Below are 72,089 nucleotides of genomic sequence, written 5' to 3'. Positions count from 1 at the left end.
CCATACTCCGTTTTTTAAGGTGATTAGACAAACAGAAGTCATTGCTTGCTCCACTATCAATGGTAAAGAGCCACAGCTTACAGGCTGCTTCTCAATTGAATTAGGAGAAGCTCTACAATTTAAACAGTTCGCTGTAGTTGCCATTGTATCACAAACTCTCTCTGCATTTATAGGCACTAACTTAAACAAGCCATTGCAAGCACCTTCTATTGCTTTCAAAGGAACGATTACCTGTAATCAAATGGTGGTTTTATTTCTTACGATCTCAGGGTATAAATGTCAACGGGAAAAGTTATAATTACCTGAATTTCAGCACCCCCAGCTTGCCTTAAAGGTCTGTTTAGAATACCAACAAGAGAGCCATCTTGACCAAAAACTGGGCCTCCTTCCATACCTAGTACATTAAGATGAGCAGAGTTGAAAGTTGAAAGTTGAAACTTATGAAATCTGAGAGGTAATCACAACAGGAGACAGTACCCACCAGGAAGACAACGAATATCAGCCATCAATAGTGACCTTTCCTGTGATGTGGATGGATAGCAGTTTGCAACTGACCCCACTGATACGCTGATTAATGCAGGAAATATATTACAGTCAGAAAACAATATATTGGGAAAAAAGAGCAAGCAACACATGATAAGGTTTCCCCACAATTGATCCTATTACAAAATGAAAGAACTAAATCCAAAGATCCTTCTATTATATGGAGAGAAGAAAGTCGAAGGTGGACACATGGAGCTTTTTTATATAAATTATACAATAATTTTTTGTTGCTATGAAACAAGAATCTAGGAACCAGAGTTCTACACCCCATTGTTCCCTATAAAATGTAAAGCTTCTCACTGGCCACTGTTGAAGAGCTTCGGATGAAATCCAAAGAGCCAGAGATAGAAGCTCCATCAAGAAATGAACAATAATGATCAAGCCAAAGCACACATAATCTCACATTTGAGGCATTATTCTGGTCAAACTAGACTCAGACGGGGTTATTATGAACATTGGGTATGGCATATCCATGAGACACACATCAGCTTCCAACATTTCACAGTGACACTGATAACTGTCCTAGTATCGGACAGGGTGCAGGATACGGATACAGACTTCATGAAACTGATTCCTAAATATTCAGGACCTTCTACTAGTTTTTCACATTACGAATATATAGTACATTTCAGATAAACTTTTATGCTAATCCTAATTTATTATGATGTGAACTCATTTTGTGAGCATATTAGTGCATAGATTTTTTTTGAAAACCTTTCTTTTTACAGTTAATCGTTATGAATATGTGGTTCAATAGCATTGAATTTATTAAGTGAAACTTTATAAATCAGGAAAATTTTGAAGTACCAAATGTATGATATGGGCACATATGATGAATGAAAAGTCAAAACAGTGGCTATCGTCTTCTTTCATGAAAGAAAATTTCAAAATCAACAACATAGCCTCTTTGCAAGCTCGGCAAAGAGATAGCAAGTGAGCAAGCAACAAAAGATTTTTGCGGTATAGACAAAACAACCTTCTTTTAGATGTCGATAAGAAGAAAATATAAGGCGCTACATTTCCTTGTAGGTTCCAGAGCAAGTAGAGGCAAAAGAAAAACTTAAAGTCAGAATCTACCTATTGAAGAAATGCAGTGGGGAGAGTACTCCAAAGGGGGAACCCATTGAAACAAGAAAGTCTCCTCTCTTATTTGAATGTGACATTATAATCTCTGGAAGATTCTAGTAAAAAAAGGCAATCCATTCTGTCATTCCATGAAGATATGATTTAAACATATAGAAGCATCAAACAAATGCCAATAAGGGACCTGTATAACATAACAAGTCAATACTTCACCTCATCAGGTAGTGACGGTACTAAAAGAAAAGCAATTCTAGTAGCAACTTTGGCCATGAGATTCACATCCCTCAATCTCTCAGCTGACGGAGCAATGCCACTCTTTTCCTGAAAAAATCTGGTTCAGTATCAGTCTTGAAAGAGTAAGAAAAGGTCACAAAAAAATAGCTTATCACACCAACATAATTCAAACTTTAGGGGTACTTCCAACATAGTAAAAAATAACTTATCACTCATAATGTCAGACCTACGATTTAAGATCAATTCTTGCACTACCGAAGAATAAGTTTATATATGCTATATGTAATTATGTATCCACTTTCATGATGATATTGATAGCTGAGCCAAGATTTTAAAGTATTAAGAAAATATTTCATGAATTCAAGCAAGCAGAAAGTAAAAGTTGTCCTCTAAACAAAGAGAAGAAATATTTCAAATCAACTCAGTTACTTTTTCCCCACTAAATCAGCTTTAAAAAGCCCAACCTTAATCCACGAAGATACTAAGTGATTCAATCCCATAGCAAAACACTTACTACTACAGTTCCTGAGAAAATGAATGTAGTTAGCGACCAGAGACACAAAAGAATATCTTTCCCACAAGACCTTCCCCTTGGTACTACCGACACCCAAAACAAAAGGCACTCTCCGAGTATCATATGACATGTCACAGTGAACGAAAATACGCGAATAACTCGTTATTGGTACAGAACAACATGCACATATGACATAGCAATCAAAATAGTCTGCCTGGTTTCATCTTAGAAGCATATTCATAGTATTTAGTACTCCCTCAGTCCAATTTGTAACTAAGTTGTGACGTAGGGAGTATACCTAATCCCAATATCCACACAAAAGCTCATCTCAAATGAAACCCTTACGCCTTCAAGATAATTTTGTTAAAAGGTGGTAGCTTTAAAAAGGTCAAGCAACAAAAGATACACGTACAAATAAAACAGGGCAGAAGAATCACCTACACTCCTAGACCTTAATAATATAACTAAGACATCCTCAAAAATCAAAATCTAAGTGAATCAATTTCCCAGTTATGGGTATTGTTCCTTTATAAATTAAGATCTCAAACATTATATTATATTATATTATATATAAAGGTGACTTAGACAATGAACAAAAGGGCACAATGACATATAATGACATAAAAAATAGCTTTTTCCTGCAAGATGTTTCCTTTTGGTGACCATTTCTTAAAACTCAAAAGCAAAACGAAGACAGAATATACTGTGAAATAAAGTTCCACAGGCAGCACGGTTCACTGTAGCATAAAAAAGGAAAGTGAACCAGACAGTCGGGATAACAGGCCATAACCACTTTCCCAGAATAACAAGGCTACAATTTGACAGGTTTACGAGATTGTGAGGACCTTGTTAAAAATTCTCGAGAATCACAATGAGAAAGAAAAATGATTGTGTGTTCACTTCAAATTTCTTTTATTGTACCTCATATGATTGTAAACTCTCCTGACCTACATGTCAAAGTGCCCTGCAAAACTGCAATACATCCTATGTTACAATCCCCATAAAAAGAAATGCACACCCTAAGAACACCATTCACCATCTCCAAAAAGAAGCATGAGAATACACCCTATAATCCAATGTCTCAATCTATCTTCAAATCCCTTCCTCTCTGACAAAAATAAGGAATCCCTCGCTCAAGTCATCATAATCCTTTTCAAAACCTACTTTAAAAGCTAAATCTCGTACACAATTTTGACAAGTCTCACTTACATCCTTATTGCTCAAGTGAGACATTAAGAATTTAGTCCACTCTCCACAATATTACTCTTAGTAGTTGGCATGTGAAATGGTAAAACATATTCTAAAATATTATACTAGTACCTTTGAAAAAATTTTGTAAGCACTCATAAGCAAGAAATAGGATGGAAGTAGGTAACTTAGGCATAGTAATAGCCCAATTAATGAGCGGTATTTCAAAGGTTTAAGAGTAATAAAACTCAAGTTCAAGTGCATCCTAATCAGACCAGTCATTCAAACCTCCTCTAAACAAAGCAGCAAGTCTGGTTTATTCACAACCCAACACTCTCGATAGAGCACCTCATCCTTATCCAGCCCCAACTATTCCTCAAATGATCTCTCAAACCATTCATTCAAACCAAAGAATAAATTGAGTGCCAATCCAAACCCTTAACCCTCTGCCAGATAAGATAGGTTTATTGTCTAGATTAGTAATTGGCACCATCATTTTCTAGACTTAGTGGCTCCCTAGACATTACATTACATTACCATACACTTCTAATTGTTGCCCATCTATTACTAATATATACGAGCATGTTGAACATATTTAAACTATTATTAAAAATTAGAAACTAAAACTTAAATTGAAATGAATGGAGCTAAAATAGAATTGAGCTAAACTAAATTAAATGAAAGAGTTGAAATGATGGTGAAATGTTGAGAGTTAAATTTTGAGATGAACTAAAGTGAACTAAATAGATTTTAATTTAACTTAATTGAAAATTGAATAGAGATGAACATATATGAACAGATCTGGAATCTGGACTAATAATAAGTTGTAGAGAACAAGCCTCAAGTCTATCGATATGCTTCCAAAACGTACGTTTCGTTTCCTAAATTTCGCCAGTGAGGGAAAAAATTCCACTAACCCACAAGCAACACTTTTATACTGACACACTACATCTTTCTCTGGTAGAAAAAATGTATTTGACTAATATCTATAAAATACAGCATCAATAAGTAGTGAGTGATCTTGATATGAAAGACATGGGCAAATGGATATACATGCAAATAAAGATTACAACCAACTTGATAATATAAGCAAATTAAAAGAACAAAACCTAACTTCACATGTTATATATTGATTTCATGTCCGTTTTCTCATATGAAGTATTAAATCATGATACTTTTATCAGTTCCGCACTACAGAATACCTTTCATAAACATATACCCTTGAACCTTAAATCTTAGAAAGTCAATGTGCTCCACGTCACAATCATCTCACACAAAGACAAAGGCAACAATATAGAAGTAGTTTTAAAGCCAACCTGTACTAGCATAGACCCTTTAAACTTTTCAGAACGGTCAGTGTGAGCTGCTAATGACCAGCCGATCTCCCAGCCATGCTCAAATGCACCAGAAGAAGCTTCAATGAGTGATTTGATTGCAGATGAAGTAGCAGGGACATCCACCTTCAGAGGTTCATGGCAGATTGTACTAAGAAATTACCATGAAAAAAGCATTGATATCTATTCAACAAAGAAAGTAGACAATAAAATTTGTTCAAATATTTGAAAAAAAAATAGGCAATATGAAAAATATAGTCCTTACCCTGTCACCCTAATATAAAAACGATTTGCGAAAAGAACTATGAAAGCAACGGAGACAAGGAGCACAATATATTTTGAAGCCTAGCTTCAATCAACAGCATGAAATGAAAATTTTTAGTAAAGCAGGCATCTAAAAACAGCAATTACTTTGCCTAATATATTCTATTCCATTGATCAATTAGTACTGATATATTTTCTTTAAAGCAATAACAATCACAAACATGATAAAAATTTTAATATTATCTCTTTATAAGAATGCAAAATTTTGCTACACAAACTCTCATCAGGGATGAAAAACTAAGGGGAGGGGAGCTAGGGTATCCAGGGTCCTCTAATTGTCTAAAAATTTTATCAGTATCATTTTTTGAACTTTACATCACAATAAGCCGTAGCATGGTTGGCTAATCTAATATCCGATGCAATCTCCACAAGATGAAGTTGTGAAACCAAAACCCATAAGTTATTAGATTTCTATCAAGTCTCTCCTTTCTTCTTTTAGTGCACTTGTTCGAATAGAAATCTTGACTATAACAAGTTTGCAGTACCGTTGTAGTTTTCGGTGTTCTTTTTCATGGTAATATAAGAATTCTACTTTGCTCTCTAGTTTTCTTTTCTTCTTTTTTTTTTTTTTTTTTTTTTGATGATTCTGATATTACAAAGAGTGTAAGCAGTAAGCATTATTTGCTTCTGCCTTTTGCACTAGTTTTCCCTCTTATTTATATAATTTATACGTCAAGGCTGGTACCCACAATAACGTTACCAATTTCCATTTTCATTCATCCTATATTAGAAATAACATCCCCTATTCACAATCCAACGTGGTTTGAAAACTACTTATATTCCTCTCCAATACATATATCCTGTTTTCACCGCTCAATAACATATAGCACACAAAAAAGTATGAGCATAGCTTCAATCATGGGTGTGAAGCCAGAAACTTTAGAATACAAGGCATCTAAATCCAATTAAACTGTGTAATAACTAGAAACTCTACTCTATTAATCATGTACGTACCAATAGCATATACTTCAAAACTTATCATGATCACAAACAGGATTAAATTTCAATACATCAACCCCTAATACGATGGAGGATTTTTGGATGTAACAATTATCAGCATAAAAGTAATAAACAAGAACACACTACTTCAAAAACCTACCAGTCTAAGAACTTCAGCATCAAACCACTTTGGAGGTTCATGACCTAAGATCTCCCCACCTTTTCCCTTTCCTGCTTTCACCTATGGATCAATACAAAACATTAACACAACGACAAATTAAAAAAAGCCAAGTCACATCAATGAGAAAACCTACCTCAACCATTACATCAATCCGAGCATCGGTAATCAACTCAGGAGCACCCTAAAGATATAATAACAAGCAGCAACGAGTATAAAAAAACGGAAGTTACAAGTTAAAGACATGTTGATTTGCAAATTCATAATAAAATACCATAATAGTGAAAAAGCTAAAGTGCTTTAGTTGTTTAACTTTACACCTTGTTTGGATGGAGGGAACAAGAGGTAAAAGAAGGGGAGGGATTCGAAAAGAAGGGATTTGAAGGGATTAAGTCTCTTAATCTTATTTATTATCAAATTTCTCCATGTGGAGAGAATCGAAGGAAAATTAAATTTCTCTTTGTGTTTGCTCCTTCCCCTCCTAAAACAAGGTAAACTTCGCTTATAATTCCCTCCCTTCCACTTCTCTTCTTTTCCTTTCCCACAAAATTCTCATCCCATCAAAGTGTTAGCGTAGTGTTTGGAAACAGGTATTTCATTTCAAATTATAGACTTCAATTATGAAACCATAAACGAAGAATTGGAAAATGACAAGGTTTGGGTAGTCATTCTCAAATTCTCAACTTTAACTACTTTAAAAACAATGGTCGAATTTGATTCAAATTCAAATTTGAACATATTTGATTTGCCAAACTATAAATATGAGCCAATTCTAAATTTTCAAATGAAATCATCGTTCCCAAACATGGCATAGAGGTATTCATGAGTCTTGTTATCCATTGTAAAGCAATATCTATTATTATCTCAAATTTTCTAAGAAAGCTAAGCTACAAGCAAAATAACAACATGGGAAATGGAAAACTGAACCTGGGTATTGATCATTTTGAACTTATGTGATAAAAAAGGCTCAATTACTGAAGCAACAGTAAGAACTACAACACCCTTAGCATGAACATCACAATCAACAAGTTTCAGAAGATTCTGAGGTAATAACAACCCTGAAGCTGAAATTGTAGTCCTACCAGAACTGTAAATAGCAATAACAAAGTTTTGATCTTTAATAAATAGAACCCAACTTTTAAAAACAATTCATAAGAAAGAATCAAGCTTTGAACTTACTGGTATTGATGAAAAGCATGGTTTCTCATCTTTAAACCTTTTGGATCCTATGAATTTTTCAAAAAGGGGTCATTTCAACAGAAAAATTTCAGGAAAAAGTCATAGAATAAAGAGAGAAAATTGATTGATAACTTACAGGGCCTCTGATTCTAACCATGACAGAAAATCTTCGAGCAAATTCAACAATTTCTGGGAGCTCCATCGTCAATGATTGTTTGGTGAAGAATTTTTTTGGGGGCGACTGTTTCCTTTTGATTGTATATGGGGGCTAAGGGACTTCCTTTTCAGGAAAGTGTACACAACACATCACAAATTTCCCAATCTTTCCTATCTTGTGCCAATTACTAAATTGTAAGGCCCTTCTTCTACCTTGTGAAAGATTTTTGATTGTCCTAGGTTATCACATGTAAAGCTCAAAATTAAGTTAAATCTTGATTTTGGTCAACTTGAAATTTAATCTGGATTTATTTTATTTTCAAATGCATTGTTATTTAATAGATAATTATTTACATTAATATTAAATTACTATCAACTAATCCATAAGGGCACTATTATTGGTGACCTAATATTAGGTCACATGACCCAATAATAAGAAAAATATTAGCAATGGTGATCTTTTTTTAGGTTGGTTATGGAAAAAATTGGGTAAAAAGATTATGGGATGACCCGTTCTGGTGAACGGTCACCCCCATTTTTTTTCAAAAATTTGCGCCACGTGTCGAACTTTGATTGGGCAGCGAAATTGAACTCCATCCCCCTCTGACACGCACAGCAGTTGCAGGCCACTTGGCCGCTTTTGATTGGCTTTGAAAAATTAGCTGTTTTTTCCCTTTAACGGTTATTTTCGTATTAAAATAACTTTAAAAAAAAAATTTATACCAATGGTCATATTTTTTTGAGATCTATAAAATGAGATCCATATTGATATTTTTTGACATAATTTTTTTTGACATATTTTGTTCATATTTTTTTACTTTTTTTGGTTAAAAGATTTACCAAAGTAAATCATTTCAAAAATCCCAAAAAAAATATGGATTCAAATAACCATATTTTTTTAATTATAAAATAGTAGATCTATTTTAATCAAATAAAAATTTATATTAACTTTGTACATGAAAATATTATTATAAAAAAATAAAGATAAATGTTAGATAAATTAAGGGAGAGAAATTATGGTGGGGTAAAAAAAAAGTAAGAAAGAGAGAATGATGACCTTTTAAAAGAGGTCATTGTTAATAAAATTAGGTTGAAAGATGAAATTTTAGGAGAGAGAAAAATTGTAAAAAAGTGTGATGATCTTTTTTTTAAGGTCACCCTCTAATAGCGTTTATAGTTATTAAAAACTACTACTAGTAGATAACCACGTAATAACGATCACAAGATTGTAAAACCGCTATGAAGTAAACAATCCACGGTAATGTAAAACCACTATCTTGTGCCAATGTACTGTTGTATGTGGGGAATGTTTGCTTATAAAGTATAGGGTGTAAGAGTAAGAGGGAGAGTTCATTCAAGTACTGTTAACAAAAATATTTGTAGGACTTAACATTAAAGTACTACAAATCATTCTACCATATTATTCACAGTATCGTAAAAACCATTGTCATATAACAATTCATGGTAGTATAAACCTGTTAGAAATATAATACTATGAAAAATATACTGCAATTAGAATTTTATATTGTAGAGGCCTTTGTGTATGACAACAAAAATATTTCTCTTTTTGGATGAAAGTCTATTGATGAACACTGTGAAGATTAGTTGCGACACTTCAGTCATTCGGAAAATTTGATAATAAATTTATAGGCGATCATAAATTTTCCTTTTGTGAAATTTTTCCCCTCAAAGGTACTTGGATTTGACAATAAAAATTTAGAATAAGATACAATAAATCACATTAATCACTTCGTACAAAGTGATTACGCTTAATGATTTTGAGAATAGAAGAGTTTATATGAAGATTATTGAAAATTCTCTAACTATGTCATGAAATAGACATAGAAGAGGTGGAATGGCTAATTTTGGCTTGAGTATGAGGTTTCCCTCCATCTTATTAGAATCAAATAATAACCCTTTTTTTCAAGGCAATAATTTATGCATTCGACGCATTTCATGGAGAGAGGCAAAATATGCACTAAAATTATAATTCTCAAGGGATCACCTTAGGAACATAAAACTATAATCCTTTAATTTAGGGAAGGAAAGTAGCAAAGAAGGAGATGGGTTGAGGTGGGGGCGGAGATGGGTTGAGGTGGGGGCGGGGGTGTGACTTTCTTCTTTTCCTTATTTTGTCAATTGAATTAATATAACATGTTATCAGTCATCCGATTACATTTAATAAAACTATTAAGTAATAACCTCTACCCAATACATGAATTTATTAAAAAATAATTAATAATTTAATTTAGTTTGAGTGGATCATAAAACTCAAGTTTTCAAGCATCCAATTAGATAAGTAATTAATGGATTCTCAATATCCAATCAAAAACATCATCACATGTACCTACATATAGTCTTAGAGTGTATAATATATTTGGGGCCTTAATTATAAGCTTAAATTGATAATTAACACCCTAGAATATCTTATATAAACCTTAATTTTACATATAAAAATCGCATTATTACAATCGTTGCTACTTTATTGATAGAGATTTTCAAGAAACATATTTTCATGTATATTTATTTCTTTTATGATTGCTTCTTACCCTCTCTATTTTGTTTATCTATCTCATCTCATTTTTTTTTGATGTTTCTATGCAAGTACTTTTACTGTTGGATAGCTAAGTCAGATGTCACTCATTTTCTCTTATGCGGAGCTCTTTCTTTTGGGTAAAATTGATCATATTTCTTTAGTCCTTTCTGTGAAGGGAGTTCGGGTATAAATTATTTGTCACATTTTCTCATCCAGCTTCTACCTTCAAACGTGATATTAGATATAATGATGATGACGAGGATGGTTTCCTAGTTTCAATTATAACTGTGTATCAATAATTAGAAGAGTACTAATACTAACTAAAATAGAAGAATTTCACTACCATTTTCATTTCAATATTATAGCATTATCGCAAAAACTTTTGAGTTGAAAATTATTATGACAATTTTAGGGCCTTTGGATACCTCCTTTTAGAAACATATTCTCTTATTTATTTGATAAAAAGGGATAAAATTAAGTAAAAAAAGTTTTCATAAACAAAAAGCAAATGATTTTAAAAACAAACCATTGCATAAGAAGGTGCAATAAGAATCAGTAGATATAGAAAGGTTACCAACTTCAATTTTTTATTATAGGAATAATATTTAATAGTAGAAGTTTGACAATAGTTATATCATAGGCATCTAAGGGATAAGATAATGGGAAATTATATCTTGTATTATACATGATAAAATAAATATATAATAATAATTATTATTATGAAACCGAAGTACTTTTAATTACTGTTACTATATATCATATTCTAATGGTTAATTAACTTTTAAAACATTTTTGAGATGTAACATGTCTTATGATATAATGGGAAGCAATGTTTAATTTACAAAGTAGCATGATTAAGACTTAATTATATGATTTTAAATAAGTACGTACTTTTGTCTATATACAATTTATGGAATGAAGGTGCCAATTTGTTTTTCTTTTCACGTACAAATCTAACAGGAATTTTATGATAGTGGAGACCAATCTTTAGCATAACTAATATTTTAGATGGTTATTAACACATATAGTAGTAGTAGTAGTAGGACTAATCTAGGAGAACAACATTAGGGTACGCTTTTGAAATCACAATAAAATTAAAGTCTAAAGTTTTTGACTTTTTCTTTTGTTTATTTAATGTTAAAAAGTTTGATTGATTTATGAATTGGAATCTCTTATAATAAAGACTTAACTTTTAATTATATAGTTGTAAATGAATTAAATATACAAGAGATAAAATTAATGAGTTGATGAGATTTTGGGTAAATTACCGACATTGTGGGACGTTAAAAATGTTAAGAAGAATATAAAAAGTAAAAAAAGCTATATTATCATTATTAGAAAATTAATAGACGCATTGTTAAAAAACTAACTCAACCAAAATCTTAAATTAATGGTTGAGACTTCATGATATGTAATACATACTCTAACACGCTCTCTTACACGAGAACCCATTGGGTTAGAAGTGTGGATGCACACATGCATTAAATATTCCACTTTTAAATGAAGGGTGGTTGAAATTTGAACCCGTGACCTCTTGTCAAACTGACTCTGATACCATGTCAAAAGACCAACTCAACCATCAGCTTAAGCTTATGGTTAAGACCCCAAGAAATATTATATACTCTAACATGCGCACACATATATAATGGCTTGACAATATATTTACCGACTCTTAGAGAAAAAAATAACATTTAACGAAAATTAATTTTTTTTTTTAACAACTCAATTATGTGAGTCAAATTATGAAGTTGAAATTAACATAATTGAATTGTATGGAGAATTAAATGAGATATAAGAGTAAAAGTAATGAGATGAACTGAGTAGAGCTAAACTAATAAATAGAGTTAACTTAAATAAACTAATTGTTTAACTACATTGGGCCGATATATATTTAAATACAAGCTCATGTATATATCGATTAAATTAGAAAAAGTAAAATTAATTCTTCAATTGATCTTAGTTCTTTGAACACAATATTTTCATTTCGATTATATATTCAATTTAGTGAAATTGAATTTAATTCAATTAGTAGTTTAATTTATCATCTCGAGCTCATATTTTTACGATTCAGTTTAGGTAAGACAATGATATTTTATGATCTTAATATAAAATAAATATTCATTAAAAAAGTGAAGAGAGGAATAAAGTGCCATCGGGTACATTGTGCAATCACATTTTTAGAATGAAGAAGGTTCTTGTTCTTGTTGTGTGGATGTAATTACAACCTTTAAAAATGATTAACTTTGAGAATGTTATTTTTTTATTTTTTTATTTTTTTTAATTATACCCTAGTTCCAAAGATGTATAAATAAATTACTTTATCTTTAATCATGAGTGAATAGTTAATTAGTATATGGAGCATAAATATAGTGATAATTATATATTAGGTGCCAATAATAATAATAATAATAATAATAATAGATAATAGATAATAGATAATAGATAAAAGTAAAAAATAATTTAGGCTTAGAATAAGAAGGTTAGTTGAAGAGGAGGGGCCATAAGCTAATTAAAACCTAGCTATGGGGGTGGCTAAAAGTTTGGCATAATATGAGTGAATTTGTAGTGTAAGTAAGGCAATGGCCATGAGCAATTTGCGCAGCTTACACTCCCACTAAAACTAAAATGTATTGGCCATTTTCATTTTGGTGGGACGTGGGACTCTTTTTATTTTAAGATGCCAACTTTTAATTTTGTGTTACATCAATGCAATATGGTGGACCACTCCAACATTCTAATTTCACTGCTCTTCGATTTTTATGTTCCGGCCCCGTCTACGGCTTCATGATACCCATCATCAATTTCTCATTATTCATTTATTTATAATCGTACTTTTTCTATTTCCAAGTATGAACTTTTTGTCAAACAATTGTTGCTTCCATTTCAATATTATCTAAAACTCTTTATTTTTGTCGGATTAGATTCATGCCAATTATTGAATAAGTATAAATAAGATGTAAAAGGACTTTTAAAATTAATTTTATTTTATTTTTTGAAAAAATTATGGTCCTAATACAAATAAAACAATAGCCAAATGCAAGTACAGATGGGTAAATAACTCATGTATATTTAGTTATTTACAAATAGATAATGAGATACTCTATTGATATTTTGATGATTACAATATAAATTAATTAAAAACATACCTATTGAGGAATTTCAGTTATACATAGCAACTTTAAGGGAGTATTTTCTCACAAGAAAAAAATTGTGGAAATATTACACTATTAATGAGCTTTTGAAGAAAAAAAAACTGTAATAGTACATTGGTATTATTAATATATCAGATTAGCATAGAAAGATTAGCATAGAAAACTAGTATTGACATATATAAAAATATAATTTTTAAACAATGATACACATATATATTAGGGATATTATCAATGGTACTCCTGTACTATAGCAAAATAACAATGGTACCCCACTTAATTTCAATGGTACCCCCAAGTATATGCTAATTACAACCGTGACACTATTAATGATTTTTCCGTTAAATGTCTATTAAATTTTGAATTTAATCTAACCATGGTTAGTTTCTAATTGTTTAAATATCTAGCATCACTTCAAACACACGATCTTCTTCTTCCCTTTTCCCTCTCCTCTTCCTTCTCTCCTTCCATGACTGCTTTCTCAAGGAACTCATCATTCTGCGGTAAGGTGTATTCGGGTAATACCAAAAGACGACATGGAAGCCCTAACGTTAATTCCATTGAAGTTGGTGATAGTTGGGTAAGGTTGAAGAAATGTTACTGTGACCCAACAAAGTTCTATGATATTAGGGTTTCGGGTTCAATTAACAATCTGGGAAGAATCTACTACAAATGTATGTCGTGCCAAGCATTTGAATGGGGTTATGATGCTAATTTGAAGGAAAACATATTGTTCGTTGCCTTTGATTATTGCTCATTACCTCCTTCTTTACTTTTATCTTTGTTTTTAGTTATTTGTACGCATTCTATTTATTCTATTTATAAGTTGCAGGTTTCTTTATCTTTGAAGACCTTTCTCGAGCCGAGGGACGCTTTGACTGCACTCTCCTCTATGGGTATGAGCTGTCGTCTTTTTTCCCTCCCCAGACCCTGACCATAGTTTTCTATGAGCGGGATACACTGGGTATGATGATGATGATGATGTATGATTTAATATTCTTTTAATGTATTGTATATAACAGTTTAAATTTAACTTTTATAAAAGTATAATTGGCGCTAAATATTCCACTTAAATGAGGGATGGATAACCTTTTGGTAGAGTTGGTTTTTTGACACAGTATCAAAAGCAATCTAACAACATGTCACAGGTTCGAATCTCAATCACCCCTTATTTATAGTGAAATATTTAGCATCAGGTATGAAGAGGGTCGTCTGTGTTGCATCCACGTGTGAGAGGGCGTGTTAGAATTGATAACATATCCTGAAACCTTAACCATCATCTTAAGCTTATAATTGAGTTGTTTCTTTGACATAATGAGACGAAACTGAAAATCGAAGAAGATAGGCATTGCTTGTTCCAACTCCAAAAGCATGAATATAATCTTGGTTCCATAATAAGAAGTTATATAAATATTATAATATATTTATGAGATATAATATTCCATTAAGTCCAAGCTTATTCTCCATATCTCATGACAAATAAGTAAGTGATTGCACGTTTCAAAGAGGATATCAAAAGCCATTGACTTTTTTCCATTTTAGAAATTTCAATTGTTATTATTTATTCCCCAGCCATAATTATAATTAAGGAGAATAAAAGAATAAGGAGAAAATTGAGCATCTAATAGAAGAGACAAAATAATTTACTGTTATTATGATGGAATAAATATTGTAAATTTTTTCATCATTTTATATATATATATATATATATATTTATTGATCATACATTTGTCTACTTTTGTAATAGAGAAATGAACCACTAAGAAAATGCATTATAAACATCCATTAGACCAAAACTATCAACAATTAGGCTAGGTTTGCACTACTTATTACTTAAAATCATTAGTTAAAATCTCATTATCTAAGGGCACTACATATAATGACTTGTAAAAAGTTATAATAGAATAATATCTATTTATCTGGATTGTATTAGACAAATAGCTTTTGAATTGAATTTTAACTTTTTAGTTAGTTAGATGAATAAGAATGTTTAATAATAAGCTAGCTCTTTTGTCAAAATCAAAAACTCCGTCACATATAAGTTACATAAACTGACTTAATTAGCGGAATATTTATTCATGAAATATAAATCCTTAATATTAGCACTAAAAAATAATATTGAACAAATGGAAAGAAGAAGAAGAACATTGATGTGACAAACTAATATTGGCGATAAGCAAAAAATGTGGAATCCAAAATTTGTAGTATCTTTGGTCAATTATTCATATGTAAATAGTTGTATTTATCAATATTGCTAAAACAACTTTATGATAATAAGAAAGTGACTATTGTGGAAAATTTGGTGGCCCTCAATTGAGACAAAAAAATATTATCAGACAAAAGATTCCACGTGAATTTTAAAGATACCACGTGATTAAATCCACTTTCTAGTTTCTATGACCCTTTGTATAGCATGAGTCTTCTCTTGGAGTATTTACTCTCAAGATTCTGATAAATCACCATCAATCAAGTATAATTTAAAGCCAAAATGTGCTGTAAATTACTACTATTATTATTCACCATTTTCGAATCCAACAAACAATCATTCAAAGTCATAACTATTTAGTGATCTACATTAAATCCATTAATTTCATTTTTATCTTAATAATGAAATGAAGTCAACTATAAAAAAATTATGTACTTTTTATGTCTTATTAAATTTTGCTTCATATATAATTAATAAACAAATTAAAAAAAATGTATAAGTGGCATTTATAAAGAAGTATGAAATACGTGGATGGTATATAAAGTTTTGTTAAATATGTGGATAAGAACTAAAAATTAACGTGTACAAGTCATAATAAAAAATAAAAATTGAATAAATTTAGTGGGATGATCTAAAAAAATAATGTAAATTTCGTAATACAGATTGAGAAGGATAATATTAAAGTAAATTCTATAAGATGACTAATATAAAGTCACCTAAATGAGTAGTGAGTTTTATTTAATTTAATCTCAATTCTAATAACAAGTTTTAAGCAGTTATATCTATGAACTAAAATATTCACACATGCATAAAGTGGTTTCATGCATGTTACTCAATACCAAATTTAAATCATTTTAAAAATTGACTTTGAATATGTAATATTGTGATATAAATTAAATTATTTACAATTTAGGGTGAATCTTTGAATTCTTTAGTTGATTTTAATTTAGATAATTTTTATAATAAAATGAATTAGTGATTTGATTTTAACGTTCTAATTAATTTGTATTCAATTTTCTAATTAATTTGAATCTAAAAGTCCACATGATTTCTTCACTTTCATGCAATGTAGAAAAAAAACTCCCATGCAAGCCCATCATGATCACCTCATCATTAAAATCCTTAATTTTCCATCAAATTCTACAAAAACTACTTACTAAAAATATCTCATGATTTAAGGGAACTACCAACTATTTTTCATTATTATTCAATTACTTATCTCATCACTAATTTTGATAAATGACTGTTGGTTAAAGTTGTTGATTGGTTTAATCAGCTAAAAATATTAGTTTGTTTGGTAGCTCATAAACAAGTTATCATGAAAAAGTTTAAGAAAAATGAACTATTAGTTTTTTAGTTTTAGTTCAGATCAAAATCTTTTACCAAATATATTTTAAATGTTTCTAACAACCAAAAAGCCAAAAGATAAAAAAAAATTCATTAACTATCCCTCTTATTTATTTCCACACTAACATTAGAAACATAGGGGTAAGGCAGTTGCTTGTGTTGTAGATTGGCAAGTATAACTCAAACATCTCTCATATTTCTAACATACGTCTCAAGAACTTTTCCAAAGGTAATTACTCTGGCAAATAAACTAATTCTCACCTTATAAATTTAATTAAGTTTTTACCCAAGATAATTTATCTATCTTTCTTTTGTTTGGGCCATATAAATTAATCCCAAAGCAACCTTCAAAACAAAATTTGCCGTCTCCACCATAAAGCCATGTATTACGTCTTTTGCCTTCTTGGAGTTGATCTAAGGATGAAGTATTATTTTGACTTAGTGATGAGGCACATATTTTGTATTTATGTTAGTTGTCAAGAATATGTTCAAGAAGCTAAGGGCAGTACCACTCAAAAGCAATGTTGTCTCCCCAAGATTGGTATTATTCCCATTTATATATGCTAAGCAATTCACACTTAAAGATAGAGACATGGAAATCACAACATATATATGGAAATTGATACTTTTTTTTTCTTTTTTTTTTTTTGTAATTTCCATTGAAACTTCTCAATTAATTAAGTTCAACAATAAAAGAAGAGAATGACGCGGATATAAAAAAAAAACATAGATTCTGAGACATAGTTGATACTTAAAATCAACAATGCAAGCTCTAATAAATCAAATTAATACCTTGGAGGATCGGAACAAACTATAATGAGCTTGTCAATACTCCTATGAGAGAAGCTATAAGATTTTCATATAATTGTTTTAATAAATAACAAAAAATTGGAATATTTTACACTTAGGTTAAGAGATAATATAAATGAATAATAATGTGCACACTCAATATTATAATAAAAATTTGACACTTAAACTAAGAGATAATATTAGTGAATAATGATGTACACACGTCAACATGCATAAGTATGTGAAATTTTGTTCATGATTAATAAATATAAATTATAAATTTTCATTCATGAGAAGGTCCTAAGTCCTAATTAGGGACCTACATCCATTTAATCCACCCATTTTATTCCCTTTATAGATATTATTTTGAAAACTAAGTAGGAGTATTTATATTTAATAATTGTTCTCTCTATTTTTTAAAATTTGCCCTATTTAATTCTAAATATTCTTATAAAAATGATTTAAGTGTAAACTTAAAGAATAATACTATATTTACACTATTTTTCTAATAATAAATACTACTATGTGACTTTTCAATCAGTTTGTACATTCATGATAGCAGACACATTAAATCAAGTTACACATATCCTAATATATGCTCGTGTTGGTGATAGGAGAGTGTGATAAGAGGAATCTTTGCACAACCATTTAAACTATGATAATCAAATTGGGAAAATAACGTTTTTACTAAAAGGGGTCAAGGTCCTTGTTGTGTAACAGCGGAAGCAAGTTCGTTGAACAATAATGAAATAATAAGACAATTTAATGCAAAACAAAAAATTAATGGCTCTCTTGTGATTTCTCTCAATTTTTGTGAATCATCATGTATTAATCCTAAAATGGGAGTTTATATACTAATGCCCAATAAAAGGAAGTTATTACATAATAAACACAAAGTAACCGTCCCAAAACACATCTCCCGTGAAAAGAAACCGTCATTTTGCAAGCCGTGTACAACTACGCGAGCCGCGAAAAGGAGACAGAATGCACAACGCGACCCGCGGACTGAGGCAGCAGCTTCTCTGCGCCCCGCGGACCTCCTCTTTGACCCATACTCATCTTCTTCAATGGTGCTTGCTAGTTTGAGTCATCATTAACAACAATCTCTACCTTGACGAAAACTCGTATTCAGCAAACGATCTCATCAACACAAAGTGAACATATCTCAAGCCAAAACCCGATGTAAAGCTCATGCATAAGCTGTACATCCCGATAAGTCTTCAACCAAGACTCATCCCGACAAGTCTCCAACCAAGACCTATCACATACTTGTCACCAAGTATAATAACTCATAATGCTCCACCTGCATCACAAGCCCCGGACAAGCTCCACCTTAAGGCCAACATGCCTACAACAGAGCTTCCCAACACCGCCCCTAAGGGCCTACTACATCAAATATTAATCAATATTTACCAAGTCTAAGCAATGTTTAAACTTACTAAATGGAACAGACTTAGTAAAGAAATCAGCTGGGTTGTTAGCGGTCCCAATCTTCTTTACCTTTACCCTCTTGTCAGTACGCAAGAAATGATACCTGACATCAACGTGCTTGGTTCGATCATGGTGTACTTGGTCTTTAGCTAAGCAAATGGCACTTAGACTATCACAATACACCGTAGCAAAATCCTGTGCGATACCCAGTTCACCTACAAGGCCTTTGAGCCATATGGACTCCTTAGCTGCAGAAGTTAAAGCCATGTACTCAGCTTCACTAGTAGACAATGTAACCGAAGACTGCAATGTAGACTTCCAACTAACCACAGAACCACCCAAAGTAAACACATACCCAGTCACCGACCTCCTGGTATCCACATCAGCTGTATTATCAGAATCACTATATCCAGTTACCAAACACTCCTTACCTTTCCCATACACAAGACCAATATCAGTTGTCCCTCTTAAATAACGAAAAATCCTTTTCACCCCCTGCTAGTGCTCTCTCCCAGGTCGAGCCATGAACCTACTCACAACACTAATAGCGTGCGCAATATCCGGCCTAGTACAGACCATAGCATACATCAAACAACCAACAGTGTTGGCATAAGGGACTCTAGACATATACGCCACCTCTTCCTCAGTTTGAGGTGACATAGACAAAGACAATTTGCAGCTCACAGATGTTGGTGTACTTATAGGCTTCGACTTCTCCATCCCAAAACGAGATAAAATATTTTCGATGTAACTAATCTGAGTCAAAAAAAGCTTACCTCTAGCCCGATCCCTATAGATCTCCATACCCAAAATCTTCTTAGCTGGACCCAAATCTTTCATGTCAAATTCCAAGCTAAGCACTTCTTTAAGTCTAGCAACATCCGATTTATTCTTTGTGGCAACAAGCATGTCATCAACATATAATAACAAATAAATCATGGAACCGTCATCCAACTTACTATGATACACACAACAATGATGTATGTACTTTGTACTATATTTTTATGCTCATTTCCCTTGCATTTTATGGCATTTTGATGTGTGATTTCACATTTTCCATGTGGTTTTACGCTTGGTTGGAGTTTTTGTGTGTCTCTGATTATTTCAGGCTATTTTTACTCCACTCTTGTATTGGAAGCGGATCACTTCTAAGCATTAGAATACGTGCTTCGAGATATGGCAGAGTTCGAGACCGCACTACGGCACTTTTGTGAGCTCACGGGTCCATTTGGATATGCTTTTAGTCCCGTTGGGTCTCGTTTGTACTTTTGCCGCGTTCTAATGAAGAAAAGTAAACACAAGATGATGGGCCCGGGCGGGTATTTTTATACCTGGGCGATTTCAAGTAAGAAATAGGAATGTAAGCCTCCAAGCCCAGGACCCGGTTGGGTATACTCTAAACCCGGTCGGGTCTGTCGATAATCATTTGCATAAGTATTCAGCATATGGACCCGGTCCGGTCTTGCTTAAACCCGGTCGGGTCCTGCAATTTCTGCTCTCTGGAAACTCTCAACATACGGACCCGGCACTGGAACCGTATAAGATTATACTGCTCCACCTCCTCCCCAGAGTTAGGAGAGGATGAAACAACCTCAGGTTCAGGAGTACTCGGCACTGGAGCCTCAACATCATTATCAATAAATTGCACTCGAGGTAAATTAGCAATGGATGACTGATATACCTCAAGTAATCCATCTGTCTGCAGCAAGTTCTCCCCTTCCTTTTCCAGATCAGAAGACTCCGAGCTCTTCTTGGAATACATGGTGCTCTCATCAAAAGTGACATCCCTACTAAGAATGACCCGACCCTCCGAAGGTGAATAGATCCTAAACCCCTTCACACCATCACCGTACCCAACAAAGCACCCTTTCTTTGCTCGTGGATCCAGCTTACCCTCACTAACATGATAATAAGCAACACAACCAAAGATCTTCAAGTTAGAGACACTAGGCAACTTACCACTCCAAATCTCAAATGGAATTCTGAAATCAATTCTCGAATGCGAACCCCTATTGATGATATAACAAGCTGTCATCACAGCTTCACTCCAATACCTCCTCCCAAGCCCTGCATTAAAGAGCATGCATCAAACTCTCGCAAGCAGTTTCTGATTAACCCGCTCTGCAACACCATTCTGCTGTGGTGTCATCTTGACGGTATGATGCCGACCAATACCCTCATCTGCACAGAACTAATTAAACTCCTATTTGCAAAACTCTAGCCCATTGTCGGTTCGTAGCTTCTTGATCTTCCTATCCTGTCGATTCTCCACCAAAGTTTTCCATTGCTTAAAAGCTTTGAAGGCCTCATCCTTTGACTTAAGCAACCCAAGCCATGTGTATCGGGATTTGTCATCTACAAATGACACAAAATAGCGAAAACCTCCCATACCTTCAACCCTAGATGGACCCCAGCAATCTAAATGGATATAATCGAACACTTCATCAGTAATGTGAGCACCCTTGCTGAACTTTGACCTGTGTTTCTTCCCAAACACACAATGCTCACAAAATTCAAGGTTGGCAACCTTGATTCCGGATAGTAGACCCCTCTTAGACAATAGCTGCATCCTCTTCTCCCCTATATGACCAAGCCTCATGTGCCAAATCTTTGTCATCTCCTGGTGAGACGCCGATGCACAAACCGCAGAACTAGACAGTGTAACACCCTCAAAGACATAGAGGGTGTTCCTCTTGATACCCTCAAGTACCAACTCCGAACCTCAGTAAATGGACAACTCCCCATCCGAAAACACTCCGTTGTACCCCAAATCATCCAAGGTACCTATAACTTTCTGACTAAGTTCCCTAGTATGAAGTGCTGCCTTCACTTCTTCTAAGGTCAGTGAGTCTTTACCAACAATAAAAGACTCAACAAAATTCTCATAGCTAGACGATAGAGACACAAGTAAAATCAACGCAGCATCCTCATCATCAATTTTAACATTTAAGTTACGCAAATCTAGTAAAATAGAGTTAAGTTTTTCAAGATGTTCCCGTAAGGGAGTACCTAACTGCATTTAGAGACTGAACAACCGCTGCTTCAGCAATAATTTGTTGGTCAGCGACTTAGTCATATACAATGACTCCAATTTCATCCATATTTCCGCCGCTGTAGCCTGATCAGCGACCTCCGTGATGATATGATCATCCAAACTTAGCAAAATGGTAGAATGACCCTTTTCCTCCATCACTGCTAATTGCCCGTCAGTTAACCCGTCTTCCGACCCCGCAATAGTACTCTTTGAAGCCAACGGACGCCAGATTTGCTGTTGTTTCAACAGAGTCTTCATTTTTATTTGCCATAGCCCGAAGCTATTTTTCCCGGTAAATTTCTCGATTCTTATTGTAGAATCTCCAGCCATTGTTCCACTCAAAAACTCTCCAAAGACTTAAACCTGAGCTCTTGATGCCAATTGTTGTGCGACAGCGAAAGCAAGTTCGTTGAACAATAATGAAACAATAAGAAAATTCAATGCAAAATAAGAAATTGACACGAGAGATTTAACGTGGTTCACTATCAATGTGATAGCTACATCCACCGGCACCAAGATCAAATAATTTCACTATGATCGCAAAGAGTTACAAGATGAATCTCAATCACACTCACAAATTAATGACTCTCTTGTGATCTCTCTCAATTTTTGTGAATCATCATGTATTAATCCTAAAATGGGAGTTTATATACTAATGCCCAATAAAAGGAGGTTACTATATTATAAACACAAAGTAACCGTCCCAAAAGACACCTCCTATGAAAAGAAACCGCCATCTCGCGAGCCGTGTACAACTACGCGAGCCGTGAAATGGAGACAGAACGCACTCCGCGCCCCGCGGACTAATGCAGCAGCTTCTCCGCACCCCGCGAACCTCCTCTTTGATTCATACTCATCTTCTTCAATGGTGCTAATGGTGCTTGCTAGTTTGAGTCACCATTTCTATATTATTTAAATGTTTTTTTTGGTTTTTTTTTTTCAATTTACATCATCGATCATATGTCACAATTGTTCAGTAATTATAGCAAGAGCGTATTTTACTTTTACCAATCTTAATTAACAAACGTAATGAATTAATGGTTTAATACGTGTGATACATGAATTATAACACATTGAATATTTAATGCTTTTTAGGATCGTTTTTCTAATGGCTAAGAGTCTTAGACAACTTAGTGCATAGGGATAGGAAGTCATAAATGTTAAACCATGGAGGATCATGACGCTAGAAAGAAGTATTAAATAATTTCATCTCTATTTTAAAGTTCTTGTTAATCAATCTTTGTAACCAATAAATGATGTTCATTTGTAAATTGTAATCTTGGTAGTTACTCCCTATCATCATCATGATCATACTTAAATATCTAATACATAAAAATTATGATCAGGGTTTATAACAACTTCCAATAGACCATACTCTTATCAAAAAAAAAATAAGAAGTTGCGACTAATAAGTCCTTTTAAATCAGGTACTAAAATATTTCCATGTGCTTTCGATTTGTTTGGCTACATAGATTACATACCTCGTATCCACATTTACATTCTATCTTTACCTTATTCACATATTTTGTCTATTTACTCTTTTTTTTTATACTTTCGGATTATAAATTGATAAAAGAAGTGCTAAAGGATCTTACCTGGACTAGAAGTTAGAGTAATGGATACATGGAAGAATTGGCAAGAACTTTCCATCCAAAAGGAGTCAACTCTAAAGTGAATTCAATAATTTATATAGAATAGAGTCTCGAAAATCAAATTTGTCTTAATTAGTTGAAGTATTTATTATTAATTTTTCTATATAAGATTATAGATTTGATCACTCCATTCTTTTTGTTAAGCTAGATTGTATAAAAAAAAAATTAATTATATAGAATATGGAGCTTTAAGTATTGCATTTGCAGTGTATTTATCTGAAAGTGTTGAAAAAATTGTTTTTGTTATCTTTGGTATCGATAATGTGCATTAATTTTGAGATGTCAAGTCACTATTACCGACTATTGCATTTTTATACCAACAACTTGCACTCCAATTAAAGGGATTTCCAGCTAATCAAATAACACTAAGCAACTAATAATGAAAGGTGCAAAATTAATGGAGAGATGGTGGTCCTCGATCGGACATTATTGTCATATAGTCTTGGGACTAAACACATGATTTCATTTTTTATTCTAATTGCTATAAAACTTTTTACACAACAATGATGTAAATAAATCTATTAAACCAATATCTTATTTACGTCAACTTTAATTAATTTTTGGCTTTTTGATCGATAAAACATCAAAAATATTTGTTTAACTCAAAACTAAAAAGCTAAAAACTTGTATACATAAATAGCTTTTTATTGACTTTATTATTAAAATAGTTTAGGCAACAACTAACAACTAATTTTTCAGACATATGAAATAAGTGACTTATCAATCAATATTTTTAAGTGTTCAAACCAACAAATTAATAAATAGAAACCTTAGATGATAAAGAATCTATTCTATAAAGAATTTGAGTTAATTAATTTCAATAAGATAGCTAAAATGTTACCTACAAAGAAGCCTTAAAACAAAGCTATATTACTTTTTATGTAGGTTAATTAGTTTATCTTATTCTAAATAATTTAGTAGTCACTATCGTACTATATTTAACGACTATTTATAAGCCAGTCCTACAAGAAGCTGTTTCCATCCTTGTTTAGAAATATTGTCAATAAAAATGGAAGGATATGAGAATGAATATGAGCAAATCATAAGGGGAGGGTCATCATCATTAGCAGCTTCTATTGTTTATTGTCAAGCCGATGATTGCACGGCTGACTTGACGGAGGCCAAGCGATATCACCGCCGTCACAAAGTGTGTGAGTTCCATGCCAAAGCTCCGGTGGTCATTGTTAACACTATTCATCAAAGATTCTGCCAGCAGTGTAGCAAGTGCGTAATCATATCATCATCCTTTCTTCAACATTATAAATAATATGTACTCACTTCTTAAGTTGCTCTATATATACTTGTATTTTTGTGCGCATCATTGCATCTAAGCCTCATAGACTCTTTTAACATGTTTTGAGCGCACTCAATCATCTTCAACAAAAAGTTAAGCTGATAATTAAAATTTATGCTTTATTAAGACGCCTTCGCTTCAAGGTATATCTTTTAAGTTTTCTTGTTTCTTTTTTAAATGACCTTTAAAGTTAATTAAATATACTTCATTAATTGTTTTTGTGTGGTTTTAGATTGGAGGTAGTTGATTTCAAGAAAAATGTTTGCTCGGAAGGAAGTAAAATATCGTTGTGGGTGGACTAAAATTTCAAACTGAGGATAAGAGTTTTTCATCCCTCTGTAATCATTTTTCTTTCGAAAATAAATAGAAATCATCTTTCTCATTTTCAACATTTGTATTTTTCCGTTGTAAATTCACAATGTTTTCATTGAACCAAATAAAGAAAACTAATTCCTATATTTTTTTTTTGTCAAAAAAGTCTTTCAAACTTGAATTTTCTAACGAATATAATGTTTTCTTTAAGCAAAACACCCTAATTAGTTGCATTAAACATAATGCTAATTAATCATCTTCAATAGTATCCACTTCTCCTTGCAATATATCTTTTGGCATCAATTTCCAATGATATTTAGCAATTGGTGAAATCAATTTAGTAAGAGGTTCAAGGAGTTGCATTGTTGTAAGAAGATGAAAAAGAAAGTGGGTTTATGAATTAAGTATAAAATTGTATATATATCAATTTCAATTTTTGACACTTTTATTCCATTACATGAAAGAGAAGTTTGATTTAAAAACAAGAGTTTAATTAATTAATTCCTATGTTTGGAATTTCTGATGTTTCCCAACATGAAATAAATTTGGATCCTAAATCATCAATTATCAATTATTTTAGCTGAAAAACCTGAAATTGAAGCCTCCAAAAGCTATACATTAGCTAGGTAGCTAGATAGCTATAATCATGAATGCATGATCATTAATCTTAGTACTTTTCATCAAGGGTTAACCACAAATAACTTATTTGTCTCTACTCACTACTCCATAAGAATACATTATATATTTGACACACTTTATATGTTTTATACCAACTCAATGTCATCGGGTAATTAATAATTAAATTAAACATTGTGGCATTCTACTCTTACCAATCTATTTTGCTCGCATTAGAGTATTAAATTTTTAGTTGATTTGGTTCTTTAATATAATATCATAAAGCAAAATTAACGTGATAGTCACGAGTTTGATTTTCATCGTCCACTAATGTTAAGTGGAATATTTAGCTATTCATATACATGTATTTCATATACACTTCTATCCCAAAGGCTCTTATGCGCAATTATCAAATTAACTAGCTAGCTTAATCTTTCATTTGAGCTGATTCTTTGACACTAATTAACACAATTAATTTTTTTTGAATAAATTTGCATTGTTATTAATGATGTATAGGTTCCATGAACTATCAGAGTTCGACGACACAAAGAGAAGCTGCAGGAGCCGTTTAGCAGGACATAACGAAAGGAGACGGAAGAACTCATCATCCCGTGATGTTTTTGAAGATAACTCTTCTTCAAGCTAATAACATAAAACAATCAACACAAACAAAAGGAGACATAAAAAAACTGCTAATTATCATCGGAGAATAATGATTCAGTACTAAACCATTATTATACAATAATCAAAATGGTTTTATTCCAAGTAGTGATTATATAAATTCCATCATTAGCTACTATTATGCTCTCTACCTTCTGTCAAATCCTATTTTACCGGCCAGGCCAGGCCCGGCCCCTTTCATCTTTTTTTCCTGCGTGCAGAATAAATTCCCCAGTCGTATAGTAACTGATCGTCACATTATTTATTCAGGTTAATTTTTCACTTCCCTCATGATATTGCATAATAAAGTCATAAGGTTTCCTGTACCCTTTTTCGAGTTAGTGATGTTTTTATACGTGATTAATCTCCATGCATAATTTATTTATATAATTGGGATGCATGCTTTTTTCTTTCTCATACCATTTCTAGCTTGTTTTTCGTGAAATTTCGTTATGTAGCGTTTAGAAATAAGTATTTCATTTTAAATTATGAATTTTAATTATAAAATTATAAATGAAGAATTTGAAAATGAGATTTGGATAGTCATTCTCAAATTCTCAACTAACTACTTTAAATACAATGGTGAAATTTGATCTAAATTCAAATTTAAAAATTTTTGATTCACCAAACAATAAATTTAAACAAATTTCAAATTTCCAAATGAAATCATCGTTCACAGACATGGTATTAATGAATTAAGACTTTAATTAGTTTTATGTCTTATTTCTTTTAATTAATTCAGTGATTTCAAAGAAAATTAACTTTTAAAGAGTTTAATTATAGATGTTATATATGTGTTATATGTATACTTAAAATTTAAGTATAATATAATAGTTGGCGAGAGTTGTAAGTATGATATAATTGTTAAGTGATCATGAAGCAATGGAATTAGTTTGAGATATAATATTATATAGTATCAAGCTTTTAGTTACAAGCTATGTCGTCACAGCAGAAAGTTAATAAATAAATAAATAGATTGTAGTATGATATGATATGATAGAGGGACGACTGACGAGGGTAATGAGAAAAGATAATGAGTGGATAAGAAGATGGATCTGATTATAGTCCCTCTCACCTATATATATTATTTCATGATGCTAATTACACATGCACTGATGCACATGTCAAATTTCTAAAGAGAACAAAACCTGTTATTTATTATTCATTATTCACTATTTATTTTATTTTGTGTGTCTTATTTTTAGTATTTCTCATTTTAGTTTTACATTACAAGCATATTTTGTCGGTTTCTTTATGGTTTAGCTACTTTTACACATTTATGTAAATATACTTCGGATGTCTACTTTAATTTTACTACTTTTTGGTATAAATGTTTTTACCAATCTTACTCCAGTAGTGAGTAGCCCCACTAAAAGTAGAAAAACCATCTCCTAAAGACACAACCAAATAATAATTGATGATGCTACAAAGTTTTGGTATCAACAAAAGTTAAACTACAAATTCAAAGATGCATCTAAATGATTTTTATGCACTCACTCTTATTTATAGAGTTAGAAGTGATATATGGATTCATCTAAAACCAAACATCAATAATAACTGATCATTATCGGTTAATAATGACGTAAAATATTTGTTCATAACAACACAATACTCCATGAACCGAAATTTTGATTTATGAACATAAGCATTGCTCCGTGATGCTCAAACGAGCATAATATGTGCTCGAACAAGTATAAGCCAAATCAACTTTTAAAAACTTTCTGACGCGAAAATTCCTAAGTACTCGAACGAGCAAAAGTTCAGACCAACAAACAAAAGCATTGGAAACAAACTGTCAACACACAGCAAGTGTGCTCGAACGAGCATGGAAGTGCTCGAACAAGCACCTTGGTCGAGCGGGGTGTTTTGGCTCCGTTGTTATGATTTTGCTTAGCCTATGCCTTAGTACATGTCTTAATGTAAAATCCGTTTTTTTTTAAATAATAATAATAATAAATAAATAAATAAATAAAATAATAATAATAATAAATCTATAAAAACAAATTTCAGAAATTAAAAAAAAATAATAATAAATAACTCCCTATTAACAAATAACTCCCCACTTCTCCCTCTAAATCTTATAACTAACCTCATTTACCCACTATAAATTAAACCAATTACCCTAATTCATTCACATTATTACTCACACTTCCTTTTTCCCCTACAAACTACTTCCTCCATCTTCCAATTGCTTAAAATTTAATCAAGAAAAGGCAAGATTTTGATATTAAAGGTATGAATTTCATCTATTTGTTAGAAATTTTTTTTATTCAAAACCCAAAAAGAATTTATGCTATTAATTGAAAAACACTCATCTTTTATTTGAAAAATGGAAAAAAAAAAGTATTTCTAACCTTAGTTTTCCGGCGATACGGCGGTCACCGCCGGCGTGCGACGGCGGCCACTAGAGCTACCGCCGGCCGGCACCTTCTTCCTTCTCCCTCTTTCTCTCTCTCCCTTTCTCCTCCTCTCTCTTCTTTCCCCTGTTTCTTTTCGTGGGTATTGCCGTATTGGTAACTTGTACCAAATTTTCTAAGTTTTTTAAAGCACCTTTATATATATTTTCTTTTTTTATAATCTTTTTATTATTTAAACTTTGTCCTTTTCTTTTAAAACTATTACTATTAATCTTTAAAATTTTAACTACGTTTTAAAATTTGTCATTTTAAATGAATTATAAAATATAAATCGAGTCTTTTAATTTATTTATTTCGATTTGGTTGATCGGGGTATTAATTTGAGATATATTATTTTATCGTGTTGACAGCGAATTCATAGACAAAGATTATTAGGAGCGTACATTTGTCTAAGATCGCGTGACAAGGTAATTCTCAATGTCTATCTAATTAGGACTATCCCATTAATATTATGTGCTAAGTGATAATTAATGTGTTTAAATAAAATGCATGATTTTATATGACATTATTTTGTGTGATATTATGTTTTATGTATTCTCAAATTATATCTACTATTATTTTTGTCAAACTTGAATTTATAATTAGTATTTTGATAAAATTTATTTTGATAACGAAATTAAATACGGTTTAATTTGAAAGAGAAATACTTATAATATTATTATTTTGATGAAAGTTATATTATTATTTTTATAATGATTTTAAATGCGATTGAATTTGGGAGAAAAATATTATGATATTAATATTGCAATTGAATATTTTTGAGATATATTTTTCTTGGGAAAATCTATGATCATAAAATAAAATGTATAATTTATGTTTGATTATATGTTTGCGTGCACGCGACTAATTATTAAAATATATTAAATTACGTAAAATGTAACATAAGGGAAATAAAGCTCTTATATTTGTTGTGATCCAAATATAAGGGTGATGAACCAGTCGCCCTGTTTGGTTAGTATAGCTGCCAACATGTTATTATTTCTGCAATTTGATACGATGTTTGGTACGATCTTCCTTCTATTTGTTGTGAGTAGAAGGGGTGTGCACACTAGAGTTACCTGAGACTACTCTGCTGGCCTTGAATTATTTGGGGTAACGACCTCTTGATGAAGTAGGTATAGGGGTAAAGCCTCGGCCTATTGGCGTTTTCGTTCCCTCAAATTAAAAATTGATTATGTGTTTGTCATTATTAACTATCAAATTAATAAATTGGTTTATGTGATATTATATATATTGTTTTCACAAATTGTTTTTTTTAAACTTAGCTATATATTATTTTCTAAAATTATTTTCAATTTGATTATATTTCATTTTCTTAAATCATTTTCAAACTTAATCGTTTTATGAGATGGAGTTGGAATTACTCAATTTCCTGATTTTGGGAGTTTTTCCCTTGTTATTTTTTGCATTCTTGTTGCAGGTTATTGATTGCGTGGGAATCGTGGAGTGAGGATCACCTAAAAACATAGCTTTTATTAGAGTCGTATTTCAGTTTAAATTTTACCTTAAGTTGTTTAGATTTTATATGGACATAGATTGCGTTTCAGTCTTTTCTTATGTTGTAAGACCCTTTGTTGGATTTAAAGTTATTAAGTTATTTCTTAGTCGTTAAGCCTTACATTTATTTTATTAGAAATAGATGTAACGGTAACACTCCCATGAGTAGGTTTTGGCTCATATTTTTCATTAAAGGTGTTTTCAAAAGTTCGACCTATTTTGAGGGTGTTACACTTAAGTCTTTGGATATAGTTCTACATGCTCTAAATCTCAACAATATATATATATATATATATATATATATATATATATATATATATATATATATATATATATATATATATATATATATATATATATATATACATATATATATATACATATATATATATACATATATATATATACATATATATATATACATATATATATATACATATATATATATACATATATATATATACATATATATATATACATATATATATATACATATATATATATACATATATATATATACATATATATATATACATATATATATATATATATATATATATATATATATATATACATATATATATATACATATATATATATACATATATATATATATATATATATATATATATATATATATATATATATATATATATATATATATATATATATATATATATATATATATATATATATATATATATATATACATATATATACATATATATATATAAATATATATATATATATATATATATATATATATATATATATATATATATATATATATATATATATATATATTATCACCAATAAATATTCCATCAATTCTTTTCTTTTTTTTGTTGTTGTTTTTTCAACTTTTATCATCTTGTATGAGTAACTTTGATCATTATATTCTTAGTTAGTAGTAGTATAAATTATAAGCCCATTATCTCGAACATGCATGGCTTATATATTACTGAATAAATTTATAATTATACATTTTAGTGTACATGCTAAATTGTTAATCATAGCATTTTAGCCTCCAAGCACGAGGCATGTTGATACTATATTACTAATTCATAGTATATCTATATTTATTTAACCACGAGAGTATATGCATAAAGCCTCGGAATAATATATGTTATTTACTCTAGCTATCATGTCCCCTTGTACAAAACCTTTTAGGCTAGAAGCGTGGATGCAATACATGCTGACCTCCTTATATATAAGGCTAAATATTATACTTGAAATAATAAAAGATAGATGAAATTCTAACTTTTAGTTTTTTATGTCATGTTGATTTCTACATGTCAAGTAGCCAACTCAATCAAAATCTTAAAATAATGGTTGAACTCAAAATATATATTATATATACTCAATGAGTAGTAATAATGTCTCTATTCAACCATACTATCAATCATATATACATTTTAATATACATGCATGTCAATTGATACTTTTCTATTTGACCATATAATTATCAATATTATCCGTGCATATATATCATTGATCTTCTCACATGATCAATGTTAAACGTTTTAGTATGCATGCTAATAATATTTAATCTCTATTTAACAATATTCTCAAACATGTAATAATTAGCTAGCATGCCCAAATGATATATTGCATGTTATTAAAATATAAGGCATTTTAGTATACATATATGCATCTCTAGAAATGTGCGTACTCAAGGCATTTGTATAAGGTAACTCGTGTAGTCTTGCCCTTTTTTATTAAAATATAAAATAAGAAACATCCCATAATTAAACTCTTTTTTTTAGTCTTGTAATAAAACTACATGTATCCATAAATCAATTACTACCCATTAAAAAAAATCACCTTATGACAATTCCAATTTTATATGTTAATCTAATTAAATTATTTTTACAGAATCAAACAAGACGACAAGAAAATAAAAAATTAGGACAAATAATTTTTTTACAAAATTAAACCTGACCAAGTTGTATTCATCTATATTATTTATACGCGTGATATTTTATTTGAAAATAATCCTTAATTTGTGTATTTTGCATCAAATAAAGGCAAAACAATTGTGGTGACAAATTGAAAAATATTTGTAGGTGGAAAATGTAGAATGAAAACGACTAACAAAAATAGCAAAAGTAATGAATGGAGGATATATAGACATGAATGGGAAAGTAGTGATGGAAGGATGATTAAAAACAGGAGAACATAGAAGAACCTTGTGTTGTCCTAGGTTTAGGGTATCTTTTCTAGGAGAAATAAATTAGGTGGTTGGAAAGGAATTAAAGACAACTTTTTACTTTTTCTTTTTCAAGAAGGCAAAATTAATCAACCCCTAAACTAATAATATAGTTAAACAGCTATTTCAAAGATAAAAAAATTTTAAGTAAACTATTAAATTAAATAAAACATACTAAAAATTATACACTCCTAATATATTTTCATACTTGATTAATTGATAATGAATTTTAAATTTAAGCAATATAATTAATACTTATAGATTCAAAATTTTAAAACATTTCTAGCTTACTATTCAAAATTAAATAATAATTTCATTAATAAAATAAATGCCCCAAAATGCTCATAAGCAAAATTCTTTGAAAATTAAGTCAATGAGTAGAAAACATATTTACACAAGCAATAAATGTCATAATTAAGGGTACTTTCTTTTTGTTCGTTGAGCACCCAAAAAGTTTATGAAGCCCTATTTAATTCATTTTGTAGAATAATATTTAGTAAAAGTAAGTTCTATTCAATAGAAATAACTTTAGTTCAACAATATGTCAGTAGCACAAAAAAAAAAAAATAATATTTCCACCATTTCATTAATACTTGTTATTAATAGCGATATTTATTTTCCACATAATATGTCGCAATCTGGTATTCAGAACGGAGATAGTAACATGTTGGTAAAGTAAATCGTTCAATCAAATAAAAGTAAGTTGGTATTAGTTGAACAAAACTGAGGTGAAGTAATTTGAGATCCTAAGATCATATTAAGTCACCTCATTTTAGATGAATAATAATAGATCAGAGCCTAGTTTTTTTCAACAGAGATTTCCCTTATTTATGAGTTATTTTTTAAACACCTTTATTTGTTGTATTTGAAAAAAATCTTGTGAGAAATATCTCATATATGGTTTAGATTTTTTCTTTTTTTTTATCTATTATATCTTCGTTTTTCTCTATATATTGCTGTTTGAACAAAAATTGCAATTACAAAGGTGATTATTATTTTCACTAAAATCTTACATTATTTGCTTTTAATTTTAATATACTAATTATTTAAGATGATAATACCTAAATTTCCAACACTTTTATGTTTTTCTCTAAAGGTTATTTCCACTTAGAATATTTCACTAAAGAAATAAAATTTTTAAAAGATTTATATAAGATAAAATATATCAATATAAGAGGTATTGTTAGATGGTTTTAATGTATTGTCTTTTATAATACAATTTTTATTATTTTTTATGACACATATGTAATTAGATATATTGAGACTCAAAAATTGACAAAAAGTAAATTGGAAGAATCAAAGAGAAGGAAAGGAGTAACATTTTGCCTTATTAGTTACATTTAGAAATAAAAGGAATTATTTGTGAGTATTAAATAAGAAAAAATGGTCAAATATTTGTTAATGATATTTACAATTTATAAAGATACTAAAGTCTATATAACTTTTCAAGAAAAAAAAAAGTATATATGATATTTCCAAATTGTTTATTTTCACAATTATTTATTTTGCTGTGTTCAACACACATTTTTCTAATGAAAGAAAACTTAGCTTGATAATTTATTTTGGAACATCTAAGTAGCAGAGATTATTGTAGTGGGAATATAAATTGACAGGCTATGTTATGTTATTGTAACACTGCAAATAAGCACCATGCATGGTGTTGGATGATGGTTTAGATACATAGGACTATTTGTGAACTGTCTTAACTTGTACCATCAAACTTACCATATGCAAAAAAAAATTAATAATTATATTTTTAAAGATTATTTATTAAAAAAATTAAAGTAGCAATATCCATAATTGATATTCAACTTGAGATAAGTTCTTAACTTACTAAAAATATTAAGTGATCTCACCTTATCAATTAATGTTCCCGATTACTTTTTGCGCAATTTTTAAAATATGTTCTTGTATGAGACTTAACATCTATCAATGCAATTTATAAAAAATTATAAAAGTAAAGTAAATAATAAAACTGAATCTAATACATATTAACTTGTAGATAATTATAAAAAATATGTACAAATTTCACTCTCTTTAAATATAATATTCCATATAAATAGAACTATTACACTTATAATTTAGGTAAAGTTGCAAAAGATGTTTGCTACCAAGAATCAATCAGAAACAATTTCTTTGTTATCACTAACGATGGTAAGGTTGCGTATATTAGATCTTCAAATCTCGTGTGCATGAGTCATTTATCGCGTTGAAGAATGGAATATTGTAATTGGTTTGTGCCGTTTACCCAAGTATTAAGAATTTTATGATTGAATAAAATGTTTGCAATAATCCAACACAACAAAGCCTTAGCAAAAGAAGTTTACAAGTCTAATAAATGAACATCAATGAGCTAATTTAAGAAATTAAATCATAAGCCTAATTTAATTACTAGGCCTTTCAGAGTTCTGGTACTTGAATTCGCGTTCAAGTATCAAAAATACCGACTTTCTTCTCAAGTAGAAGTATTAAATTTCTGATCTTTAAGCTCCCATCAGATCATATCACTCTGCTTTGATCCGCAACTGCCACGAATGAATTTCCGTAACTGTAACAAGTCAATAAGACGACGATTAATCATGTCTGATGCCTAATAGCTTCATGGCAAACTCCCAGGTGACAATTGCTGCCGCATTAGCTGGGAATGCCCTTACAATTGTGGGACCTAAACCAGCATAACACCCTCTTAAGCCAGCTTGTTTGTAAACCTACATATATAGTGTATCAGCTGATCAGTAAAATTTTTGCTGAGTGATTCATGAAATAAGAATCTTCTAAAGATGAAAGAGAGATTGATGTTTGATACTACCATGTTTAATACTCGGAGAGGATTTCTAGAGTAGTTTGGGTCTGGAGTAGTCTGGATCATGGTTTTTGCCACATCCAGCGGTAAAACAGCAGACCAAAACTGGATTTTTTAGGCGAAAGCACATATGTCAGCAAATGAAGTCTAAAAAATGGTAATAAAGGGAAAAGAAGATATGCGAAATACAAGGAATCTAGTGAATCAACTACACTTACAGCAACACCTCCAAGGCCACCACTGATGATTCCAATCCCCAAATCTGCCAAGCCTTTATGTTCTGTACAAGCATCTTTGAGTTGTAAGTGCATCAGATGTCGGGTATTCTCATAAACACTAAAGAATACAGCATTCCCCAAAGATTCTCTAAGAAAGGTTGCCATCCCTCCACGGAAAATTCCTGTTATCTGCACACATCAGCCATCATCAATAAGCTCTTGGATAAACAGTCTGTCGATTCAGGAAATTCCATGATAGCAAAAGAGATTCCTCACCCCTTCAGTTCTTAGAGTCTTAAGTGCACAATCAGCAGGACCGTTATAAGTGCCGGACTTCGGAATCAAAGAATCAGTTCCTTGGACTTGCATCCTACACTGGAGAAGCTCAAAATCACAACTTAGAAGAGCATAGAGTATTATATTCATGAATAGCATCTCTCTTACCTTCACTAGCTCAGTTGGACATAATACAAAACTAATTATAGCTCCAGAATAGGCCGCTGATGGAATAATGACCATGGAATCTGGACCAGAACTTTGCAGCTTAGCCTTAAGAAAAGATTTCATATTAATGAATAAATAAGAGAAAACATAGATTAGTCGGAAATGAAAACATTGAAATTCAAACTATGAGGACGGACTACTGTCAGATAACATTAGAATCTTTTGACTAAAAATTTCAGAAATTGATCTCTTACAAAAGAAAGCAACAAGCTTTTTGAGCATCAGGGAGAGGAGTTTTACCTGGAGAGATAGTTTGGTTTGCGAGTATATGCCAAAAAGAAGTGAACTTTCAAAACCCATCCCAATGAAAGAAGAGGTAGCACCTCTGTAAAGCCCTCTGACCTGTTGAAATGATCGTGACAAACTAATTAAAACAAGGATACTAAACATGAGTGGCATGTTTCTTGAAATGATAAGTTTATGGTGGCAAAAGAGAGGAACAATCAGTCACCGCTGCTTCCCAATCAGCAGAAAATTATTTCCAGATTAGGAATCTTACATAGAGGTAACTTGTACACCAACACTAAGTTACAAGTTTGTACACAGCATTGATACCCAAAGTTCATTGCGTTTTTGAGGCTACTCAGAAAACCACCACCAACGGCTGCACTACTACCATCTATATAAACATAATAGAGAAGCAATAGCGGGGAATATGGATCAAGGATTTCAAGCCTTCATCAATTTCCCAACAAAAGTTCCGAACCTCAAACCACAACAGCCAAGCTCAACCAAAAAAAGGGAAAAATTGGAAGCTTGAAAGCACTACAACATAGCTTTGGTAGTTGATGCTTTACGAGGTTTAAGTTAGTAAGAAGAGTGAAACTTAAAGGTGCATTAGTAAAGACGGATGGAATTGGAATAGGAATAGAGAAGAGAATGAAATGTAGAGAAGCCCAACAAAAAATAAAAGAACAAGGAGATTACTGGCCCAGTTTTGTTTTATTTTCTTCAGTCTAACTAATGCCAAGGCAAGTACAAAATCTATACAAAAGCTAGGGAAATTACTAAGCACGGCTACTTAGGTCACACAAATACAAGTTTGAGAAGGGTTTTTCTTCAAGGATTATTTTTTTGATTTGAGGGAAAGAAAAATTTAAGTGATATCACAGCAAAAATTCTGATAGCTAAATTCCTAACCTTAAAACTGGAGAACAGAGATCCATACCCCTTCATTCTCGAATATTCTAGCAGCACAATGTAATCCATTTCTGTACTTGATGATACCATGTACTTCAGTATTATGTTTCTGCAACTTCACCTGAAAAAACAGAGCAATTTCACAAATAAGCCAGTTTTGACGAAAAACATCCACATTATCATGACAGATAATAAGAGCTACAAGATCGAACATCATCTCCATCATGTACAACGTTCTGTTAGATGCTAAAATAAAAAGACGATATGTCTTTGAACAATCTGTTATTGTACTTTAAGCCACTAACTACCTGCGCAGTCAAGAAAGACAAAAATCAGGAAATGCAAAGCATTTGTAACTTTGCGTCTAGGGATTTTGATATTGAACAGGTCAAACTATCTTATGATTTCGCCTCTTAGGGATGATTTTCCAATAAACTTAGATACCCAAGTATCCAGATTTCCAACTCGGTTATTTTCCGATAATCTTAGGTTTATGATTGATATCCAATATAGGCCCCCCATGCCCGGGTATCGACATGATCACTCTTACCAAAGGCCAGTTAATGATTAATAGGGATCCCAACTCTCAAAAAATTGCTTTGCGGAACTGAAAATAAGTTGAGATTCAGAGATTTCTGAATAGGGCAAAGCACAGAAACACCTATTAACATCAATTGAACTCACTATAGCAATCGTTACAAGCATTCAGATCATGCTGCAAACATCTATTGTAAAAGGCAAAGACTTCTATTCGAGCCGCCAATATTCTAGTCTTCTATTGAAATACCCCTTAGTAATGAATTAATGATCTCATTGCACTTTGCAGTACCTCACATCAACAATAACAACAAAGCCAAACCTTTAATACCAAAAAGATTGGAAGCCTATATATACCAACAAATCATTCCAACTAATCGTCCACGTGAATTCTCCATTTATTTCGTCTACATCCCAACAGAAGAACTAAAAAAACGTGATATGAATCATTAATCATTAAATATAATCAACCATGAGAAAGCTACTAAACCATTTTGTTTAGAGTATATCATTCTCCAAATACCAATCCCAGCTACAAATCCTCCAATCAACAGTTCAACACCCCAATTTTCCTAGTTATCTCACCACAAAAAACTTGGTGTTGGTGTTTGTTGACTTGAGTGTGCACTGTAGCATGTCGAGTTTGGTGTTCAGGATTCTAGGAGGTGTGTATGTTTGATGTTGCATGTTTGTGTATGAGTCACAAGTATGTGCAGGGGTATATGCTTGAACAAGGCACCAAAACGCCTTGAACAAGGCAGCCAACCAGATATAATAGAATGTAGGACCTGATAATATGTGCTCGAAGTCTCGGACAAGCAATATGCGGCTGCTGCAGCCCCTGTTTCTTCGCACCAGTTTATGCGGCTGTCTAGGGATCATTTAATAAAATCCTTATAGTTGCTATTAAAAACAGGAGTTTGCACATTAACCTAAGATGATTATCTCATTGATTAACCCTAAAGACCAAACACAGCTTACCTTTCCTCTTCTCTCTCTTTTTTCTAGTGCAATCCTCCATGCATTTACTCCATTTAGTCCAAGTTGGTGAACCCCAATAAAGTTTGCGTCTTAGTTTATTATTGTTCTTGTTTCTTATCTTTGATTTGTTTGATCAAGTACCTTGCTAACATTGTTCTTGGGTATTTTAGGGATAAAGTTAGTCCTTTTGTTGTTGCATTTCAGACATATTTCTAATTAAATTAGAGTTCTCAATCACTGATCTACAATGATATAACAAGGCACGAAAGGACCCAAATTGAAATCCTACTCGATTACTATAATCAGTACAATTATGCAAATAACTGAAACTGGACAACGATAAACGCAGCCCATTCAACCAAATCACAAGCTTTAAAAAGAATGGAATTAGAATACGAATTGATTGACGTTAAGCAGAATGAAACAGTGGAAGAGTAACAGAAAGAATGCAGAAACAAGAAAAGGGGAAAGGGGAAACCTTAACAGTATCGAAAGGATGGCCAGTGATGACGGTGGAGACACCAGCCATTAAACCAGCCAAGTATTCTTTGTAATTGGAACCATCTTTCATTTTCTTTTGCTCTCTATATCAAGTATCAATGCAGAATCATGGATTCATAGTGAGAAATGAGTCGTAAAATGAACACTCCAGGCTCCAGGCTCCAGGCTCCAAGGAAGTAGCAGCACAAATCGAAAGTACTAAATTGTTGCCGAATAAGAAAGGAGTGGGAGGTGGTGAGTCGGGGAGTCAGGGTATGATTGGGGCGGCAAGGACATTGGTCCAGTTAGTGAGGTTTAATTCTTAATCCGAAAATCCTAATCTTATAAGGTTGGTTGTATTTTTCATTTACAGTTGGGTAATCAGGGGTTGAGTATATCTTAATCTTAGAAGTATTTGAATTTCTAGGGTTTATGAATTCACACATTGTGGTGGGACACGATCTTTTTGAGAGACCATTTTCAATTGGGTTGTAGGCATTAAGAATGATGTAAATAGACATTTAAGATATTAAAAATAGGCATTAAAAGATATGGTAAGTAAGCATTAAGATACGATAAGTAGGAATTAATCTTTAATGGCTTGGCTTGAGATACTTCTCTTTAAGAGACGATCTCTCAAGAGACTAGCTGGAATAAATCATGGTCTTCATCCTTGTTTATAAATCATGAACATGTATTTTTCTTTAATTTTTTTATTTTATTTGTTATATACTCCACTCAGCATTGTATTGTATTGTATTGTATTGTATTTATCACCACCAATGAGCAATCATTTTCATTTGATGAAGTTCTTGAAGAAATAAATAATGCGAAAATTGGGTGTTTGAACAGTAAATACTGAATTTTTTGTATTAATTAAAAATTACTGGTACAAGGGTTTAATATACACAGAAGAACAAACCAAATATGGCAACTAATACTAATTTACAGCCTATGATCAAGGAAAATATTCTACTACCCATAATCGGTTGCTAGAATCAAGCATAATATTATGACTAATTCCTACACTACCCCTTAAGTTGGACAGTAGGTGCACCATTGCCCAACTTGCATAAAGTCTCTTCAAATGCTTGGGTGTCAACTGCTTTAGTCAGGATGTCGGCCAATTGATCTTTTGATCTTACGAAAGGAAGCTTGATGATTTTGTTCTCCAACTTTTCTTTGATGAAGTGTCTATCAATTTCAACATGCTTGATTTTGTCATGTTGTACCGGGTTCTCTGAGATGCTGATGACTATCTAATTATCACAATATAATTCACATGTTGTGGTTTGTGGAAAACCGAGCTCGTTCATGAGTTTTCGGATTCATAAAATTTCAGTGGTCCCTTTAGCGATCCCTCTAAATTCAGCTTCCACACTTGATAGGGCTACGACCTTTTGTTTCTTACTCCTCCAGGTTACCAGATTTCCACTGACCAAAGTAAAGTACCCTGAATTGAACTTTCTACCATCATGATCTCCAGCTCAATCTGCATCTATGTAGGCAATCAAATCAAGATGATCGTTTTTGTCAAAGTATATTCCTGTGCTGCTTGTACCCTTCAGGTATCTTAGGATTCTCATCACTGCTATCATATGTTGAACTTGTGGAAGATGTATGAATCTACTCACCACTCCTATTGCATAAGCTATATTTAGTCTTATGTGAGCCAAATAGATAACCTTTCCCACCATTTTTGATATTGTTCTCTGTTGGCCAGTTTTGCCCCCTCAAGGATCCGAAGACCATGGTTTGCTACAATCGGCGTCTCAGCAGGTATGCAATCGAGCATTTAAGCTTCTGCCAATAAGTTGAGAATGTACTTTCGTTGGTGAATGAAGATCCCTTGCTTCGATATAAGAACCTCAATTTCAAGAAAGTATTTGAGATTGCACAAGTCTTTCAATTTGAACTCTTTGAATATCTTTTCCTTCAACTCCGTGATTCCTCTTTCGTCATTCCCAGTAATAATCATATCATCCACGTAGATTATTAAGCACGTTATCTTATCTCTCACTCTCGTTAGGAACAAAGTGTGATCTAAGTTGCTCTGCTTGTATCCAAACTTCTTCATTGCGTTGGTGAATCTTCCAAACCAAGCCCTTGGTGACTGTTTCAAGCCACAAAGTACCTTTTTTTAGCTTGCATCCCTCTCCTTCCTTAAACTCTTGAGAATATCCCGGTGGAGCTTCCATATACACTTTTTCCTCAATAATCCCATGAAGAAAAGCATTTTTCACATTAAACTGATATAGAGGTCATTCTTTGTTAGCTGCAATAGAAAATAGGACTCGGATAGTGTCTATCTTGGCTACCGGGGAGATAGTCTCGGAATAATCAACTCCATATATCTGAGTATATCCCTTTGCTACTAATCGAGCCTTTTATCTTTCAACAGACCCATCATCTTTATATTTGATTGAGGACACCCATCTACAGCCTACCTTCTTCTTTCCCTTTGGAAGGACACATTTCTCCCATGTCTCATTTTTCTGTAGTGCCGAGTATTCGTCTTCCATGGCTTGTCTCCATCTCTCATCATTCAAGGCTTCTTTAGTAGTTTTGGGAATATTAGAAGAATATAAGGATGCAGTGAATGCTATGGCTGTTTGGGACATATTTTCTTCACTGACTTTCTGCACTGGATATCTGGATTTTTGGGCCTCAAAATCTGGATCATATCTTTTAGATGGAATCCCTCGTGTGCTCCTTGGAGGTAACTCATACCTATTAGTTAAGTCAACATTGGGTATATCATTAAGCACATCATCATACACTATCTCATCAGTTGGCACTATATCAGGCATATCATCAATAATTGTACTAGGCATATCATCAATTAACCGCTCCATCCACATAGTATAAGCCTCTTTTCTCAGTACCATGCCCAATGATTGTCCCTGTCTAAGCATCCTGCACAATACACCCATTAGAGGTTATGAGAACAGTACAATTAAGATCTTTATTCAATTGACTAACAGATAATAATTTACGAGATAGGCTGAGAATGAAGAGACAATTTTTCAAATGAATAGAGGAGGAAATATTAACAGTCCCAACTCGAGAGTTGGCCTCCAACGATGCAGACGGCATGTCCCTCGATGGGAAGCCTTGTAAGCACAGCTACGTCAAGTAAAGTGACAGTAGCCTCATATAGAGGTAGGTGGAAGGTATTTGTCTCTTGGCACCACCGCTCGACTAAAGCCATGACTAGCGCCCGATCGACTATCCCATAAGCGATGAAGTGGAAGTCGTACAACCGATGAGGAGTGTGGGACGTGGTGCATTTGCGCTACCAATGCTTCCACCCCAACATGTGTCGTATGGATCGCGGTGGTCCTTTGATAGACGTACAAGGACCTACACAGGGTCGGACATGGGGTTCTACCTCGATCTACTTTGAGCTGACTAGGTAAAAACTTCACTACAACTAGTCTTGTAACTATCACATTGTGTAATTTATTAATTGCGTTTTCACGTGTAGTTTCAATGGGACCCTTACCCCGCTAAGGCATAAGCTGCATTGCCTCAGCACTCAGGTATCTTGTCAGGGGCGTGGAGAGCCTCTATACCTTTGATATGCTTCGACATAGTCGAAGTGCATCTCCTTGAGCGCGTACTGCGCCAATTTGGGATGGTACAGGGCATCCCGCCGCCTTGTGACACAGTGGCGGATCTCCATCACAGCTCACGCAAGGGTCGGGAGGCCAAGAACTAGTTGGAGATCAACTGGCGCCATATAGCTCGTTTGGATCACAGGCTGGAGCTGCTGGCCCAAGGTGCGTCGATCGAGGCTGTAGGCGCACCTACTTCAGCAGATTACATGTCGTGGTTCCTCTCCAGCACTCTTCGATGGATGACACCACGAGATATCATCGCGGCAGCTCAGTACGCTCCCGCAGCACCGACGATGACACAGTTTGTAAGTATTCTTCAACGTTGATTATTATCCATAGAACTTACATGTTATACATTTCATTAATACTTCGGTCATAATGTAGGCACAGGGCATTACATTTGTCATCAGCTCCACCCAAGAGGAGCCTGTACGGGAGATTGCCCAAGGCATACTTCTAGGGACACAGTTTCAGCACTTCATTCCAGAAGTCGCTGTGCCCGACACCACTATGGACGAGCAGGGGTCATCTCCTCATCATGCCGACGTTCATCTTGAGGAGGTAGACTTAACGTGCCCCGACTATGGTGCCGGGTCTTCACAGGGTGCTGGATCATCACAGTATCAATCACATCCCCTACCCGAGCGTCATGCGACAGCCTCTTACTATCGTACGAGGCGTCATAAACCGTCACAGTTAGGCAGGGTACAGGAGGAGGTTTTGCATTAGTATACTGTTTGTATATATTGAACATTAGTGACATTTTGTATATATTACATTTGTACATATTAATATTTGTAACATTTGGACTTTTGTGTATAATTTGTAATGTATATGTAGATGTATATATTTTTATCGTATTATCACATGTTTATTATGAATGAAATAATGTTAATTATTCAGAGTTTTCGGCGATGAATCATTCCGCTAAGAATTAAGTATGAATTTAATCAAAATCAAACAGACAATCATATTCAAATAGGGAAAATGCTCTCGAAAATTCAACACAATTTCATTCATGTTCAACGAATCCATATCAAATTACATAGTTCATTCGTTAAGTTAAACCACCACGGCTAACTAAGATTGCTTCTTCAACTTTCTCATAATCCTTTCAGTTTCTTCTTTCCTATGTTCCATATCATCTATTCGTCTCTTGAGATTAAATAACTCATCTTTAAGCTCTTGTTTTTCTTTTTCAAGCCATTTGGTACCCTTCGGAGCAACCCACCTAAAGTACGTGCATCCGAATCCTTCATCTAAGTTGAAAGGACAAGCAACAAAATCACGGCCAGGATCGACGTCGCTCCAATCTGTATTAATCTCGACTTCATAACCACAATCACTAAGCTCTTCAATAGAATGCTCCTGTGACATCTACGGAACACATATGATATAGTAACATAAATAAACATTCAAAAATAATATTAACATTTATAAATTGAGAATAATACTAACATAATACTTTATGTTACCTTCAAAATCGATTAACTAGAACAAAAATGATGGAGTTTGGATACAATGAAGTAGGGAGATGATGGAGTTATTTATAGAACATACTAACAACGGCTATTTTCAACTTCATAACGGCTATTTTTCAATTTTACAACGGTTAGTTTAAATCATACAAAAAGATCAACAAAAGTCAAACTAGGTCAAGGGATATGTCGCTATTACTAACAGCGACATTATGTTTGAACAAGTTTACACCAGTCAAACATTAGGTCACTGTTAGTAACAGTGACATATCCCTTGACTAAAATTTTGACCATTTCTTTTAATTCGCCGTTAGTAAGAGCGAGTTTACACCAAGCCTAGCTTTGGAGCCAAGGACGCTTATTTTGGTAATAAAATTTGAACGAAGCTTGTTTTTTGAATAAAGTTGTTAAATAATCTTATTTTTTTCAAATTTTCGGGCATCGACGTGGTTTGCAAAGTAGGCCCGATCCTTCTTCATTGGGTTGTTTTTTGGAAATAAAAGAATTATGGGCTTTAAGGAGTTGGGGTTCACATTTTTTTGGTCAAATAGGTTAGGAAGTTTGTTGTAGGACTTGGGTTTTGTTTTTTTTTTTTTTTTTTTGTGTAGCCGCCATATAAAAACAAAAGTTTGGTTTGATACCTTCCCTTTCCTTTACATGCTGATCCATTCTTCTCATTTTTACTCTATTCTCCTTTTTCCAATTGTTGAATCCAACTCCTCCATCGTCATAGATAAAGCATCCTCTTAGCGAACGACAACATTCAGTCTCTTGACCGGAAATATCAAGGCAACATTCGGTCTGTTGTCGAAGCTGATTGAGGGTCGCCATTTTCATGTGGCTCAGCAATAATCCTCACTCTCCTCTCTGAAATATATTTTTTTTAGAAATAAATAGCAGACCGATTTAGTGTTTGTTTACTTATCAAATTAAACAATTTTAGAGTAATTTGAAGATGGTGAGATACTTGACCATATGAAAGAAGGAGAGAATGTCAAATTTCAGAGAATTTGCACCTTTTCGAATTTTTAGAGAAAAAAAAGAAAGAAATTTCGAATATCAGATTTTTATCAAGGGAAATGGGTAGATGACACCGATATGGTGGACCGATTATAGATCCTCGGAAAACACTATGGACTTGCGGAAATTGGGTGTTTGGACAGTGAATACTGAAATTTTTTGTATTAATTAAAAATTACTGGTAAGAGGGTTTAATATAAACAGGAGAACAAACTAAATATGGCAACTAATACTAATTTACAGCCTATAATCAAAGGGAATATTCTACCACCTATAATATTTTGACTAATTCCTAAAAATTTTGTTTTTAATTTTAAAATTATTATATGAACATAAATAATTTTGTGGTTTTAGGCTTTATAATTCCAAATTCCAAAATTGCAATATGTAGAATAAAGGAAAAGCAAATATAGTAATGTTTAATAATTGTTAATTTTTAATAAGCTGTTAGTTTTGTTTGACAGACAAAATACGTATAAGTTGACAAAAATACATGTAGTAATCTGTTTTGGTGTGATATTCATTTGTTGGCAGCCGTCTAATTATAATCATTAACAACCATTTACAACATTTGAAATGGGGGAAGGAATAGAAATGAGAAAAAAAGAAGCTACAATTCTGCAGGTGTCAATTTGAACCTCCTCCAAACTGATCCCGCAACGTCTCATATTTCCTAAGTTCTGCTAAAGAGAGAGATGGGGCTAACTCGCCTAAGACCTGCAAAAACATAATTTGATACCATTTTGAATCCACACAAAAATATATTATGATGAAAATAGCATTTTAAAGACAAGCTTCATAAGCACATTCTTCAAATAGTTTCAAATCTTAGATACTTTTAGATCATTGATCATGAAGCTTAAATTGATCGGTCATTCTTTGGGAATCAAAACAGCACATGATTGCCACCTTTAAAATAAAAAGAAGATTCAGTACCAAAATAATTGAATGCCAATGTGGCTACATAATGATCCTTAATGCAACTATGAAAACTACATATATCTCCCACCTTGATGAAATCTTCGTATTCCACAACAACAGCGTCCTCAGGATTGTCATTGCTGGATGAATCTGATGCAGAGCTCGAGACCTACAATATAAATAACAAAAACATGAAGGCACATCATAAGTTTTCTATAAGTATCTTTATGTAATACAGGCACCTTAAGTACCTGCCGTTTTGCAGCTTGAAACCAAGCATCTGCACACAAAGCATACATATCTGCACCAGAAAAATTTGGAGGGCACCGTTTTGCAATTGCATAAAGAGATACATCTTCGTGCAATTGAAACTTCCGAGTGAGAGCTTTAAGGACTCTGCATAATATCATATTAAAAAATAATGCAAGAAGTTTAGTGAGTACAGCTATGATATACGGCCCACTAACCGCTCTCTATAAGATGGATCTGCATTAACCCCAACATATAGAAGCTTGTCGAATCTTCCGGGCCGCAGGAGTGCTGGATCAATCAGATCTGGGCGATTGCTTGCGCCAATTACGAACAAATCCTTGTAAATGAAATAACAATCATAGGGTAACATCAAACTTCCGAGTAGCACAAGGAAAATGACAATACCTTAAAAGAAAAGCCATAGAATGTCTAATTTTTCAAGGTTATGAACCTGAGTAGAATCACTGAGACCATCAATCTCAGCAAGCATCTAGCACAAACAAAGTGGCATAGTGAGTAATCATTAAAGGCTAAAACACAGAATAGAACACACTAGTTACAAGTAACCATCTGTCGATCTTCACCTGAGAAACTACTCTGTCCATAACGCCCCCAGAATCACCAGAAGCACCTCGAGCTGGGGCAAGTGAATCAAGTTCATCGAAGAATATGACACATGGACGTGCTGATCTAGCCTGCCAAAGAAAGATCACTTATTTGTTTATTGCTTCCAGCTAGAGGACTAAAAACTAAGATACCATGCATCAAAGCAAATTACCTTCTGAAATATGTCTCGTACATTTTTCTCTGACTCTCCAATGTACATATTGATCAGTTCCGGTCCTTTTACACTGAGAAAGTTCAGGGAGCACTCTGTTGCCACTGCTTTTGCCAATAGTGTCTGAGTTATCATGAAATTAACAATCAGAAGATCTGAACTAGGTATGTTCATGTTGTAAAAACATAAGAAAAATTAAACCTTTAGACAAGCATTTACCTTTCCTGTGCCTGGAGGACCATAAAGAAGAACCCCAGAACGTTTACGCAACCCCGATGAAAATAACTCTTTGTGTAGGAGAGGTAGCTGCAAATATAAAATGCATATTTAAAAGCTTCCAATCAAAAAGACTGTTAAGCACCCAATAATATTCAAACTCTCAAATCTTCAATGTTCAAGGCATATACAACAACAACAACAACAACAGTGTTGTTGTGTTGTATGAAGGCACTGCATAAGTCAAAAGACTCACAAATACAGTGTTTGGTAAATGCAATTAAAAGGATACAACTATATGAATTTACACAGAAATTTTTTATCCTCCGCACTGGTTGACAATAACAATGAAATGGCTGACTCCATTTATACAATCAGAAATTCAGAATCAGTTATGTACTCTCATAGACGTCCTGGTATGAAACCAACTCCAGGGCTGATGCAAGCAAGGCAAAATAAACTTTCCAAACAAATTGGATTTTGATTTTGAAATTTTGAAGAACAATTAATTGTGGTAGTAGACAATTGAAGAACTTATGCACAGAGTGCAATGTAAAAGCAGTTTGGTCAAATGCAAGCAAGACAAACCTGAACAGTATCCAAAATTGCTTTCTTTACGTCTTCAAGCCCGCCAACATCTTCCCATATAACATTTGGAACCTGTGAAAGAATGGCAATCAGATAAAAGCAATTCTTTGTAGTGAAGAAGGAACCAAAAGCAATTCTACCATGAAACACCATGAGTATTTTCTTATAATCCCTCCACAGCACAATTAAGTTAACAAGCACTTTTACACAAATATTATAGAGAATGAAATAGTTGAGAAGAAATAATTTAAAGTGGGCCCTTATAGTTCTATTCGAAACAGCTTTTACGGAATTTTGACTACTACTATTCTACTTTCAGGTCATCCACAAGGAAAGACTCCAAAAAGCTAACTTCTACAGTTCTAATCATGCTTTGGTACTGGTTTTGTCAAAGGAAATAGACTCTAATGAGAGACAAGAACTCTAATGCTGGTGATTTATGCCAGGACAATGAGTCTCTTGTTTCATCATTTTGTTTGGTTATGTTCATATTTCAAAATTGTCATAGTTGTGATTGTTGGCACGATACATAAAGCCTATACAATATTACTATTAGTAAAAGAAAAACTCAACTTGCTAAGGCTGGACAATAATCAACGGGAGTTTCAAGTCAGTAACCACTGACTCTTGATTGATAAAACAGTGCATGATCATAAGGATTGCATGACCATTCTTGGTGTATCATGTATGTCTATTTTTGGTGATTGATTTAAAAGTTAGATCTTGAAGCAAGCCAAAACTCTACCATAAATAGTGGGATCTTCTCATCTATCTTTGTGTCGGAATGACGGAAATGGAAGTGGGAAGAGAGGGTGATACCAATCAAAGGTCGGAGAGCGATAAAATAAATTATATGGAGCATTGCTTTAACCAATCTTTCCACTTGTAATAATTTTTCCTTTTTCTATGAGGTTTGTCCGAAAGGGGTCTCCCTAGAATTTTTATCTGTTTCGCAGTAGGCCGGACAAAGCAAATTTCATAGACCTTCCCAGGGAATTAAATTTGGATTGGTATGACAACTTTAAGGTGTACACAATTGATTCCACCAGTTAGACACTATACAATCTCATTGTAGACACCACAAATCAACTCCAACTTTCAACCAAATATCTTTATTTTAAATCCTATCCTAAAAGTGTTCTCAGTTCTCATCCATCTATCTCATGCATCTACAAAATGTCCATCTTTCCGAAATGATCCTTGATAAGAGCCACATATTCAGACCCTTGTCGCAGCAAACCTAAAGAATTTTGTTTTGAATCCCAGAGATAGGCACAAAATCCCAATGACTTAGATCTTTACTCCTTATTGTAAGAATTCATTGACAAAAAGCTGTACAACAGTGAAAAATCATATACTAATATAGTCATGAACATCAATGGGTACCTTAGGTGCACCTAATGCAGATGCATTCCTCTTCTTTGAACGCTCCAATGCTTTTAATAAATCTTCTTTTCTAGGGGTCTTAATATCCTCTTCAACAGTTTTAGCTTGGACAGGATTGTGTACGAGAGAATCATTATCAACTGTCTTTACGGGGTCATTTGGATAAAGATCCTTGGGAATCAAATTGGCCCCAGCGTCAGCAATTAGCGAACGTAAATCCCTGGGTGTAAATCCTGATGTCTGAGCAACAATATCCTTCACCACACATTCCAAGTCAGCCTGCACAGCAAATACTGTCAAAATAGTATTTCAAAAAAATTTAACCCCCCCTTAATTAGTATTTATTCATATTTATGCAATGTTAAACCTGATGGTAATCTCAGTACCATAGTCTACAACCGCTTATGTTGATAATAATTTATGATGCTTAGTTAAAAGTATCCATGATTTATCACCTTTAATAATGACTGTATAAAAAGAAATTTGACCTTGATAATCCTTATTTATAGGTACAGCACCAATAAGAGTTCTATCCCCTAATCTTATATTATGTGAAACATAGATGAATAATCTGGTTTCATCTTTTCTTTCAGTGAGAGACTTTAGCAGTTTTGTGGTCAGACTTCTGAGTTGAGAAGAGAATTTCGCAATTTTTCTGTTACTTTGTTGGGTCACAAAAACATGAGCTAGTATGGTTTTAGCATAAGGTGCTTTCGAGAGTGCATTACGGATACAGTTTTGGTGCTTAAACTAAAGCAGATAGATCATATCATAAGGCTCATGTGATGGTATATTGGGATTGTTATTTATGTCTGCAGTATGATGCTTATCCTAATTTTTTAGAGATTCCCTCTCCCATCGTCCTTATCATCTCCTAGATCTCATTCCTCAAGTCTACTAAGTAAGGTCTATATTCACTTACGCATCTTTGCAGCGGAATCAATGTCATTGAACCTTTTCTACAGACGATGTTTCGATACATCTCATGAAAGAACAAAAATTAATCAGAAATAAAAATTGAACATACATCATCTAAGATTTCAGAAACGTTTTGCAATGATTTTGTAAGCATTTTAGCTCTTTCTTCTTCAGTCAAAGGAGCTAGATTCAGCTCGTGGCTAAAACAACGTCTAATAGCAGGTGGTAGACCTTCAGTACTCTCCGCTGCTGCAACTAACAAGACCCATGGCTGCCTTATCGCTCCAACACTTTTCAGCTGCTGCATTAATACGACAAATAAATCACATAACAAACGTACGTCATGAATGAATGCAACAGGTTGTATCAAGGACTCACGGTTTAGTAGTGCATGTGATCAGTCAACATATAGGTAACTCATGAGCCATACAACATTTCACAACATTTCATTGCCCCAATGCCATTAAGTGGCTCCCACCTAGGGTGGAGTTGGGTCGGATGTACACAACCTTACCCTTGTTATACACTTGTTAGTGATAATAAAGAGGTTGTTTTTTATTGACCCTTGTTAGTAAACATTATCTTCAACTTCACATATAAGTTGCCTACATACAAGAGCAAAAATGCGGCAAAATTATGTTCAACAGTTCATACCAGCTAATCATTTGCTACAAAAGAATATTGTATTGTGAAAGAGAAATCATTTCCAAATCCAACAGTAGTTTGCATAACTTCAACAAGAAATTTTTTTTAGAACGAAGGACATTTCTATTATTCCCCGACATTCTTTTGACATAGTCACGCTTATTAATGAAGGCAAAAAAAAAATAGCAAATGGTTTCACAGCTACTACTAAGTCAAATACCAGGGGAGTGAGGCTTCTCACTAAACTTTCTAGATCCGCATCTCATATATAATATAATATAATATAATAAATAAAGAGACTTCCCTACCCAGGAATTTGAAATGAAGATACTTACAGGGACACCATTCAATTTTTCTTCATAAGAATTTTCTTCAGCCATGACAACTGCCTGTGTGAACTTCCTTATGACAGATGCAATCTCAGAAACGAGACCAGTGTGATCACATTGCAAGCCCTCACTTGACGCCAAATTACGGAGGACATCAAAATGTCGCAACAACAATATGGCAGGAGAGTATCTGCAAAATAATTCGGGTTTTATCAAAAATTAACCAAGGAATCAGACTTACACTCCAAATAAACATCAACACATTGGAAGCCTGCATTACAAGGGACTAAAATAAATACTTTTTCTGATGGTACAGGTTTGGAAAAGCAATTAAAAGATAGATACCAACCTCTTTTTATCAAAATAATACATCCGACTTACTAATCATATGAATAGAATCATACGTATAAATGAAATGCCTCTATTTCATATGCTCACCCCTAAAAAAATTTCCATGGGTAAGTATATATGACTACAAAATCACAGGCAACAGTATCTAGCAAAAACAATAGTCACCCATCAAGTAAGAGGCAACATCGGATTACAAAGTAGACAGAATCATGATAAAATTGCAACCATAGGAATACCTATGAGCCGTACTAAAGGCCTGAGTAAGTAGTGAAGATGATTTGTTTTCAGATGCTTCCATTAAAGTATTACAGCTGTATTCCACTACATGCAGACCAAGTCGACGAGCAACATATCTGACTACAGTCCTCTTACCAGATCCTGCAATTGCAACAGAATTAGCTCCAAGCACGGTATAGACTATAGACACATAATCCTCGGTAAGGTTTAGATTTCCATCATTACGACCAACATCAGTCCTCATCATTGTTCTACAGCAATCCCAGTACGAGATTTTCTTGTATGTGAAACCTAAAAAGGGTACTCCACTTACCATTTACTTATGGCGTTAAAGATCAGAATGTTTGAAGATCAAAAAACGAAAAGTGAATTTTAAAAAAGGAAAAGAACATGAACAATGCTTGTATATATACATGCATGATTCAAACATCTCATAATTGGGAATGAATGAATGTAAAAAATTCCAACTTTGCCCTTTTTATTGTATGGAGATGCAACTGTCATTATAAATATAAACAATAGCCTTCTATCAGTCTATGAGACAAAGAGAGAAATTAACCTGCCAAACCATGCAATAAGATGGAAACTCCGAATTTTGAAGAAAATACTGATGGACAGAGACGTGGAGTAAGAATGGATCCCAAGGATTTGATAGTATCCCTCTGCAAAGGAGCAATATCGACAGGCTCAGAGATCAACAAATCTGGAGGAAAAGCAGCAGCAGCACTTCCACCAAGAACAAGGGCAGTTTGTTCACGATTAACACGAAGAATAGGTTCTTCTGGAGGATCTAAGCCAACAACCTAAGGCAGAAAGACCAACTTAGTGTTACTATGACACTGAATTCTGTAGTTACATCTTCCATTCAGTCAAACTAGAGACCATGACAAAGAAAATTCACCTTAAAGTATATAATATCACCTTGATCATTCTTTTTTCTCAGGCTACAACTGACACACAAAACTGAATTACAATTCCAGTCAATTTTAATTCTAAACACATCATCTTTAGCCAGATATCTATCAATGTTGAAATAGTCCTGTAACGCCAAATCAATCATTTCTTGACGATCCATAGTTTCGATGGAAGATTTTCCTTTAAGAGACTCAATGGTACCACACTCAGGTATCTTCACAAAAGATATTCTTAAATGTGATGCATATCGTGGCACATGTGGCCAAGGCTCTAGCCTCAAATTGACAGCACAATCTTCCAAACCTCCGCTTTTCTTTACATAATCATGAACGTCAAAAATTGATGCCAAAGACTCATTTCCATGGCGAAGAAGAGAAGTCAAGCATGAAGTATGTAGGTCTACATTAAATGCCAAGAGAGGAGAGAGATATGCAAGATTTTGGCTCAACGGGCAGAGGTAGCTTTTGCAGAAAGTTAATGATGGAAAAACAAGCATTGTATCAGCGGCACAGGAGCCTGCCCCTTCATCAGGCACTAACTCATCTTGGGAAATAGGGGGATCTAGAACTACAACCTGGCCGATCCTTTGCACATTGGTCTCAAGATTCTTGATGAGCACCTATTTCAAGGAAAACACATTGGAATACCATCAATAAAGAAGTTAAAGCACAATTAAAAAAAGGAGATATTTTAAATCATAAAGACTGCAAATATGAGACCTTCAATGATTAACAGCTAATATGTACACATCAATCTAAAGAACACATGTTTCTTCAAGAAACTAACCTCCTAAACCCTTATCATAATCCTTTCACAATAAACATCTCAATATTTGAGTAGAATCCTGATTATCATCATCATCATACCTGGTATATCCCGCTCGCATAGAAGTGATGATCCTAGGAAGGGTTGGAAGATGGGAGACCATACCCTCGTCAAAGGAGATAAGGAGGTTTCGATAAGTGAGACCCTCGGCTCAAAAACAATATTTGAGGAAAATAACTTTTCTTAAAAAAAAATTTTAAAAGCTAAATGGTATTTAAACTGATGTGAGTCTTCTCCTAATAGGCTAACACCTCATGTTTATTTGTTTTCCTGAACTTGGTTTGCATAATAAAAGCACAACAAATTGTTTATCGTTTACATTCCTATGTACTCATCTTTGAGCCAACCTATTTTAGGAACCCAAACAAAATCAAACAAAAGAAAGGCGCATGAAACATTCTACTGCATCAAAGACTGCCTTGTACTGGAAGATTTATCACACACCCCAAGAGCAGCAACTGCATATAATAAGCTCCTAAGCTAATTAATTAACCCAACAGTCCAACACCAAAGCTCTTTAAAGAATTTAATCAAGCCAACACCAATACAGAGAAAGCTTTTTAGAAATTCATGCATCTAACTTCAGGTGGGTGTGTGTAAATTGTTTAGGTTTTACAGTTAACACAAAAATCTTCAAACACAAAATATTGAAAATTACTAAAATGATGGGTAATTTAATTCCATTGAATAATCTTCAACTTTTGAAAAAGAAGATAACATCAAACTCTTCAAATTGTTTAATTTAACCCACCACCAACACAAGCAAAACAAAATGCATCAAACTTTAAAAAAAATTTATATTCTTCAACAACACCAATCATCGGACATAAAATATTTATATTCACCAACAAAATAATAAAATTCAAACGAATCAAAATCATCAATTTCTTGAAAATAATATCATTCATATTGAAATCAAGTAAGCTGAAGCAAAAACCCACAAAACAAAATAATCAACTCTTTTTTAATGATACCATTCATATTAAATGTAGTAAGCGAACACAAAATCCCACAAAACAAAATCATCAATTTTTGAATAATACCATTCATACTAAAATTAAGTAAGTTAAAATAAAATGGCACAAATAAAAAATCAAAATTTTGTTAAAATAAACATACCAGAGTGCCAGAAGTTATGGCAAGGCGTTTTAGGATGGCAACGGGGAGACCAATAAGGGAAGAATGATCAAGAGAAGAAATTCGGGGTGGAATTTCATTTTTATTGTTGGGAAACTTAAGAATTCCTGCTTGTACTTGAACAAATAAAGGAGAAGAATCAGAGGATGAAGATAAGGGAGTATTAACATGACAATTACCAGATTGTAGGCTGTTACTGTTGTTGTTATTGGGGTTTTGAGATAGTGCATTGAGGAGGGTTTTAGTGGAAGCAAGAATTAAAGGTTTCCTTTTTTCCACCATAATGAATTGGGGGGTGTATTAATCTGGGATTTACATAGAAAAAGAGTGAAGAATTGTGAGTGTATTAATCTAAGAAATGTATGCAGAAATCAGAATGATACTGAATGTTGACTGTTATGGAGTCTGATATGGTGGAATTACCGGAATATAGTGACTTTGGTTTTTGGTTTGGATTTAATATAAATCTAAATCAAATTGAAAAATATTTAGTTTTGATATTTTCAGTCTAAATTTAAATTTTAATATATATAATTTAAATTGAATCAAATTGAATTTTAAAATACCAATCTAAATTGAATCGAATAGATCGAATTGCACCGATTTGTATGTTTTGCATCGAAAATCAAAATTGCCTATATTATTTCAAACTTTCAAACTTATTCTTTGTAGAGCTCCTAAATAAATATTACTAATTTTAGGGTTTTTAGTTTGAACAAGTAAAAAAACTTTTTACAAAAATCAAAAAATAAGGGCAAAAATTCAAATAAATCAAATGGAAGATATAACATGCCTTTAACATTTCGGTTTTTTCGGTTTTATTGGGCCCTAGACCGAGTCCAAACCGAACACCAAATTATAATTAAAATTCAGTCCAAACCAACCAAATTTAAAATATTGCCAAACTAAATTACTTTTTTGATTTAATTCGGCTTAATGTTCAGTTTTTCACCAAATTACATACCCCTACAGTCCTACATCTAAAGTTTAGTATTAATATTGACTTTCCTGAATTGTGAATACTGACATTGCAAAGGGATACACAACACCAAGCCGCAGCTCACGAACAGTGCAATGCATTCTAGATCGCGGGGCTGCTAGTTGGGTCCGAAAACACTTCAATCCTACTGATATTGTTACGTTAAGCTTTTCTATGTGAGACTTTTTGAAAAGAAATGTTGCAATTTGTCAATCTCAGCGGGATAGAATGAGTACATTGGTGGAGAATAGTGAGTAACAAATCGGGTGAAAATCAATTATCGGAATTAAAGTTATGAATTTACGTATATACAAACATATTTTGGACAATTTATCATGGGTCCAGTCATTTTTAAGTTTTATTATGTATAATATATATATCTTGTCAATCAAATCTAATTTTTAATTATTTCAGATCAAATTATACTCGGTTTTTCTTACAAAAGATAAGAGAACGTTTTTCTTTGGAAAATATTTCCCTGTCGGCCGGAGTAAATACTTACCCTTCAAAATTTACTAATGTACAAGCATGCTTTAAAGGAGATTGTCCATCAATATAAACTAACGGTTACACAACATGGCATCACCAAACATTGGTTTCATTTTCACTTTTAGTCTTGTACTTATACTAGGTATTTAGCCATCCTTATTGCTTCGATACAACAAATTAACAGGTATAGTTCATGTGCTGCAAACCAAATACGAAGAGTATTTAGAGATTATAATGAGCATCGCGATTCCCATTTAAATGATAAACCTTTGAATGATGGCCATCTATTCAAATAAATGACCAAATGCTTCTGTGGAACCTTGGAATGATGGCCATCAAATGACAAAAATGACTCGAATGCTTCTGTGGTTTACTTCATCCGAAAACAAAAATGTGCATATTTAAAAAATCAGCTGCCTAGTTTCACAGGATACAAAACTTTTGACACATTGAATTCAAGCAAACAATATGATAGGAGTACGCGGTATCAGCTCTAACACATCTTGTACACAATCTGCAACGAGGTTGTGTGCGTGTCTTCTCACCAGAAGCGACTTCAACCCTCCAAAAATACAATACAGTAAAATCTACTATCTTCTCTACTCCTTGAGATGAGAACTAAGCCCATATCAATACAAGTTTCGAACCTCAAGCTTATCCGAAATTCAACAGGATCCAGCACTGATTTTCTTGTATAATGTTCTGTATAACAAATAGTTAAGGGGATTTTCTATTTCGGGAAGATTTGGTTCAAGAGGATTGTTGCCTGGAGTCGCGAATATGGAACATCAGCTGTAAAAGAACATGGGTTTTTGTAGTTACAATAGCTAAACATAATATCAAAGCACAACTCAAACTCGTTTACTTGACATACCTTTGTTCCTAGATAGAAGGTTAAAAAAATGCCCGCTAGTACAGGCAGTCCTGTAGACGAAAAAAGACTTTGTAAACAAAAATTTTGCTTCGGATATTAGTGAATACTATAATCACAACTTGTTCTGATACCTTCTTTATGAAGAAAACCCGATATTAGAAAATTAATTCCTGATGGTCCAACAACGAATCCCACAAGATTAGCAATCTGCAAAAAGAATCAAAAACTCCGTAAGATCCTTTTTGTAGAACCTCCGTGAAGAAATGCTTGCCAATTGCCAGAAAGGATTTCTATCGCAGTTTTCAATTCGTGGTGCCTAAATGTGCACCTAGCTCTAAACATTGAAGTTATAAGTTAAAGTAACAAACAACTATAGTTTAAATTGACAGAATTATAAGATGTTTCGGAAGTTATCTTTAGATTCATGTGACGCGCTAAATTCGAAAAAAGTATAACCTTATAAAAAAGCAAGTCGAAAAGTTTCACTTGAATTATATAACAAACAATTCCTTTTCAGACTTCCTAGTACCACCATCAGACAGCAACTTAAAAAGTATACTTAAGTTTAGCATGCCTTTGCTACTGTTTGTCCCTTATAGTCGAGATTTTAAATAGAGATATACCATGAGACAAGTAATTGTGATAGCTCCAGAAATTGCACTCAATTCACGGAATAAAAAGTTCCAGAAAGGGCTTTCCACCTGCAAATTTGAGTACATTGTCAGACGATCTACTTGTAAGTAAATAAACATGAAATAAGACAAATTAGATGAAAGATGTAATGGTAACAAACTCAGCACAATAGAAATAAGACTTCCATTCCAATCCACATCACTATGCTGCTATCTCCCAAGACGTGGTGAAGCGGGAGGAGATTAGATGGAGATGAGAATGAGAATCATTAGTTCACTATAGTTGAGATTCTCATCATTTTCTCAACATCAAAAAACCAATGCTGATATGAGGGTTCAACTGAAGAAAAAATATTTGGAGGTTTCAGGCATGTCATACATCAGATACTTGATACTTGAACTTGTTTTACTTAAGAAACAACCATGTATTGTATAGAGTTCAAAAAGAAATGATGTTATGACCATTTTCCTAGCAATGATTTTGAATCTATTCTCACGCAAATACACTTTCAGCACCTCTACAAATGAAACTCAACATGATATGTCCTACTTGGTTGACCATAAGATTGTAGTGATCATTTGCATTGTCAATATAAGATGCTTAAAGAACAAAACCTTAAAAGTGTTAGCTGCTGATTTCAGCAATATTTCTGGAATAAAGAAGATGCATGTCAGCCATGCCCAAGATAGAAGCTTCCTGCAAGAAAGTCAAAGTACAGAGACGGTAAGTTATAAAAAATTAGAAACAAATGAGACTCTTGTATATAACAATTAACGGGGAGGGAAGGAAAACTAAATAAGGCAATACCATTCCAAATCATGCCAAATAGCCACAAATGTGAATATAACCCACACATTTAGCAACTTTGTTCTTGCACCTCCAAGAGGAATGTAGATATATCTGGCTTCCACAACAATAATCAAATAAATATTTAGTTGTTACATATTTCTAAAGAAATATATCCCACAAGATTTACAAAAAACAGACCTCACAAGCCACTTATTGTAGGATGCATGCCAACTTTTCCAAAAGCTCTCCAAGTTGTGGCAATTGTTAATGCATTTAGGCATATTTTCTGGAGCCTCAATTCCATTAAGCTGTAAGACCATTTTAAAGGAATTATTTAGAATTCAGAATGAAATGCCTCCAAGATATATAACACCAATAGGAATCAATAAAAGAGTACTGCTCACATCAAAACAGAGTAAAAAAAGTATAGATCAAGCATAGTGACATACCAATGACCAGAACCGGAAATAGCGCCAGATGAGAAGAAACTTCAGCCACATGAAATTCAGAACCTATAATTAACGAAAATCATTACATTAAAAAGTGAGGCTGAACCTTCAAGTGAAGAACTTAACGAAAATCTACATACTATAGGAGTTCAGACTAAATGAGTTAAGCCAAGAATGTCAACCATAGTTTCCCAAAAAAAGTTCAACAAAATAATTCAAGCATCATCTGATACTCTTTCCTTCTCTCTTCTTTCACCAACAATCTTAATTAATATCTCTCATCGGTTTCAATAGGTTTTAGGCATCATAAATTTTCCATCAAATCTTGAATACAAGAGAGAAGAAATAATAAACAAAGTCTGATATTCATATGTTCCCTTTACTTTTAAAGGAGCTTCTCTCTCACACACAAACAATTTCCCAATGCACTCTTTTAAAACTAACTAGCTCCATAGGGGGCAAATTCAAATACACAGGAGAGTAGCTATCTTATTAGTGGAAAGTGGAAACTCTTCCAAGGGGCCCAAGTCGAGAAAGTATCGTGTGCAAACAACACAACTTTAACTATGAATTATTTCAAATATGTTTAATGTAGCTCAGAAAAACAAGCAATGATCAGTACCCTGTAAACTACTATTCATTATTAATGTTGAAGAGAACAAGCTTCGAAAAAAGCACATATATTTATGACTATAGTTTTGCTGAAAGTACAGATGCATCTACTTCGTGAAAGTTTTGCATGTTGTTGGAGACAAGATAATCTCAAGAATGCATCAGTAAGATATTAAATTTACGAATTGTGTTACTTGAGTTGCACACCTCATATAAATTAGCTTTTACAAAGAATGGTACAATAGTAACAAAAGTCAACCATTTTTGGACACTACTGCCATATCACTCAGTCCATATCAAAAATAAACCAACACTTTTTGGAAAAAACAGGAAGGAACACGAAGTAGAAGTTCTTACCCCATACCCAATGATAAATACATCAAAAGCTGATAGCCGGTTCCACAAGCCACTAACATTCGAAACATTTCCAGTTAATCAACATTGGGAAGAAAGCTCTGGCATTGTTTCGCATATATAACCTGATCTTACCTCAGTGCAAAAGCGTTGTAATAGAAGAAGTGGGTAATCAGTTCAACTAGGCCAAGAGAGAAAGCCCATCTTAACCCATAAAGAGCAACATCTTTGGGAAAATACGTATTCTGCGGCTGATCTATCTGCAAAATGTACTTTATATTTAGCCTAAATTTTGAATGCACATCATGATTAGAGAAAACATAGGATGCTAAAACTTTTGAATTGCTAATAAAGTTTAAAACTGAGAGAACAGACAAAGTCATGGACAAAAGAATATTTAATTTTTTGGGATTAGAGAAAGTTGGTAAAGTTCAAAGTACTCCCTTCGTCCCCTAATATTGACCTATTTGAGCTTTTTGAAAATTTAAAAATCAGATAGGGCAATCTTTTAGGGGTAAACAGAAATATCAATATGAACTTTACACAAAATAGCGGTCTGCAAGAAACTTCCCAAAGTGCATATGGCATTGATATATTTATTATATTCCTCTCTGGGATCAAGCCTCTGGTCCCCTTACTCGATAAAAAAAATTTATAGAGATATTGAATGAACCGTATAAAAATCTGGTCAAGGTCAATTAGGACAGCTTCTGTACAATGACTGACGAGACACTCTACAAAACCTCATAATCACCAAGCTCATTCAAGCAGTTCACAAAATACAACTAAAATGTTGGCTTTTTTTAACCCTCTGGGAACAAATGACATCTAGCTAAGATAAGAATGGCCATCCAAGCCCATTGGGGTTGACGATGACACACTCAAGCTGTAGATTGAAGTTTTGGATATTCTCTACTCATGTTACATCGTAAAATGATAGAATCCTGTACCGCGATAAGAATCAAGAGATGATAGAAAACCACGGCTATGAAATTTACAAAAGATGGAAATCCGATCGCTTCTCTACACTCAAAGAAATAGGGAATACAACTTCTATGCATGGATTAAGTAATAATTGAGAAGGTAGATAATATAATTGAGAGATGGGTTTTTCTGATAAAGGCATATGGATATTCAGACCATGCAAGAATGCCATACCTGTGATGCAAACGCATTGAAACTAATGATGGGTCCAGCAATATAAAGTGGAGCATATGACAGGTAACACAGATATAAGACATATGAGTATTTGTCCTCCTCTAAGCTCCTCTCCTACAGCACATCAAGCAACATAACAAACATCATCTTGAACAGATGTCACAATCAGATCAAGAAAGAGTTTCAATATGTTTTTTTCGAAGTTACCTGTAAAAATAAGTAACATGTTCTTCCCGATTTACAAATTGAGCAATGCCGAATATGCTTCTACAAAAAGAAGGGTTAATGTGTGGCCATGTGAGCGCAAATATATAAATACGTATCATATCAAGTTTAAAAATATTATTCCTGCAGCTCATGGAAGCCTAAGTCGATTGGAGACAGGCAGCAAAGACAATGAAAGAAGGCCAAAATGAGCAAGACACAGACAGGTAAAGATGAGGAAATGATGATGCACTTTGTGCTCTATTACAAGGCCAATATATTTCCAATCTCCTTCCTGTTCTTTTGAACTATATCATCAAGTAGTAGCACTAATGAGGGTGATGGCGTAAGGAATCAGGAAAACAGATCAATTCGATACTGATGAGAAGTCTAGCACTAAGAGATTCTAGAAACATGAAGACACATAATAACCATGAAGCTTCAAAACATATTCTTCCAGTTACGTGGAAGAAGTATGTCTGAGTTCTGATTATGGCATGTAATTGACATCATTTAAGAAATTTAGTAAATGCAGCACACTATAGTTTTCTACACAATATTTCCACTATTGAAAGTTTCCGGCTGAAATGATTTAACAGATCACCCAAGCACATCTAAGGGAGTAATAAGGGCCCATTTGGTTCAAGATGAAAGAAAGGAATGGAAATCAATAAAGGGAGATAAAACAACAGTAAAAAAATACCCAACTTCTCAGAAATATTAGGCGGATAGGAGAAAAGGAAATACATATATCCCTTTGACAAGGTTAGTAATAGTGAACTAAAAAACCACTGAAACCTCCATTCTCTCTCCTTTGACCTCTCACAGCCATGTCTCACCAAAAGACCCAATAAAATTGCCATTCCCTTATGAAAAACTTGATAACGGTGAATTACAAAAATACGCAATGAAATATCATGATGAATTATGATGGAATAGAAAAATTGAATTTCACGCGAGCTTTTCAAGTATTGAGTGTTTGGACTCGGCCTCGTTTGGGTCTCGAGTCGAGCTTAAGTGCGGAGGAGCTAGCTCGAGTCGATCTTGATTTTTTCCCACTAAAGGTAAAGGGGTTACAGGGAAGTCTAAAGAGAAAAGTGAGGAAAGAGAACTTTAAATATAGATAACAAACAGCCACTAAAGGTATTGAGAATATCGATTGTTTATCCCATTGTTGATTCCTCCTCATTTCCACTTTCCAGATTAGTGATTAAATTGGTGGGAGATCCTAACCTACAAATAGCAACAATAAGTTACTAGGGAACCAAATTAGTCTTTTAACATTGATCAAGTCAGCAAGTTTTAGCAGAAATAATGGGAAGGCCAAAACACAAGAGTTCATTATGGTACTCATGACTCAAAGCAATGTAGTCTAATAATATGAAAGACTATTGAAAGACCACAGCAGGGATGCAAGCTTAAAGTGCATTAAGACCAAAGCCATGAAGAACAAGGATAAAAAATATTCAGCTACCTCCTTATCAAAGTGAGTGTCCTTTTGTGCCCAGTGGTAATCATATCCATAGCTTAACATGCGCAGGGTAACTGCCAGGAAACAGATTAAAAAACTAGATGAGGGCTTAAAAAAATACAAAGAACTATTAATAACACAACACCATGATAACTTCTGTGCCACAGTAAACCCCCAAAGGGCCCCACAAGCATTAGGATATCATTTGAACTTCCACTTAGAGAAGCCTTGAGTCAATGGATCTTCTTCCAAATATTCTAAACAGCACAAAGCCATGTCATATGCATTGGGTAAACAAAAACAATTGATATATTTCTAAGCAGTAGATTATCATGAAAGAGTCTCTAGACCACATTCTAACATAAATTTCAGCTCCAACCAAGGCCTAATAACATTCAACAAGACCAATCCCCATTATCAATCCTAGACCATTGCCTCAATCTCATTTCCTCTATCCCTCTTTTTCAGAGCTAACTTAGGAAACCGTAATAGTACAAGGCTACAAGCTCATGCTTGCACATCATAGTGCAAAAATACAATTTCGGTGATGGTCGTAGTAACAATATTTTGAGGCCAATGTAGATGGCTTCGGCCACTTGCATAAAATTTCTTCCTTAAATTAGGACTCCACCACTTGTGGAGTTGCGGCATTGTCATTTCCCATAATTTTGGAAAACCATCTCCAAGTATAAAAACCATTTCCCAACTACTTCTGCTTAAGCATCCACAATTCAAAGTCTACTGTACGAGCTTGAAAAAATCCATTTCTTGTTTGTACTTTGTCCATGACAACTTCATTGTATACATGGAAATGTGGCAAACAAAATACAGTGTCTTAGTAGGAAGTAAAAGTTGATGTAGCTATCAAAAAAATGAATGCAATGCAGTTAATTATCTATTAAGATTAGGAAATCATGATCATGACTAGGCCACAACTAGGTCATATAAAACCTTGAAACAATCGATAACTCGACAAGGCATGTAGTTGATTAGTAGACACAAAGAACTCAGGATATTAGTTGCTCCCTCCTATTCGAATCAAATATCTCATTTGCTTTTGCACACTTGCCGATGCACTATTCCAATCCTAAATATCTTTAAATGTATTTGGTTAAAAATTATAATAAGTTGATATTAATAAAATTTAATATTGAGAACAATACAAATTAAGAGTGATTAGTGAATAGTGCCAATAAAACAAATGGAACATTTGATTAGATAGAAGTATTAGTTTATCTAACCAGCCCCCAACCCCTTCCCAATCACAAAATAGAAAAGGATAATTTCATTATCAACCAGGAAATTCTTAGCTTACGGACAGAGGGGTGAAATTGTCGGTGGATGAAAAGGGAATACTTTGTATAACACCACGTACCCCTCCCCCAAAATAGAAAAATATATTCCTCATTCACCCAGAAACTCTTAGCTACAAATTGAGGAGAAATCACGACTTGATGAAAAGGGCATACTTGTATCATATTAAGTACCAAAACTCTAAATCACACAACATCAATTACACAAGTTCTGCAAGGAAAGAACACAACAGGAAGTTTTGAATGTAATCATGGTGAAAGAACAAAAATCAGTACCATGAGAAAGACAGGGCAGTGGCAATACCAAAGTTAAAGCAAATGTGCCACCTAAATGTACCCCGGAAACTGTCTAAGTATGCCCACTGATGCCTGCACAGAAAAAGAATAGTTATTTAACAAAGTATAGTTATGATGGTTCTTGAACAAGTAAAAGTTTAAACGAAGCCACATTAGTTTCAGCGTGATGAACTCACCCAAAGATCGCGAAAGAATATCCTTCATAAACACGATTAAAAATTAGGAAGAACACATTAAAAGTCCACAACACAAAAGAGAAGTACTTTGTCCTTGCAAAAATCTACAAGCAGAAAGAAAGGGACACTGAGTGTTTAAACTGTACATATAAAATATGGCATATGATATAATATATAAAACATGAGACAATAGCACAGAACGGGGAATATAAAAAGCCCTCAAAACTGGATATCCTCTAAGTGAAATAGAGAATCAAAGAAATGAGAAGTAAAAGTGATAACAATTACATTACATATTTTCGGCATATTACAGTCCCAATTCCGACTCACATGAATAAACACTGTTAACAGTATGGATCCTAGAAATCAAACAGACCATACCTTAACTGAGACACTAACATCAAGCGATTAAAAAAAAACAAAAATTGGATGGTTTCGTGTAGTCAAGATAAAAGATGACATTGCTTCATCTTTATAATCAACCAAAGTTCTTCAAATAACTTAAAATCATCCAGATTCAATAGATAAACCATTTAAATATTGCTAATAGGAAACAGTCCAACACCATGTTTTGTCTAATGATCCCAAGTCCTAGATATTTTGACACAAATGGATATTAAAAAAACAACCTTTACAACAATTGGCCATTTTCATCCTCTCCAGTACATTGAGAAACTAAAGCATAAACCACCAATCACCAATTCACCATTATATTATCGAAGATAATAACTATTTTACACCCATCCTAGAATACTATAAGTGAGTAATTTGAAGCCATCTACCCTTTTCAACATATTAATCCATAACTAAGATATTTAAGTCTAGCACTCCAATTCGTAAACCAATATATCTAAGGGTCTATTTTATTCAACTTATTTCAAGTTCAATTCAATTCAAAATTAAATTCAGTTGAGTGTAAGTTTTTAAACAATACTTATTATGTGTTCTAGTTAATTCACTTCAACTTTGCCCATTACTTTTACCATCGCATTTTCATTCCTAAAGAAGTTTAGTGCAATTTTAGAAAGTAAGCGATCTTCTACAAATAAATAAAGCAACTTTTGTTTATCCTAAAAAAAATTAAAGAAATAGGAGTACATTACTACTCAAAAAGTCATACCTTGACAAGAACAAAATTCAGCGAAGCAATCCATAGAATGAAAAGAACACTGCAAAAATGAAGCACAAAAACTAAAGAATTACAACTTCATTCAAATTTGAAGTATGAAATTAAAATGCTATAGCAAAGAGACATTACCAAGCTCCGTGTAAATAAATTAAATAGATCAAAGAAACAAAAAGCCAGACAATCGACATTCCACTAGCTCGTAAGTGATAGAATTTCCGCAAACTAGTAGCAACAATAGTAAGTAATCCAAAAACAGCTGTAAGAATTGGCAAATTTCCACGGAAATTTCTCCATTGCGCATCTGAAACATCCTAATCGCGATTTATAAAACAAATTCAAAGAATCAATTTACGTCAAACAGAAACCTAATTCAAAATCAGCATATTTACATACATTGAGTCGATTTGCAAGCCATCCATATCGAAGACCTCGAAGATATTGATAGTAATCTGCAAGTATAAAAAATGAATTCCATCAAAGTACCGGATTTGGAGTGGCGAATTAGAGAAATAAGGAAGAAAGAGAAAGTAAGAAACCGTGAGAAAGTTGAAGAGAACGATGGATGATGAAAGTGTAGAAACAAATCGCATAAACTATGATAAAGATGAATTCTTTCTGCTTCCATGAAGTATTCGCCATCGATGGTTTTTGGCGAAGGTCAAGAGACCGCGCTCGATTTTCTTCGCCTTTGCTAAATTCAGTGCATTGACCGTAGAGTGTAGACTTTTAGTTGCGTGCTAGTCTGCCACATCAGATAATCTATGAATTTTTTCTAAAAATACAGCCCTAATAATCCAAAATTTCCAACTTAATGCTCGATTAATTAATAATGTTAATACACCTAATCTCCTATATTGGTTCCTCTTATATATTATTTTGTGTTGTAACAATTTATTTTTATTCTTTAATTTGTTAGATTGTGGTTTTTATAATTTTAGTCTATGATATTCTTGACTTGTATGTAGACACGGTCTATTGTTAATCTCTATAGAAAATTCTTACGTAATTTGAAAACGGTCCTTAAAGATCGTAGCTTTGTGTAACATGTACACATTGAGCATGGAGATTACCTCTTTGACCAGTTGTTTGGCCATTCCGGTCTCACATGCTAGACCATGTTTGGCCATCTACTCATCTAGTGGTGCATTGGTATTTACATATATACTACAACACACTCACACATACACTTGATGCATGACTTGATGTGTTATCATCATCATTTGTTTCTTCTATTAACACAATTAATTCATACTTTTATAGAGTATATTGTTGTTTAATAATTGATAATTAAACTCTTAGAGTCTTGATATTTTTTATTTTTAGAGAAAGTCACAAATTATAAAGTAGGTATGATAGAATAAAAGAAAGTTTCCCCCACCCTCTTGTATAAGACCTTACTAATCAAGCTCTAGCATATGCCTACAATTTAAATATCATACAACATTAAGATCATATGGTCTTATATTGCTAATTGCTTTTGATTGTGCTTTATTATAAATTATAGAGATCTTCAATTTCAAATTGACCTGACTTTTTGAAAATTTAATTTTGATTTTGCTCAATAATAAATTAAATATATTATTAGCCAGAGAAAAGAAAAACTACACATAATTTAACGTGTTTAAATCTTAAATCTATTATTAACCAAAGAAAAGAATAACCACACATAAATTTAACGTATTTAAATCTTAAAGACCAATTAATTGTAAGTAAAATAATCCATTAATTATATATTGAACATGCTATCTCTATTAATAGCCTACACCAAAAATGGAATAATAAAAAGAAAAGGGTAAAGCTCCAATAAATAATCTACCGTCAAAGTGGAAGCAGGCATATAATGATATAATATAAGAATGTAGTGCTCAGCTTGCCCACCAAACCATTATGATTCATGAGAAGCTAGCAAAAGAACAACACCCAAAGTATCATTAAAAGGTCACTATTGAAGAGCCATGCGATATTGCCATCCAATTCCAAGATAAGCACATCATTGAGGGAAAGATGGCCGATGGGACGTAGAGACGATCGACGGACTCTTTGTCTGGTCCTTGGGGACCTCTTCTTCCCTCTTCTTTTACTCAGTGTAATCTTCCTTTGATAACTTTAAGCTTTGCACTCATTGTATTTTGATGCCTTTGGTCCTCGAGTCAAAATATTCGTTTTTATCATATGAAAAATGTATTGTTGTTCGAAATAAATTGATAAATTTGTTTGACAAAAATAGTTATGGGGATTATTGTTAGTTTGTACCATCAAGTAATTGATAATTATATGAATGGTTTTTAGTGGTAATACAATTAACAATTTTTAGTGATTAGCTATTAAAATTGTTTTTTTAAAGTACAATAATAACTCAAACTAGCTACTTGAACAATGAATAATTTTTATTTGAATAAAAATTTACACTAAAAGCTAAAACTGTGAAAAATATATTATCTAGATAAGTTTTTTCTATCCGATTAATTTATGAGCTTTTTGTTTTGTCTTCGTATACTTTTAAAAGTAATAAATTATTTAAATTTGTGGTGAATAAAAAAATTTGACTAGAGTTCATTAAGGATGTTATATTTCTTTAACTAATTGAGTTTCTAATAATGGATAAACAATGTTACTACCTCTAGGAAGATTGAAATAAATAAGATTAATTAGCATTTTAATTCCAAGTATAAGATTGGGATAAACTTATGTCCCAAAATAAGCTTCCGTACGTCCAAGCCTAGCTTCGGGTAAGTCGCTGTTAGTAACAGCGACTTAAGGGAAAAAAAAAAAAATAAATAAAAAGTTGTAAGTCGCTGTTAGTAACAGCGACCTATAGCTTTATTTTTATTTTTTTTTTAAATTTAAAAACTAAACTAGCCGTTGTTAATTAGAAAAATAGCCGTTAGAATGTGAAAATAGCCGTTGTAATGTTGTTGTATAAATAGGTCCATCATTTCTTATACTTCATTTTATCCATTCTAGATCATTCTTATTCTTTTCCATCAATTGTTAAAGTTAACATAAGGTATTTTGTTAGTTTTATTATTGTAAATGTAAACATTATTTTTGAAAGTTCACTAACGTTAATATATTATATGTATTATGTAGATGTCAAAGGAGCATTGTATTGAAGAGCTTTGTGATTGTGGTTATGAAGTTGAGATTAATAATGATTGGAGCGACTTCGATCCAGGGCGTGAATTTGTTGCTTGCCCTTTCTACTTGGCTGACGGATTAGGATGCACATACTTTCGCTGGATTGCTCCGGAGGGTACAAAATGGCAGAGAGACTTAATAATAAGGCTTGAGAAGGAAAAACAAGAGCTTAAAGATGAGGTATTTAATCTAAAGAGACAAATGGATGATATGGCACATAGGAAAGAAGAGACTGAAAGAATTATGAAAAAGTTAACTAAGCCTTCTTAGTTAGCGACGGTAGTTTAACTTAATGCATGAAGTATGTAATTGGATTTGGATTTGTTGAACTTGCTTGAAATTGTGTTGAATGTTGAATAGCAACATCCTTATTTGAATATGATTGTATGTTTTTGATTAAATTTATGCTGCATTGTTCGCGGAATGATTCATCGCCCAAAAGTTTGAGTAGTTAACATCAATTCACTCATAATAAACGTGTGATACTACGGTAAAAATATATACATGTACATATATGTTACAATTTACACACAAAAGACCAACAGTTACAAATGAGTATGTACAAATGTTCAATAATTACAAAACTATTGTAATGCTAATCCTCCTCCTGTACCCTGTCTAATTGTGACGGTTTACGACGCCTTCTACGATAGTAAGATGCAGTCGCATGACGCTCGGGTAGGGGAGGGGATTGATAGTACGATTGAAGTTGCTTAACAAATGCCTCAAGCAAAACCTATGATGGGCGTTTGGAGGTTGCCATTCCGGCTCCTCCATAGTTGCTAGAATGCCCGCATGCCTATCGGAAATAACGCATAACCCTGGACTATGCATCACATGCTTACGAACACAGCCCATAAACCAAGACCACGCGGCTATGCATTCTTTTTCGACCAAAGCAAAGGCAAGCGGGAATATTCCCTTGTTCCCATCTTGGGCAATCGCAGTCAACAACGTATGGCGATACTTACCATACAAATGTGTTCCGTCAATGGCAATAACGGGTTTGCAATACTTAAATCCCTCAATACTAGGTTGGAAAGCCCAAAACACGCGTTGAAAAGTTCTAATACTAGAACGGACATACACACCGACATCATTATCTTCCTTAAAGAACCACTCAACTACGGTACCGGGGTTTGAAATTTGCAGTGCCTTCAGGAAGCGTGGAAGAAGAGGATAAGAATCTTCCCACGTACCATAGATGGAGAGAAGGGCTTGCTGTTTAGCACACCAAGCCCGCTTATAGGTCACTTCCACACCGAATTGGTCCTTGACCATTTGCCGGACAACAGAAACCTTAATTGATGGGTCTTGAGCAACACAATTTCTAATACGATTGTTAATCACGGAAGATGTCAAATGAATGTGCCCAGCTGACACGTTTTCAGTACTTAAAATACAACCCCCGTGCTTCCCTTTATAAGTAATTATCTCCCATGACGGTGAATAGGAGGTCTTCCTAGCCCTAAGCCTCCAACCACACCCTCTCTTACACTTCAACGTGAGCACGGTTTGATTTGAAGTCTCAGTTTTGTACTCAACGTTCCTACGAATATGATACAATCTAACAGTGTCTAACAAGGCATCCTTGTTGTCAAACATCATACCCTTTTGAAACTCTCCTTCGTCGGTGTAGGTTGTATCACAATCCCAAGACCTCCAAGAGTTGTCCTCAATGTGTTCATCTAGAGGGCGAACCAGTGCGTAGGGTGTAGGGGCAACGATTGTTGGAATGTTTCCTAAAGTCATGTCATTAGCTAGAGCCTCCTCGTCAATACCCACATCATCCTCAGAAGGAGCTTCAACGAATTCATTACTCTCACTATTAACATCATCCCAAGGCTCATTTGTATCTTGTAAGTTAAAAGTAACATCATTTGACACTTGAAATTGAACTTGATTGGGTTCATTACAAGGATAAGAGGAAGATGGCATAAAGGGATTTTGGGTTTCTTGGGTAGGGAAGGGCGTATGAGAAGGAGCAGAAGGAGTTATATTCATAAATGCATTTGTTTCCACTACGTTCACATCTTCGTTCCCTAGGGGTACCTCTTCTACATATAACTCTAAAGAAGGACTAGGGGTAGACCTTGAATACTCCCACATTGCATCTATAGCCTCCTCATCCTCAACCGGAAAAGCTAACAAATCTCCACTCAGATTGTATTTAAAACTTAAATTAACAGTACTTCTTGTAGTGTCAATGCCAATCCTAGAGCATATAAAATGTTTAAATTCATTCAAATCCATGTATGAGTTGCATGCAAATAGTTTACGTTTTCCCCCAACATACTTAACATTATTAGTAGTTGATCGAATTGAACCATTCCAAAAGCATACAACGGTGACACGAAATGAAGCCATTTCTACAACAACACATAAAAAATCAACATCACCATCAACTTCATAAATATATGACCACTATACATTTTACATTCAACTAATAATTCTGAAACAAACTTTTAAAAGTGAGGATCAATGTAAATAACAACTACATTTGACATAATCGTAGAGCTCAAGTGTAAATGCCCAGTACACATGAAATACATTTTAAATTCACCACCAAATGAAAAAATTTATAATAAAAACGAACCTCAATTAGCTGTAGATCAAGAAGAATTACGTAATTGGAAGCTTGTCAACCTACATTAATGTGAAAATTGATTAAAACACAACAAACCCTAATTTTTCGAATATTGAAAAAAAAACCAAAAAAAATTACCTTAGATCGATCTAAGAAGACTACAGCACTAATTACTGGTACAAACTTGAAACTTGATGACCTTAGTTGAAGGAATGAAGATCCTTACAAGGTTGGAATGAAGAAGGAGAAAGTAGAGAATTTCGGGAGAAAAGTATATCGCGAAATGAAGTGAGGAAGAAGAAGGATTCTGGAAAAATATAAAGCTATAAGTTGCTGTT

The 72,089-nt window shown here is 33.2% G+C and overlaps 6 protein-coding genes across 14 annotated transcripts in view; 2 read left to right on the top strand and 4 right to left on the bottom strand.

The window, feature by feature from the left end:
* The window catches only part of LOC130823851 (glyoxysomal processing protease, glyoxysomal), a 10,862-nt gene extending 2,894 nt beyond the window's left edge, over positions 1-7,968 (bottom strand). Inside the window, exons 1-11 of one of the 2 annotated variants that reach the window (XM_057688659.1) lie at positions 7,653-7,968; positions 7,517-7,563; positions 7,265-7,424; positions 6,474-6,521; positions 6,320-6,400; positions 4,879-5,022; positions 1,840-1,947; positions 1,621-1,724; positions 482-567; positions 303-394; positions 1-231 (exon numbers count right to left, since the gene is read on the bottom strand). The exon at positions 1-231 is cut by the window's left edge and continues 466 nt beyond it. In XM_057688659.1, coding sequence (XP_057544642.1) covers positions 1-231; positions 303-394; positions 482-567; positions 1,621-1,724; positions 1,840-1,947; positions 4,879-5,022; positions 6,320-6,400; positions 6,474-6,521; positions 7,265-7,424; positions 7,517-7,563; positions 7,653-7,718 — 1,167 coding nt within the window. In that variant the 5' untranslated portion in view covers positions 7,719-7,968. Of the gene's footprint in view, positions 232-302; positions 395-481; positions 568-1,620; positions 1,725-1,839; positions 1,948-4,878; positions 5,048-6,319; positions 6,401-6,473; positions 6,522-7,264; positions 7,425-7,516; positions 7,564-7,652 lie in introns of those variants that run through there. The other variant, XM_057688660.1, reaches the window with a different exon arrangement.
* A 16,741-nt stretch (positions 7,969-24,709) lies between these two features.
* On the top strand, positions 24,710-27,178 carry LOC130823917 (squamosa promoter-binding protein 1). Of its 2 annotated transcripts, none has more exons than XM_057688745.1 (2): positions 24,710-25,040; positions 26,554-27,178. In XM_057688745.1, the coding sequence occupies exons 1-2, from the start codon at positions 24,826-24,828 to the stop codon at positions 26,681-26,683; spliced, it is 345 nt and encodes a 114-aa protein (XP_057544728.1). In that variant the 5' UTR covers positions 24,710-24,825; the 3' UTR covers positions 26,684-27,178. The 2 variants fall into 2 exon arrangements, with proteins under 2 accessions (XP_057544728.1, XP_057544729.1); XM_057688746.1 differs by having other exon boundaries at positions 24,754-25,040; positions 26,571-26,710.
* A 7,895-nt stretch (positions 27,179-35,073) lies between these two features.
* On the bottom strand, positions 35,074-39,856 carry LOC130824211 (mitochondrial arginine transporter BAC1). 2 transcript variants are annotated; one of them, XM_057689117.1, is made up of 8 exons: positions 39,482-39,856; positions 37,514-37,606; positions 36,586-36,687; positions 36,286-36,390; positions 36,118-36,216; positions 35,842-36,030; positions 35,630-35,728; positions 35,074-35,528 (listed from the first exon to the last, which is right to left on the bottom strand). In XM_057689117.1, the coding sequence occupies exons 1-8, from the start codon at positions 39,572-39,574 to the stop codon at positions 35,394-35,396; spliced, it is 915 nt and encodes a 304-aa protein (XP_057545100.1). In that variant the 5' UTR covers positions 39,575-39,856; the 3' UTR covers positions 35,074-35,393. The 2 variants fall into 2 exon arrangements, with proteins under 2 accessions (XP_057545100.1, XP_057545101.1); XM_057689118.1 differs by having other exon boundaries at positions 37,486-37,606; positions 39,482-39,807.
* A 6,186-nt stretch (positions 39,857-46,042) lies between these two features.
* Positions 46,043-55,536, bottom strand: LOC130823882 (peroxisomal ATPase PEX6). Of its 4 annotated transcripts, none has more exons than XM_057688701.1 (16): positions 55,082-55,536; positions 53,124-53,756; positions 52,782-53,025; positions 52,222-52,363; positions 51,641-51,824; positions 50,770-50,961; positions 49,743-50,021; positions 48,357-48,428; positions 47,772-47,858; positions 47,553-47,675; positions 47,359-47,469; positions 47,226-47,264; positions 46,990-47,111; positions 46,774-46,918; positions 46,611-46,691; positions 46,043-46,318 (listed from the first exon to the last, which is right to left on the bottom strand). In XM_057688701.1, exons 1-16 carry the CDS (start codon positions 55,379-55,381, stop codon positions 46,229-46,231), a joined length of 2,844 nt encoding a protein of 947 aa, XP_057544684.1. In that variant the 5' UTR covers positions 55,382-55,536; the 3' UTR covers positions 46,043-46,228. The 4 variants fall into 4 exon arrangements, with proteins under 4 accessions (XP_057544684.1, XP_057544685.1, XP_057544683.1 ...); XM_057688702.1 differs by lacking the exon at positions 46,043-46,318 and adding an exon at positions 46,418-46,510; XM_057688700.1 differs by lacking the exon at positions 46,043-46,318 and having other exon boundaries at positions 46,418-46,691.
* A 1,252-nt stretch (positions 55,537-56,788) lies between these two features.
* LOC130823809 (membrane-bound O-acyltransferase gup1) lies at positions 56,789-66,764 on the bottom strand. Of its 3 annotated transcripts, none has more exons than XM_057688596.1 (19): positions 66,563-66,763; positions 66,420-66,475; positions 66,156-66,327; positions 66,018-66,066; positions 64,898-65,001; positions 64,729-64,793; positions 63,115-63,185; positions 61,644-61,703; positions 61,437-61,550; positions 60,414-60,538; positions 60,282-60,333; positions 59,313-59,375; positions 59,062-59,171; positions 58,882-58,974; positions 58,689-58,770; positions 58,065-58,142; positions 57,573-57,648; positions 57,442-57,491; positions 56,789-57,359 (listed from the first exon to the last, which is right to left on the bottom strand). In XM_057688596.1, exons 1-19 carry the CDS (start codon positions 66,649-66,651, stop codon positions 57,318-57,320), a joined length of 1,551 nt encoding a protein of 516 aa, XP_057544579.1. In that variant the 5' UTR covers positions 66,652-66,763; the 3' UTR covers positions 56,789-57,317. The 3 variants fall into 3 exon arrangements, with proteins under 3 accessions (XP_057544579.1, XP_057544578.1, XP_057544576.1); XM_057688595.1 differs by having other exon boundaries at positions 66,156-66,337; positions 66,563-66,762; XM_057688593.1 differs by having other exon boundaries at positions 66,420-66,764.
* Positions 66,765-67,927: 1,163 nt separating this feature from the next.
* LOC130824137 (uncharacterized) lies at positions 67,928-69,640 on the top strand. The gene is made up of 2 exons (XM_057689026.1): positions 67,928-68,112; positions 69,117-69,640. The coding sequence occupies exons 1-2, from the start codon at positions 68,038-68,040 to the stop codon at positions 69,432-69,434; spliced, it is 393 nt and encodes a 130-aa protein (XP_057545009.1). The 5' UTR covers positions 67,928-68,037; the 3' UTR covers positions 69,435-69,640.
* Positions 69,641-72,089: the final 2,449 nt, after the last annotated feature.

This window comes from Amaranthus tricolor, chromosome 9 (assembly GCF_026212465.1).
Source record: "Amaranthus tricolor cultivar Red isolate AtriRed21 chromosome 9, ASM2621246v1, whole genome shotgun sequence".
NCBI lineage: Eukaryota > Viridiplantae > Streptophyta > Magnoliopsida > Caryophyllales > Amaranthaceae > Amaranthus > Amaranthus tricolor.
The sequence above is the reverse complement of the archived record's forward strand: the minus strand, read 5'-3'. Positions and strand labels throughout refer to the sequence as shown.

Coding starts and splice junctions, on each gene's coding strand:
- LOC130823882 (XM_057688700.1), bottom strand. CDS start 55,381: ATGGTGGAAAAAAGGAAACCTTTAATTCTTGCTTCCACTAAAACCCTC. Junction 53,026..53,123: donor GTGATATTATATACTTTAAG/GTGAATTTTCTT, acceptor TTTCTGCCTTAG/GTTGTTGGCTTAGATCCTCC. Junction 46,919..46,989: donor GATCCATCTTATAGAGAGCG/GTTAGTGGGCCG, acceptor GATATTATGCAG/AGTCCTTAAAGCTCTCACTC.
- LOC130824211 (XM_057689117.1), bottom strand. CDS start 39,574: ATGAAAGATGGTTCCAATTACAAAGAATACTTGGCTGGTTTAATGGCT. Junction 36,217..36,285: donor GTCCAACTGAGCTAGTGAAG/GTAAGAGAGATG, acceptor GAGCTTCTCCAG/TGTAGGATGCAAGTCCAAGG. Junction 35,529..35,629: donor CTCTCCGAGTATTAAACATG/GTAGTATCAAAC, acceptor CTATATATGTAG/GTTTACAAACAAGCTGGCTT.
- LOC130823917 (XM_057688745.1), top strand. CDS start 24,826: ATGGAAGGATATGAGAATGAATATGAGCAAATCATAAGGGGAGGGTCA. Junction 25,041..26,553: donor TTCTGCCAGCAGTGTAGCAA/GTGCGTAATCAT, acceptor AATGATGTATAG/GTTCCATGAACTATCAGAGT.
- LOC130824137 (XM_057689026.1), top strand. CDS start 68,038: ATGGGACGTAGAGACGATCGACGGACTCTTTGTCTGGTCCTTGGGGAC. Junction 68,113..69,116: donor TCCCTCTTCTTTTACTCAGT/GTAATCTTCCTT, acceptor TGTATTATGTAG/ATGTCAAAGGAGCATTGTAT.
- LOC130823809 (XM_057688593.1), bottom strand. CDS start 66,651: ATGGAAGCAGAAAGAATTCATCTTTATCATAGTTTATGCGATTTGTTT. Junction 63,186..64,728: donor GCACATTTGCTTTAACTTTG/GTATTGCCACTG, acceptor GTTTCCTGGCAG/TTACCCTGCGCATGTTAAGC. Junction 61,704..63,114: donor ACACTCACTTTGATAAGGAG/GTAGCTGAATAT, acceptor TTCTTTTTGTAG/AAGCATATTCGGCATTGCTC.